Genomic DNA, 72,089 nt, shown 5'->3' with positions numbered 1-72,089 from the left:
TTTCCTTTCCGATTTCTATTGTTTCTATTTTGTTTTTTCTCTATTTTCTACTCTCGTAGTATAATGTGAAAAGAACCATCAGTTTTGAGTAATAGTTTATGACATGTAAAAGTCCAGTCATCAGTCAATCCTGCTTAAAGCACGTCAACTTAGATACTCAAATCCCTTGGGTTGTGTGCTCACCAACACTAAATTAATAGCCCCATAGCTGTTCTCCCACAGAGCTTACCACCTCTGTAGAGACTTGCATTTGCCTTTGCCACTCAAGTCAAGTCAAGTCAAGTCAAGTTTATTTATATAGCGCTTTTCACAACACAGGTTGTATTAAATTAAAATAATACATCAATGTTTGTTTCTAGTGGAAAACGTCCACGTTTGGTAATGCTGATCAATAGTATTGTTGATTGATTAATTAAATTAAATTAAATATCCCCAAATATCCCAAACTGAGAAAGCCAAAGGCAACAGTGGCAAGGAACCGAAAAACTCCATCAGGTGACCTAATTGAGAAAAAAAAAACTTGGGAGAACCCAGGCTCAGTCGGGGGCCAGTTCACCTCTGGCCTTTATAAACTAGAGGTCGGATTTAACTGTAAGATTAAAAGTATTATATGAATGCCTGGCTGAAGAGATGCGTCTTTAATCTAGTTTTAATCTGGGAGAGCGAGTCTGAGCAACGAACAGTATCAGGAAGGCTATTCCAGAGTTTTGGAGCTAAATGTGAAAATGCTCTCCCTCCTTTGGTGGACCTAGATATCCTAGGTATGACCAAAAGCCTTGAATTTAGTGATCTTAAAGAGCGCGATGGATTATAGGGTGATAGAAGATCCGTTAAATAGACTGGAGCTAAGCCGTTTAGGGCTTTATACGTCAGTAGCAATACCTTGTAGTTAATACGGGACTTTATAGGTAACCAATGTAGTGATGATAAAATTGGTGTTATATGATCATATTTTCTTGATCTAGTAAGAACTTGATCTAACAAAATGCGGCGGCATTTTGGACTAACTGTAGCTTGTTTATTGAGGATGCAGGACAACCAGCTATTAAAGCATTACAGTAATCTAGTCTCGAGGTCATGAATGCATGAACTAACTTTTCTGCTTTGCCTTATCAGAAACTGATAGCATATTACGTAGCTTAGCAATGTTTCTAAGGTGGAAAAAGGCTGTTCTTGTAACATATGAAATATGATTGTCAAAAGACAGGTTGCAGTCTAATATAACACCCAGGTCTTTTACTGTAGATGATAAAGTAACAGGACATCCTACTATGTTAAAGTTGTATTGTGAGAGGTTTTGTGGGCGGTTTTTTGAACCGATGATTAGTACCTCTGTCTTGTCTGGATTTAATAAAAGAAAATTGCGCGTCATCCAATCTTTTATATCTTTAACACACTCTGTCGGTTTGGATAATTTAGCGTTTTCATCTGGCCGTGATGAAATATAGATTTGAGTGTCATCAGCATAACAATGGAAACTAATTCCATGTTTCCTTATAATATTTCCAAGTGGCAACATATATATTGAGAATAACAGAGGGCCTAACACAGATCCTTGCGGCACTCCATAGTTTACTGAAGTTATGATAGATTTTTCTCCATTTAAATAGACAAAATGGTAGCGGTCAGATAAGTATGATCTGAACCAGTTTAATGCTTGTCCTTGAACACCAGTATAATTTTGTAGTCGATCTAAGAGTATTGTGTGATCTATAGTATCGAACGCAGCACTAAGATCAAGTAAAACTAGTATTGAGATACAGCCTTGGTCAGAAGCTAATAGTAAATAATTTGTGATTTTAATGAGCGCAGTTTCAGTGCTATGATGCGGTCTGGAATCCAGACTGAAACTTTTCATAAATGTCATTTTCTTGCAAGAAAGATCCAAGTTGATCGGACACAACTTTTTCTAGTATTTTAGACATAAAAGGAAGATTTGAAATGGGTCTATAATTTGCTAGATTATGTGGGTCTAATTGTGGTTTCTTAATGAGAGGTTTTATAACTGCCAGTTTAAATGCTCTTGGAACATGACCTAAAGTTAAAGATGAGTTAATAATATTGAGGAGAGGCTCTTCCACTACAGATAACACTTCTTTCAGTAGTTTAGTTGGTATAGGGTCTAATAAACATGTTGTTGTTTTAGATGAGGTGATAAGTTTATTTAACTCTTTTTGTTCTATAGTTGTAAAGCACTGTAATTGTTCTTGCGGGGTGATAATTGAGGCTGAATTATAAGGCGCAATTGAGGATTGAACGTTTACAATTGTGGTTCTGATGCTTTCTATTTTCTAAGTGAAGAAGTTCATGAAATCATTACTACTAAACTGTAACGGGATATTTTGTTCAGGTGACGTCTGTTTATTTGTTAGTCTAGCCACGGTGTTAACACTAGAAGTGCCAGAATTCCATAACTACTAGAACTGCCGCAAGCGGTCATTTTGACCGCTAGATTCCAAACTCTATATCTTTAATGATAAATACCCAATTGAGATATTAATGCATTTATTGTATTATGATATCTTTTAAAAACAAAACAACACCAAACTGTACATTTAAACAAGTTTAATTATACATTTATAAATAATAATATCCGTAGATGTCCTGAACAAAATGACGGAGTAGATGTTTTCATGTTTCACTGTTCGATCGCGCCCGCGCTACACACACATACACACACACACACACACACACACACACACATACCATATTTCAGCATTGCAATCTTGACATCGCAGCCTGTTCATTATAGCCATAATAAAACATAATAATAAAAGTGTCAACCTAACATATAAAAATTCCACTGCTCTGTTTATAGTCAGTAGTAGCCTACAATTCGTAGGCTACCATTTATGCGCGTGTGAAGAGGATGATTTTTTCCGTCGATATTGGAACGTGAGTGAAGTACAAAGCCTATAATAAAGAATAGTTTACCATCTAAATACATCGCAAATGTTGAAACATTTTGATTCTAATTAGAGAGTTACGTGAGCCTAACGCCGCTTACTTTCACTTTCGCTCATTTTGGCTTGTTTAAAGTTATTTTTTCATTCTTGTTCTGTTCTGAATATCATTACATTTAAATGATTTGTTGTGGAATATGTTTTATGTATTTTTTTACCACATTTTATTGTTGTGTATATTGGTATATGTATAATAATACCGCAAATTTTAGTGCGGTCAATATGACCGTCTATGGCTGAAATAGGTAAATATGTTCATTTGTTTTGTTTTTTTTGTCTTATGTGTAATTTATATGAAAAACATTTTAAATGAAAATCCAGACACTTTTAGGAAAAGTCAGGTACCAGCAGGATTTTATTAGTTTTTTCAACAAAGTTATTGCAGATATAAAATTCAAAACGGTCAAAATGACCGTCATGGCGCTTCTAGTGTTAAATAAAAACCTAGGATTGTTTTGGTTGTTTTCTATTAGTTTGCGGAGGTGCTCAGCCCTGGCTGCTTTTAGGGCCTTTTTATGATGTGACATACTGTCTTTCCATGCGATTCTAAAGACCTCTAAATTAGTTTGTTTCCATTTACGCTCTAAATTACGGGTTTCTCTCTTTAGAACATGCGTAGTATTGTTGTACCATGGTGCTTTACTTTTCTCTCTGACCTTTTTTAATCTAATAGGTGCAACAATATCCAATTTTCCAGAGAGAATGATACTTATAGTGCTAGTTAATTCCTCTAGTTCATCTGTTTGTTTGGGTTCACTGAGCAGCTGAGACAGATCAGGTAAGCTATTTGAAAAATTATCTATGGTGGATGGAAGGATTGTTCTGCCTGGTCGATAACGCAGCGCAGCATGACATATTACAGGAGTACGTAATATGCAAGTTACCATGTAATGGTCAGTGACATCATCACTTTGTGGAATGATATCTATATCGGTTGGATCGGTTCCATGTGATATAATTAAATCGAGTGTATGATTAAAACGATGAGTTGGTCCGGTAACGTTTTGCTTGACCCCAAAGGAGTTTAATAAATCTGTAAACGCAGCCCCTAACGCATCATTTGGATTATTTACGTGTATGTTAAAATCTCCAACAATTAATGCTTTGTCGACATTGACTAATAGGTCTGAGAGAAAATCTGCAAACTCTTTTAGGAAATCAGCGTAAGGCCCAGGCGGTCTATATACGGTAGCCAAAGCTAGAGATAATACGGATGTTTTTCTTACATCTGAGAGCGTAACATTTAGTACTAGTACTTCAAACGAAAAAAACTTATAACCCGTTTTCTGAGTAACATTGAGAATATCTCTATAGATTGTTGCAACACCGCCGCCACGACCAATCAGACGGGGCTCATGTTTATAGGAGAATCCTGATGGAGTAGACTCATTTACACCATAATAATCATTTGGTTTAAGCCAGGTTTCAGTAAGGCAAAGTACATCGAAGCTATTATCTGTGACTATTTCATTTACAATAACTGCCTTAGGTGTGAGTGATCTAATGTTTAGAAGACCTAGTTTTAGAAATTGTTTTTGTTTACTAATAGCAACATTTTCTGTTTTAATAACAATTAGATTTTTCCTAGATCCTGCAGTAGATTTATTATTTGATCTCACTAAACAAGGAATAGACACAGTTTCTATGCAATGTTCTACACTAGTATTTATATCAGTTAAATTGGTGCAGCAGAGACTATGATTTGGACTTTTGGTTACTAGTCAAAAGGTATTTAACATTTTGGAGATATTATCCGACAGAAGATCCACTCCGAATCTGCTTGGGTGTAAGCCATCAGCGCGGAAAAGCCTAGGACGCTCCCAAAACAGATTCCAATTATTTACAAAGAGCAGTTCCTGCTCATTACACCATGACATTAACCATTCATTTAGCGCAAATAACCTACTAAACTTTTCATGTCCTAGTCGATACGTGGGAAGCGGCCCTGACACAATGATCGTTGTTTCAGGCGATGTGCTGCGTACCGTATCGATCAGATTCCTGAAGTCTTTCTCCAGAACCTCCGTCTGGCGCAGCCTGATGTCGTTCACTCCCGCGTGCAGGACCACAGTTCCGACACGCTCGTTATCATTCAGAATCTCGGGAACGATGGAATTACCGATGATCACAGCACCGCGTTCTGTTTCGCGAAGAGGGGAGAAGCAGTTTTGGGTGGATATCTCGAAAAACGGGAGGGTCGGAGAGAGTCTTGGTCTAGACCTGACTTGCGTCTTCCGCGGAAACCATCCAGGCTTCGTGGTGGCGTGTTGGAGCCGGAGTGAACGAGACCATGGCTGATCGCGACCTCGGTGCTCGGGACCGATGCTGAGAAACGCACGGAGTAGACGAGGTCGGAGTCAGCGGGTTAGTAACGTTAATCACTGATTTGTGTGCATCGGCGCGTGATGTTTCAAGAGCTAAACGCCGGTCTATCAGCTCGGCTTGTCTCACTAAAAGGTTGTGGATCTGTTTCTCAACAGCTTCCAGCTCAGACTGCAGTGCGTGCAGCTCAAATGTGTCCTCACCTGCACCAAAAGGTAGACTACTTACATCTGATATATTCGCCATTTTAACAGATGGACAGTAAGTTATCAACGACGCTACCAGTGATGCTATCAATATTAATACTAATTTAATACTAACTCCTCTCTTGTGTTCCCACAAGTATGCCAGTAGGCCTCAGACATCCAGCCCTGCCACCCACCAGAACCACCTGGAAACCGGCAGAGCAACGTCCTCGCCATCCTTTCCGCCTGAAGCAGACAACAACCTGCCAAGGCAGAGAAGGGAACCATTAGACAACAACGAAAGCGGACGTCTGACACCCAGCCTGAGCCACCAAAAGCTGACCAGCATCATCTTCTCCTTGGCCACTCTCCCGAAGGCCTCAAACAGGAGGTAAATGACCTTAAAGAACTGGCTGAGCTCAAAGAGAGACACCAAAGCCATCAGTGTCCAGCCAGAGCTGAAGTCCAAACACTGACTCAGCAATGCCTCAACATTATAGGCAAACACAATGTGGTCCTGAACAGAACTGAAGCAGTCCAACCACCTGCAGACGGACCCCACAAGAAAGATGTATCCTGCTAAACTTCACATCAGCCGCATAAGCTCCCCCAGCCCTGCACCAAGGGGGGAGGAGTCAAACCCTCGGCTTGACAGTCACCCGCCAGTGACCTGAGAGCCTCTGTAGGCGCAGAGGAAAAGGTTTAACCCTCTGGGGTCTGGGCTGTTTTTGGGGCCTTTGAGATGTTCTGACATGCCCTGACATTTGTGCTTTTTTCAGTTGCTTATAAACATATTAATGGCAAAGGTGTAAATTCACTCTATAAAGCACAAACAGGGCTACCATAATATGTGAGCCACGTGTATTTACATGTTTTCATTTTTGAGAGAATAATGTTTATGCATGGTTATTGAAAAAACTAAAAACTAAAATTTCTGAAATAAGGCCACAAAACACATAGTAAATATGTTTCAATAAGACTTTTGACTAATGGATGTCCTCGCCTAGAGTTTTTTCTTCAAAATTATGTGAAAATAGTCTTGCTTTATCGTTCACATAAAACCATACATTGATTTAAATTGATGTAAAACAGGTTTTGCTTGGAAAGTGTTGAAGATTTTATTATTTAGAAAATAAGTAATTTAACTGTTTTTTGTACACTATTATTTCCTTGTCTGTGAGTGACTTTGGCTGACTTTGGAACCTGAGAGCACGAGGTGTTGTTACAGCAGAAAATTCTATTTCAGTAAAGTCACATGGTACAAACTATTTCTCAAAATAATCTATAGAATGCATTACCATATTTGGGAGAAGGATGTAGGTATATACGTTTGCTGGAGGGCCTTTCTGGAGGGTCTTTCTGCAGAGGGGCACTCGGCTTTGTTTGTTAATAAAGTCTAATTTTTTCTGATGTCAAATATCTTTGAAGTCATTCCCCTGAAAAGAATTAAACCACTACAAATGGCGCCCGAACAGGGACGTGGCTTAGGAGCTGAAGGAGCCACGAAGGGATCGCTGGTGACTGACACAGACAACAGTGGCCACTGTACTTTGAGGTGAGCAGTTTTTGCTTTTGAATAAGGTATGTGTTAGTCACCAGTGGCCCGGATGTGGTAAGACAAGCTTCTCCAAATTTAAAGAACTTAAAAAGTGAGATGTTTGATATCAGAAAAAAATGCATGCATTGTCTTTGTATGTCAAGTAGTTTGTAAAGGCGAGGGGGAGCTCCCAATAGCGTTTTACCATTATTTATGCAATCCGGTGAGGATTTTATGAATACTGGTACTGCTGGTTTGGCGCAAGGATTTGTATTTACTGATAAAGGATATCAGTGGTTTATCTGTGTTTACTTTGATAAGTATAGCATGTGCACAGATGGTTAGCTCACGGTTACCGTTTTGTTAAACAAAGTTTTAACAAGAGTCTGCTCAGGTGAAGCTGGAAAATAGAGGTTTTAAAAGTCTATAGGTTTAGAGTAACGGTTACCGCCTCGAATGCATGTAGCGAGGGACTGCTCGGGTTACTAAAATCATTTGGAATAGGATAGTTAAAAGTGTCACTGTGTTGATTAGTGAATCTGTTAATGTATTGTTCTGATCTGACAGGGAGTACAGAATAGTGTGAGTGTTTATGGGATCCTGTGTCTTGTGTGACTGTGACTGTGGTTGAAAATAAGTTACCTCTGACCCTGGTTGCGTGAAGGGACAGAGAATGTGTGAATGACCTGTGAATGAAGGGACTGAAATGGTGTGTATTAGAAAAAACAAACAAACAATTGTTTCAAGACATTAACTATAAAGAATATTGTAGTATAAAATAAGTTAAAATAATAAGATAAATAGTTAATCAATAAATGTAATGATAAATATTAATAGATGAATACAAATATGATTGCATGTGCTTAATATATTATATATTATATCTGAAGACGTCTAAAATTTGTATCTCGTTATCCCTGAAGACAGAGTGGAAAAAGTATTCCATTGCAGATTAATAAGTTTGTGTTAAGAGAAAAATAACTGGTGCAGTGTGCTGAAGGTTAGCAAGATTGAGTGACCAAGTTTCAAAAGTCAAAAATACTTTACAGAAGTTGATGAGAGTAAAAAATAAGAAGAATTCCTTGATGATTGTTGAGAAACATACTAGATTATTGTGAACACAGCATGCAAATATAGAAGAAAGATTGAAGCCTAATTTTATAGGCAAAATTATTCAACTGTATTATTATCAGATAATCAAAGTTAGAATTATTGCTGATATTGCTTTTTCTTGCAATGAAGAACTGCTTACTAATCGAATAAGGGAACTGCTATGGTCAACCAGTGAAATTTTTATATAAAAGAACCAGTGAAAAGATGCAGGTTAAAAAAGTAGAATGTAGATAAAGAGCTAATAGCTTATATGTAAAAGTTCAATTTGATTCATGCAGATCTCTGAGTGTTCAAATTGCAGATGGCTTCAGTGTCCTGGGAAGCAACAAGAGGGCAAAGGGCAAAGACATGAATGCAGAGACAAGAATGCAGAAAGAAGAAGAGAGAAGTGGGTGAGGGGTTCTCAGCTCCCCTCCTGAAGTTCAAAAAGACTCAGAAAGACTGAAATAATGTTGGAAAAGGTGAAACTTTCACTTGAGACTTTTCCTGAAAACAAAGACAAATCCTGAGATGCAAAACTGTTACAGGATCGATCAAAAGCCCAAACTGAGAAGAGACAGAGAAACAGCAGAGCCTATTCTCCACTCTGCAATGGCCTTTGAGTGACAGCAAGGCTGAAAAACATGTCAACAGACACTAATCTAAAAAAAGAAGAACAGACCCTTACGGCACCACAGGTGTGACAAACCTTATGAACACTCTAGAGACTGCTTCAAATTTAGTTCATTATTATATTAACATTATTCATTCTGATTATTCACTGGTCTCATGGCAATTCTTTATATTCTCTGCTAAACTAACCCTCTCTGCTTTTTCAATAGGTACAAGTCCAGCTCTATAAGAAAAGAAAATACAGAGAAGTGGGTGCTCAACTCACAAAATAGTTAAAACTGAGGCTGGATTTGGTATAGTGAGGGCTATTACATTAGACAACAATAGGGATAAACACATGATACAATTATTCTCTGACAAAGAAAAAGATAGAGGTTGATTATTTTTGTCTGCAAAACAAAAACACTGGTCACTCCATCTTGTTTTAATAATTTTCTAGAGATAGATTGGAGAAAGAAATAACTCCAAAAGTCCATAATTATGAAATAAACAATGATGTCAAAACTGGGATAATGAGATGGAAATGTTATTGGCCATGGATCCAAGATTGAGTAAAGATCTCCAGTTTTCTTCTTAAAGCAGCTCATGAGCAAAAACAAAAAGAATATGAAAAAGTAGACCAAACAAATGACAAAATGCATTTGAGAAATTACAATTGGCTGTCTTACTCTCAACTGCACCATGCTTAGGCCTATTATTCTGAAATATTTAATCTATTAGAGTTTGGGAAAGAAAAAGAAAAATTGGTTTATAACAACGGTGGTAAACTAAACATTAAGATCACTGACACTTCTGAATAGTGTTTGAATAGCTGTTGTGACGGTGTCTGTCAGACCTTTGGAATTCCACAGCTAAATTTGTAAGTTCCGCATTTAGAGCACAACCTGCGGAAGAAGAATGTGTGATGGCCAATGAGTGACTGAGTATGAATGGAGTGAGACATGGTGTACACCAAGGCAAACAATTATTTTGCCTACAGCTGTATCTAAATTTAATATGTGGGCCCACAGGGCATATTCTGCCCAATAAAATAATGACCATGGATGGATTCGGTTAATATCCTGGTCGAAACTGTAGTAACAATAGAAAAAGAAAATGAAAAAAAAATTGCGAAAGAAAACAAAACAGTACTATATTTAGCGCAGCGCCTAACACATGTGACTTTCCTTTCAGAATATCATCATGGAGCATAACACATCTGACTTTCTTTTCAGCATATCATGATGGAGCTGACTCTTTGTCAAAAGACTAAAATATTGTCTTGTAACTTTTGTCTTTTAGCAAAGTGGGTTGAGTGTCCAAGATGCCTGATAACTAGTATGCTGATAGTGGGACTCAAAACAATGAGATAACTGAGCTGAATTGACTAATTGTAAAAAGTAATATAGGGGTAAAGCCCTACTGCTAATGAGCAGAAAACACACAAAAGAGGCCAGAACACCACTCAGCCCACATGATCATTTTACAGGTGACACCAAGAAGGACAATGGAGCAGATGAGCAGATGATCTAATATATGTTGTTGTCACTAACAGAACTAAAAGAAATAATGAAGGTTTCATTCACAGATGAGAACAGTTCAGTTCCAGGAAGGTTTCTGAGACGATTCAAACAACAACAAAAAAGAACCAGTGACTGTGCTTTGTCATCTCAGAAGAGGCTTGAACCTTGATCAGCAAAGTGACATTTGAGTCTATGGCTCTCAACTTAAAATACACCAAACGACTCCAGGAACCCCCCACAACAGCAAGTGAGGGTTCAAGGACATGCTGGCAATGACCTTCCCTTGCCAATGAGAGAAAAGGAAAAAGCCAATTACAACTCACAATGATCAACATGAATGGAAAAAGAAGAACTTTAAATGAAAAGTTGCAGAATAAGAAACTTACAAGGAGTTGTGCAAAGAAGAGAGAATCAACAGAGATGAGTACAAGTTCAAACAAGTCAACATCTACCAAACTTTCTTTAAATTTAATGTTAAAGCCATTGAATATATTAGTAGCAACTTAATAATAACCCCACCAGAAAGAAAAATTATTGAATTAAAGAATATATCAAAAACAACGTAAAATCAGAAAAGTAATAAAAATAGTGAATGATAAGCGACTAATTCAAGTAACTGTCATAGCACAGTGAGAATTAAGACAAGTCATGAAGGAAAATACAAATAGACCTAAATGACATTTTAAAATAGATCATAATGGGTACTCGAATGTAATTTGTCAATAAAACGGGTATACATAATTAATTTAAGACTACAGTTGAAAATTAAAGAAAAGATTAACACTGACTATTAACAAATATTTGATTTCATTTATGATTTGAATTATGATTTGATTCAATATGCTATTTGACTAATTAAATGTATTTTAAATGGTGCTAATAGAACGACCACCTCAGATGGAAATTGTTCAAATTCAATAACAAACAAATTGTTATAGCATATAGACTGTTCAATACCATGTAGATTATTGCCTTATGAACAATCTATATGGTACCAGAGGGGGGTGAGAATGACAGGTTATTGCACAAAAACATACTTTTGAATATTCACAATCCAGATGCGCATTGGTATTCACCTGTGCGCAAGGGGGGAGTAAGGAGGGATTAAAAGAATAAGGAAGGACAATAATTAAAAGGCTAAATTAAGAATAAGGAAAAATAATAAGGAAAATTAAATAAAAGGCATTTTTTGCAATTTTTGACTGTACACAAGAGAAATTTGTGACAAAAAAAGGTTGGAAAGAAACAGTGACACAAATAGGCCATATATCAGTACCAGAAGGACTAATAAAACACTTGGTAATGGATTATATGAACAAGATAGAGATGGGTAAAGGCAATGAAATCAGCAGAGGAGGGTCAGGAGAAGTAATTAAATATTAGAGAAGTATTCCTTAGATTTGAATTTCTATCAGAAATAAGTTTAGATAATGGGTCAGCAGTCATTCCAGAAAAAATTGAAGATTAAAATTAATTGTGTGCAGAAACGTAAATTACAGACAGGAAGTTTGACCAATAATTAAGTTATAATGCTTTATGTTTGAAATGGTTAAGAAAAAAACTTAGATATACAGAAAAATAAATGACCTTACAATGAATATGTAAGACAGTGCAAAAAGTTATTTTCGAGAGTTATTTTTTCTAATTGTCTAATAAGGTTATTGAATGACTTTTATGAAGTAAATGTAACATTGCTCTTGAAGCTTTTTTAGTTTGAGTGATTACATGTGACATAATTAAGTTAATTCATGATAGTTCATTCAGAAATTAGTAGAAAGGAAGAAAAGGTATTCAGTTAAGGTATGCTTGAACTGAGGAGCTATAATGAGAAAAAGCTGCAACACGTGAGATATTTATTGTTTAAATTTGATAATGAAGTAGACAGAATTTGAAATGTAAAACGTTATAACAAAGAAAATTGTGATTTAATGTAGCTGCACTACAGTGTTATGGTTGTTCATCAACTAAAAATGACTGACTAAAAGATTGATTCTTAAAATTTAAGAATTGATATTCCTTCATAAAAATAATAAGCAAATAAAAAAAGAGATAAAATTATTTTTACCCAGCCCTATTTTAAATCGAAATTCATATGGAATATGCAGGGAAAAAACGCAAACTGAATCAATTATTCTATTATAATCAGCAGAGATTTATTATAATGATTTGCCTTTATTATAAGGAAACCAATTACATAAAAAAAAGTAGAATGACTTATGTTTGGAGATAAGTGTGCACTTTAAAAATTAATAAATAAAATAAATACTGCACAGGGGAGAAAAATGATCAAATACGATTAAGTAAAAATTAAGGAAAACCTGATTTTGGAGAATTATGGTTTGCTAAATAAGGAATGTTTTTTGGAGATGCAATTTAGAAAAGGGGGTTATTATTCTGTTGTGTACTTCCCATATTAAGAAGACAATGAAAACTAATTTTAGAGGTCAAATAAATCATATATTATTAAGATTGAGCTTATAAACCAAATTGAGATTTACAATCATTGGACATTGATTGAAGTACCTCGAATAAGGATGAAGAAGAAAATGAATAAGCCAGATCCTGGGTGTCTGGGTCGAAGAGGATATCTACACCGCAAGAGAACTTTTAACTGTATAAGGGATTTTTGTGTTTGACATATTCTACATAACTGTGACAATAAGACAATGCTGAACCAATTTCATCCACACACTTGTAACAATGTTTGATGGTTGATTAGGGAGGATTGGAGTCTTTTACTTTCTCCATTGAAAAAGAAAAAACAACTGAAAGAAAGAAAAATGTATGGAGAAAGATGTTTGGCTTGATTGCTCCTCCAGGAGTGTGGTGGCATAATTTTAGTCATTGAAAATAAGAATGAGTGACTTAATTTAGTCACTAAGGTAGTATAACTGAGGGGACTGGATTTTGAAACTACACTCTGGAAAAGGATAGCGAATGTGGGGCTTAAATAAGCCCCAGAGGAGGGAATGTTGAAGATTTTATTATTTAGAAAATAAGTAATTTAACTGTTTTTTGTACACTATTATTTCCTTGTCTGTGGGTGACTTTGGCTGACTTTGGAACCTGAGAGCATGAGGTGTAGTTACAGCAGAAAATTCTATTTCAGTAAAGTCACATGGTACAAACTATTTCTCAAAATAATCTATAGAATGCATTACCATATTTGGGAGAAGGATGTAGGTATATACATTTGCTGGAGGGCCTTTCTGGAGGGTCTTTCTGCAGAGGGGCACTCGGCTTTGTTTGTTAATAAAGTCTAATTTTTTCTTATGTCAAATGTCTTTGAAGTCATTCCCCTGAAAAGAATTAAACCACTACAAAAGCCAATATGCGAGGGGGCGTGAACGAGGAGTGGTTTACACCTTAGAATACAATGTCCCACCCACTATGCATAATGACTCTGCATAATTAGCCATTAATTCAGGTGTGACACTGACTGAGCCACAATGCAAGGACAAAAGATATATTTAGAAGAAGACTTATATTGACCATTTAAGATTTTGCTTACATCTATCTTGTAAATATGTTTTGCTATTTTATTAAAAAGGTTACAATTACAACAATAATTACAATTTCAACAATATTTCAAGTGTACTCTTTATTTGTAAAAAAAAATGATTATAGGCCTACATTTTATCTATGTATTCATTACTTTCATATTTCGCCTGATTGTAACGTTGTTTTCATGAAATATTAGGGCATATTGTTAATTTGCAGTTTAATACGTTGCTTATACAAATAGCCTACATTTTATTTCAACATATTTCAGTCGATTTTTACTCATCTCAGTATAGCAATACAGTTTGCTAAAACATCATCATTCATTCACACACGCGATTTAAATTTAAACTGTCTTTGCCAGCTGTGGTAAACAGCGCGCATCTCTGCCGTTCATTCATTCATAAATAGAAAACCACGTGAAGAAATTCACGTGAGAAGGAAAAAACTTACTAGTATTCCTCAGCTCGCTCCTCGATATACCCGCACTTCTGAGGGACATTTTCCATTATTATTATTCCTCACAGCGCTGCAAGACGGTGTAAACAAGTAATGATCTGAATAAACTTGTGTTTTCTCGAGCTGATATGGGGGCGTTCACAGGATTGCGCGGATTGCCTCAGCCATTTGCGTTTGAATAGCATGCGCTCTCCGTGGGTGGAGTCACATTACATCTGAATCAGCTGTAATTAGCTCGACTGGAATCGCTCTCTTTTAATACAGATTTCACAAGATGAGAATATTTGTTTTTTATATAAATTACTTCATTTAAAAGAAGAGAATTCAAGCTTCATGCCTGTGTGTCTGTATGCCTGATTGACTGAGTATTCGCTGAGTTATTGTTCATTTTCGGACGCGTTTCAGAATGGACTACACTGGCAGAGAGAAGGCAGAACTCGCCTCGTGTTTATTTTTCTTTATTTGGCAAAAAGCACAACACTTTGTTTTTATTGTGAGTATACTCAAAAATAATACACATTTAACAGAATCGATTGGTGTATGAAACTTGTTTTGTAAAATCAAAGTCAAAAGAGTATTTCGGGTCTCAATTCAACTCATAAGGAAAAAAGCGAGCAGATCACGCCGGCGTGATTGCCGACCTCTGAGGGTTAATTCAGACAAACCCTGAAACGACACATGAAGTGATACTAAAAGATCTCCAGCGAATGGTCAGTAACATCCCTGCCTTTACACCAGAGCCTGCAGGAGACCCCGACGTCCACGCCTACCTGCGATACATTGACTTTCACCTGCAGTCTTTGATGAGTGTGCACCATCAAGATAGACTCTATCTGATCTGGATCACATCCAGCCCAGAGGTGCAACGCTTTCTGGCTCGGCAGCCCGAAAACATCCAGTCTAACTACCAGCAGCTGGAACAAGCCATCATAACAGGATTCTCAGACTTAAGAGTCCGAATGCAGACTGGGCCCAGACACCAAACAGACCTAAAAGTGCCTGTGCTACTACCACAGACTCCGAACGAGCTTACCTTGGAGCTTGCAACGAACCTGTGACAGAGGAAAACACCAGCTCCAAGAACCATTTCCTCCAAAACCAGTTAGTCACCATTTCTGGCCGCTCCACGCAATGCCCACTCAACGATGCGTGACTTGATGCAGAATGCCTTTAACACACGAGGCCTCCTCAGAAAGGGTTCCTAAACCCCATTGACTCTGAACTGCAAAGATCAGAAGGCACACAGCACGACCATAATGCAAGCCGCTGCTACAAAGTTCATAGTCAGCATAGGACATAGAACTTTTAAAGTAGATGAAAATGTGTGCTCAAAAGAAGCAGGAAGCTGCATTAGTAAAATTAGAATTTTACCGACGTATAGAAAATCTTGAATGCATATGTAAGCCCCACGTGCCAACAGACTATGCACTGTAGAGTCCTGCACGGGTTCGGGTACCCGCGGGGTGACGGGTGACCCGCAAATTTTGCTCAAACGGGTGAAAAATATCCAACTGTGTCGGATACGGGTGCGGGTCGGGTCGGACACGGGGGAAACACGGGTCTAAACAGGGTTTAAAACACTCACATGCAAACGTAAAACGTATAAAAAATATATGCATATTTTTAGGAACACATCTACAAAAATATTCCTGTATTTCAAGTTGATAAAATAATTTGAAATACACATCAGTTTATTTGTGCCCAAGCGCCACGCCCTCCCAGGATCTATAACGTTACCTAGGCTACTTTCAGTTTAAAAAAAAAAAATCCTCATAACCGCGCGCACGATCTGCTTGCAGTCGTCGAGATAGATGCTGAGGAGTTGAAGAAAAGAATAGCTAGTGGAGATTGTAAAGTTGTCGACAATACGTCATCAAAAGTCAAGTCCAGTGTGTGGGAGAAATTAGGAGTTATCTGAAGAAAACAATATTGTGAAAGGTGCATGCAGTTTCTGCATGCAGTTTCGTGTTGGATAGCCGTGGAACTTCATCGCCGAGGAAGCACGCAGATAACTGTGGTAAGTTAACAAAGCAAGCAGTTCTATCGAACAGTATTTTTCATATTTAACACTGTTAAGTAGGCTATGTGTGGTGTGCAGGGCGTGTTTGAACGCAAAATTGTCAGATGTAGGCTAAACGATATTGCGTGCCAGATAGTGTTGTAGCCGCGTCTGTTGTAGGCTGCTCAGTTTTCTTCTTGTAATTTACCGGCCTTTTGACAGCTTCGGCTGAAGTTGTCCTTGTGTTAATTCTTGTCGTTATAACTTCTGTAGCCTATGACCTGGCAATAAATATTTTTATAATTGTGTCTATAATGTGATTGGCTAAACTGATTTTATTTCGGGTTCGGGTCGGATGTCGGTTCTATTTTAAGCGGCTCGGGTCGGGTGCGGATTTTAATTAGTGCTGTTGATGGATAACGGGTCGGATGCGGTTTGAAACACTGCGGGTACGGGCGGGTGCGGATTTACAAAATCAGACCCGTGCAGGACTCTGATGCACTGCTTCGAACCATAACAGACATTTGCCACCTTCTGGTTGAAATTGGCATTGCTGCATATTCGTTTCTATGACAATGACTCGTCACATGACATACTAACTTTAAATAGGGCATGCGTCACCCTGACGCCAGATAGTAAGCAAACCACCTGAGCTGCGTAAACTAACATAACCTAGCGGCCCTTCGTTTAACTACTGTTATCCTAAAGTGTGCATTTGATCATTCCAATCCAAATAGGACGCAACATGCGACACGCATTTTGATTACTGGTTACTGGCTTTTTTAAATGCAGATAAAACGATAGCTGGAATTTACATATCTTCTGAAAGTGAAAAAGTCTTAGGTTTTTAGCTATTATCGGTAATTTCAGCATTAAAGCGTAAGTCTGTTTGACAAAGAAGCTCAACTCAGCGGCATGCTGTTCCAGCATTTATTATTGTGCTTTGACTGGAGGAATCCAAATTGCAGTATTGTTTAACCTGTTAAGCTGCAACCCCACTTTTGAAAAATCCCCAGAAATGACATACCCAAACTGAAACAGATACAGTTTATGAACCCTTTGTACTAAAAGCACAAGTATGATCTCATTTGAAAGCTGACACCTGGCAGTTTATTGTAAATGTAGAATTAATTATTATCATAATTAAAAAAATTGTTATAAATAGCTTCAAAGTTTTGTAAAGTTATTAGAAATTAATTTTTATGAAACATCCTTATGAAAATAAAATTGAAGTTGGCACTGTAGCAATCTAGAAATGCACTACAGCTAAAGCCACATGTCTAAACATTTTATGTTTAAAATCTAAGTCCAAAACTCTGTATTTAGTTAAATGTTTTTCAAGACCATGTCAAATTACTTTATTTTGATTTGACTCTAAAATGCAACTGATGTTTATTGCCATCTTCTAAGCATCTATCCAGTATATTGTCTCTATTGTTTGTGGTGCAAACGAGCCCCATTCAGTCTCAGTCTCCCCCTGCACACATTCACACCTCTCCAGCCTGGTTATGGCTCTAAATATGCATTTCTTTTGTCTGCATTATAGTTACTAACGACTGGCTATTCACAGGCTATTCATAGGGTTTCAGTCCCTAATTTCTTTTCTCAAAGTTCACCTCACATTTTAAACTGTATCAAATGCATTTCTTGAATAAAGAAACATTTCAGTAAGCATTCAAAAAATCATAAAAGTATAACTTCTAGGTGGCAAGTGCACCTAGGGCTAGCTAGCATGTTAGCTTAGCACACCATCAATACACGACAATTTATGAGATTAAAACCATGTTTGTGCTCTAAACTTACTTTATAACGCAAGTGAGTATTTTAAATAATCTTCTGTGATCTAATTTGGCTTCAGATAAAAAAATCAGACAGAAAATATACTACTGGTATAGGATTCTGCACAATGATAGTCTATATAGATTAGCATTACATTATAAATATAATCTATTATTATGGAAATACCTGGCATGGCTTGCAAACATGTTTATTGTCTTCAAAACGTCTGTATCTGCATGTTACAGCGATCTCTTGTTAGCTTTGTGTGTATCAGTGACGTCCTGGAATGTCACATGATCATGGCTCTTCTTCATGTTCCATATATGGACTATTATTGTGCATAATAGCGCCCTCAGGCTATTGGTATGAATTGAAAACACAGTATCAGAGTATCTAAGCGCTCATAATGATTACACCGACGCATTTGGGTATAAATTCAATAAATATTATTCCTGTCTATAGAAATCTGATGTAAATCTATGAGAATCTATCAATATTTCTCCAAATATGCACATTTTTGAGCTAAAAGCCCTGAAGGACGTTGTTTTGTGTATCGCTGTCATGACGACAGAACGGGAGTTTTTTATGAATGAAAGCGGCTGACGCGCATAATTCATATCAAAGGTGTCGACTCATTTTTTCATTTCATAACTCCTGACACAAATTAAGAAATAACTGTCGCTATAAGTTTCTCAGAATACAATAGTGGTCAAATACTGAAACTTGAGTCTTATATCTTTTTAATGATGTATAGTTTGTCAAGGTATAACATTAAATCTGATAGTGACTTTGAACTATATATAAAAAAAACCGCTTCAGTGCGCCCGCGCACTGGCAACGGTTAACAGGTTTCTGACAAAGAAATCTCAGTACAGTGTTATATACATACACGTAGACTTGGGTGATGCTCCCCTTTCTGCAATGTAAAGGCCTTACAAATTATTGTTAGATTGATGTAATTCATCTAAATTTTGGCTGCATCTACAAGCAGAGCTACCTAGTGATCAAAATTGTTTCACTCGCTGAAAAGTCAATATTTATGCATGAGATGGACGTAACCTTGTACGCTTAGACAAGCTTCGACTTAAAGCAAATCTATTTCCTTACCTTTTAAACAAGTAGAAGAAGTTGTTTAAAGTAAAGGAAAAAGTTACTCGAGTAAAACTGGCAAATGCCAAACCACAGTTGTATTTTACTGAATGTAACATCAAGTTTTGGGAAGACTCAAAGTATAGGTGCCATATTTTAACTCGTTTAAACATGTATAGCTCATTTAAAATGTGCAGACATTCTTCATAGACTGTTGAATTGCTCTGACATGCACTGGTTCCCATGACAACGACTTGTCACAGGAAGTGCCAACTCGTGACGTCATATTGTAAACAAACCAGTCTAGATGGCTAAGCTAACCTAACCTAGCGTCCGTTCAGCTTAGGCTAAGCTAAATTAATAACTTCTATAGTTAGCGTTTAGCATCGTTTACTCGAAGCCTTTATCTACAGCTTGTGCTATGCACAGTGCAAAGTGATCTAAAATACCTTTCCTTTAACCCCAGTTAGGGTTCTGATTTTTCACTTTCTCTTTCCTTACTTTCAATTCTTCTCAGCTGAATTTTACCGCCACTAGTTTAGGAGTAGTCCTTGCTGAGTGCTGTCAGCTAAATTTGCAGTTACCTAAATCTAAATTTAATTACATGTAAACTGTGTAGGCTAGCTAGAGAAGAATTCTTATAGTAATGAGAATTTCATCAGCATATTGACTAAACTTTTGTAAGGACACACACATAGGGATCGTGGGTCTTGAATACAAAGCAGCTGTGACCCACTATGGAGTCTGGTCCAAGGTTCTAATCGTTAACGAAAACGAACGAAAAAACGAAAACTAGGTGGGGAAAAAACATTATCGTTAACTGAAATAAAAATAAAAACGAGGCATTACAAAAAAAACGATAACTAACTAAAACTGTAATGTGTGTTTGGCAAAACTAACTAAAATAAAATAAAATTATAGAGTAAATGTCCTTAGTTTTCGTCTTTGTCAAGGTCTTTCATCTTTTAACGCTATTTAAAACATGCAGCGTATTCGTTCAGCTGCATTTCCTTTCCCTGCTCTCCCTCCGTCTCTGTCACTCATGCGCCTCTCACATGCGCGCGCGCACACACACACACACACACACACACACACGTCCGGTTCACTATCTTTGTGGGGACTCTCCATAGACTTAATGGTTTTTATACTGCTGTATATTCTGTCTCCTTACACTAACCCTAACCCTGCCCATCACACACACACACACACACACACACACACACACACACACACACACACACACACACACTAACCCTACCCCTAAACCTGCCCATCACACACACACTAACCCGACCCCTAAACCTACCCATTACACACACACACACACACACACACACACACACACCTTAACCCTACCCCTAAACCTGCCCATCACACACACACACACACACACACACACACACACACACACTAACCCTACCCTTAAACCTGCCCATCACACACACACACACACACACACTAACCCTACCCCTAAACCTGCCCATCACACACACACACTAACCCTACCCCTAAACCTGCCCATCTCACACACACACACACACACACACACTAACCCTACCCCTAAACCGGCCTATCACACACACACACACACACACACACACACACACACACACACACACACACACAGACACACACACACACACAGACACACACACACACACACACACACACTAACCCGACCCCTAAACCAACCCATTACACACACACACACACACACACACACACACACACACACACACACACACACACACACACTAACCCTACCCCTAAACCTGCCCATCACACACACACTAACCTACCCCTAAACCTGCCCATCTCACACACACACTAACCCTACCCCTAAACCGGCCCATCACACACACACACACACACACACACACACACACACACACACACACACACACACACACACTAACCCTACCCCTAAACCTGCCCATCTCACACACACACACACACACACACACACTAACCCGACCCCTAAACTTGCCCATCACACACAACTTTCTGGATTTTTACATTTCCAAAAAAACTCATTCTGTATGATTTATAAGCTTGTGTACCCATGGGGACCTCACTGTGACACGAGTCCCCATGAGTCTGTGTGCATTCAGGTTGAAGTCCCCACCGGGATAGAAAAACATGTACACACACACACACACACACACACACACACAGCCCCTCCCCTGCGTGCACACCACGTCTCCATGAGAACGAGTGTTCGTTCGACGTTGAAAGCAAGTTCGCAAAAGGTTGGTATCTCTATCTCGTGAACATCTTTACACAATCACACATTAAAAAGTGGTATAAAAATATTTTAAATTCTGAATATAATTTTGTCAGTGTGTTAATGTCGACCCGAGAAGCGATTGCGCCTTCTTTAGAAAGTTAACGAGTCGCAAGTTTGAGGTAAAATGCACTTTTTGGTTGTGGTTGTCGATGTCAAAACACTATATAAGCTGTGATTCAAATATTAAATAATAATAATATTAAATAATGTTATGTCTTTTTTTTTTTTTTTTTATACTTTTACACTGAATAATGTATGTCTTCTTTAGTCTGTTGGCTATTTAGTTTTTCTTGGCACACGTCACTTACACATTTTGCACTTACTGCGAAGTCTTGAGACTGTTTACATACATTTGTGCCCATTTGTACATTTTATGTACTGGTGTTATTGTTGAATAAATATTTTCTAAAATTGTATGATGTTTTTGTTGAGGTATTATTACACAATACTTTTTCTGACCTTTTTGAATCTTGCCCCTGACAAATAACCCAAATTACAAAAAAAGACTAAAACTAACACTAAAACTAATAAAAACTAAACTAAAACTAAGCATTTTCAAAAAATAAAAAAAATAAACTAAACTAGCAAACCCACTTTAAAAACTAATTAAAACTAAACTGAATTTGAAAACAAAGTCAAAACAAAATAAAAATAAAAACTAATGAAAACTGCAAAACTATAATAACCCTGGTCTGGTCCAAGCATATCAAAAGTTTAGCCACTCGTGCTATTGATTATTCCCAATTTCAGGTCATTCCTGCTGTTTGATCACTTACTTAAGCCTTTTTTATTTTATTTTACTTTGATAATAATAGCCGTCAGCTATTCACTTGTCTATTCTTTCATTTATTTGATTTATTTACATTCCCCCTCATGTGCTAATGTGGTTCCAGTTCCCATAGGGCCAAGAAAGGAACCAGAGACACCTTTATTTGTGGTTTTGTTTATTTTCAACAAGTGCACTCATTTTTATGACCCTGCAAAACAAGTAATCTCAACGATTACTAGGGCATAAATATAATCCTGAGGATTGATAATAAGCATAATCTGAATAGGAAAACTGTCCTTTTCCTCCTATCCTTCACTTCGTCAAGCCCGTTGTGAACCACCAGTTAAGTCCAGAGAAATAATTTAGCCATAAGAACCATCTTAAGTCATTTATTTCCTCTCGGCTTATGCCCTTTTCAGAAAATATCCTCGGAACCACACAAGTCTTAGCCTACTAACACCCACAGCTAAGATGATAAGGATACAAGACACACTTGACAAGCTACACATAAACACCTAGCTTTATGCTACATACCTAGCTAACCTATTAAACCTTAGCTCTGAACTCTTTAGTGTCATGCATTAGTCTCTCACCCCTAGTGTGCCAAAATGTCGCAGATCCTCTGTTTAACCTGACCCTAACCAGACAGGAGACCGAAAGGACTGACAAGCCATCGTGAGGAACACTGTTCCACACAGGCTGCTGACATCCTACAGCACCAGAGCCAAACGTAACTGCACCTTGAGAGAAGAGGACCAACGACCCATGACCCAAGCCAGAGTTATAGCCTCTCCAGGCTGATCAAGAGTATCATCTCCTTACCCCCCCTTATGGGTGTGTAACAGAAGGTACACAACCTTACATAAAGATCACAGCGTCCCACAAGGTGCAGACCTGTGCTCAAAGCCTCACACACCAGCTAGAGACTGAGTTTCAAACCAGATTCAATGCAGCTGGACTGAGCATGCCCAGGACCAGCGCAGAACTGTCACCATGGCAACAACCCAGGTACCAGCCAAGCCCCTTGGAGAAGCCATGGAGGACAGCACCCTCCACCTGCAAACACCACAGGATGACCAACGGCTGTCAACGACAGCATCCCCCTCCACACCATTCACTCAGGTGTCAATCGGAGGCTCCACAAGGACAGCTGGACGCACCGGACTCAGAGCTACAGGAGCTGCTGACACACACAAACCAGCTCCCTGAACAGGACTCACCAGAGGAGCCCTGTAAAGTACAAGCATCCAACTCCTTGCCTACCCCAGCTTAGGCAAGCTCACATCGGCACCGCCATAAGGACAGAGCAACACTTCAATCCTTCAGACTTCTCGTGACTGAGAGGTTAACAACTTCCTTCTGACCTCCTGCCACCAGCGCTAGGTCGGCCTGAAAACCTCTCTATGCTACATAGAGCCCTAACCACTTCCTGCAACCACAAGCAAACACCTGCCCCAAAACTAATGGGCTTCAGAATGACAGGTGACACTCTGTCAAGGCACCTGCTGCCTCGACACCTGCTGCACCAACTCAAAGACCTGTACTTGGCTACTGCCTACATCACCTGATGGAACGACCACCGCTCCAGGAAACACCAGCAACCAGAGGCCACCATGGCCTTCCAGCCTTGTATGACAGAGGTGCGTCTGATCTTTCTGCACTTTCAACGTCGTTCGTGGTTGTCCTTGAGAGGGACAACAACGATCGAAAGGGGGGAAATATATAGCATCGGGACCAATCGGACACACACAATTCATTTATTTAATGAATAATCCAGCAAACTCACTGTGAAACTTTCACCAAAACTTTACATCCCAAATGAAGCTAACACACTGGCAGGACGGTGTCTTGTTAAAGGAAAAACAGAGAGTTTTACGATCCAAAAGAATGTGGCTGCATGTCCAGGAGAGAGACAATGGGAAGACAGAAACAATCTTCCATGCAGACTTCACTGCATTAAAGGTACATTATGTAAGAATTTTGCATTAAAATATCCCAAAATCTCAGGGCCAGTGTTATATATTTTGTTAAGTTGATTACTTACAATATCCCAAATGTTTCCAACTATTTTTAAATCGTGCTAAAATTGCAATTTTAACCAAGGAAACGGGGCGTTAGAGCAGGGGTGAGCTGGGAGTCGCTCGTACAGCGTGGAGTCCTGGACAAATGCGGAAGTTGTAGTTGTAGCGTCTATCAATCAACAAACGTTAGCTTGTTTCGTGCTGTCGTTATGGAACACAATTATTCTTTACCGATTGCAGCTGGTTCTGTCGACAAAGCATGCTTAACCGTAACCATACTACATGTGGAAAATATAAAGTTATGTTTATGTAAGGAAAGTATTATTGCTTTAGATTTGTGTTTAACGTTAGTTTATTGACATTGTTTATCTGGTGTTTATGGCAATGTAAATAAATATAGCATGTGTTATACATAAACATTAATCAGTATTTTGGCAAATGATGTGGGTATGTTCGAATGTACTTTTACAACAATTGTTTAGAACACGCAAAACTGCGCCGCGTTATCACAACAATTAATTCGACATACAGAAACATCTATGATAACCAATGTAGTATGAAACCTTACTTTTATTGCTGTTAATTCATTTTAATGAAACAAAAGTGTGATGAGGTTCAAGAGTCAGGAAGGAAGAAGACGGGGTCGGCGTGACTGGGACTCGTACTTTATTAAAATAAAACAAAACAAACAAAAGTCGCGCACAACGCGCATTCACCGTGGCGACCGCGACGCACAAAACCATTCAAAAATGAGAGCTCGGATCCACCGGTTTTCTTTCTCTGCGTCCAATTTTCTCTCCAGTCTCTCTCTCGTTCCAGCGCGGCTTATAAGCGGTCTCTCCACGCCAATAATACTGCAATAAGGTGTTGTCATTTGCACTTGACCTACTTGCGTCCCGCTCGTCTCGTTTCTCTCTATCTCCCGTTACAGACCGCGCTGAACCACGCCCCCTCGCCACAAAAAGCATGTCATTAAACACAACATTTATAAAAATAGAACTTCATCCTATCCATGAACATGATTTTTCGATTCCCGTCTGACTGATTTACATCCACGGTGGAATTTAAAACGACAGTTCCCATCATTCCACGCTCCTTCACATCGTCATCAAGCTACGCCGTTGTTGTTGTTTGGAATGTAGCGCCCTCTAGCGGCAAAAATTCTTGCATATTGTACCTTTAATCAGAGACGAACTGAGCTAGAAATGAACGTGCATCCCAGAAACTGTGTGAATGAGTGTGATGTTCTGTGTCCTATTATGTATACACCATGGTATGTATTTTATTATACAACCAACGGTCAATGTAACCTTACCTGTTTCATGTTTCCTATCTAATTAATCCTCATTTGATGACTCACGATTTGATGTACATCACCTTCTCTTAGAATGCAGTGTGGATTTGTTATATCTATCTGAGTATTAATTAACAGAAAAGAGTTAAGGCAGATTTGAGATAGCGTCATAAATCTTCACCACAAAGGAAACTCCCGCCAGACAGTCCACCCTTCTCATTGGTACAGCAAGGAGACCCAGAGAGGGGTGGCCATTCTCAGGCTTTATTAGAAACGGACCACAGTGACCGCCCTCTCTTCTCAGCGCTTCTCACCCGACAACAACGCAGTTTCTGCTGTTACTGGGGGGGCCCTTCCCCCCTACTGGGGCCCAGCTCCCTGGGCCCAACAGGCCTGAGCAATGCCTGCCATGCTTTCATACTCCCAAAAGGGAGTCAGACTTTTCTTCAATCCCGAAAATAACTGCAACTTTACCATCACTGACGCAACGATCCACTCCTAGTCTTCTCGGCACTTGGGGACGCCGCGCCGTCCAGCGTGCCCTCAGCAAGCCAGGGCAGCAGGCTTCGACTCACAACAGCCATGTGCTCGAAGCCACCATGCTCTTCTTCAATGCCACAGACCCATCAACGAATTCAATCTTCATCCACTTCAAGAATTGTCCACGATTGCAACTGCTATGCAAGTATACTTTAATGAGGTGCTCTGAAGATAAGCTTATGGTTATTTTCAATGTTAAATAGATCTTTTCCATAGTTCTATTTCCTGTTTCCGGTTCCACATCACTCACCCCTTTACCTGCATGTATGTATGTATGTATGTATGAATGTATGTATGTTTGTTTAGTGTTAGTTATGTTTGTGATTTAGTTAATAAAACTTGTGCACAATTATGAATTTGATTTCTGATCCTCTGTTTGCATACAAAGTCCCTTTTACGATATTGATCTTGTTACATGCTCTAAGCACGGTACATGCTAAGAAATAATTATCTTTCAGTGACCATGAAAGATACACTTTCATTAGAATAAATGAATAATCAAATAGTTCGTTGGAACTGATTAATTGATTGTAATATTAATTGACTTACCTTAAAGTTAATCTAATTAACTGACCCAAATATTAATAAATAATCATAATTAGTAATTATGGATTATTATTAATATTTCCCCTTTGAGCTAATGTCTTTACATCAACAGTCTTACCTCAGTTCATTGACAGTTTAGCAGCATTTGGCCCTGCAGTACCTTACTAACATGTCCGAATCAATCTCTTCCCGTTCGATGAAGAATCTTTCGTCCTTCAGAATCAGGAATTTTTGCCGCAATCCTCTGGTGTTATCTCGCGGGCGCCAGGCCAAACAAACGGGTCCTCGCCACCGCGGGCAAAATATCCGCAGTCTCCTTCCGCGTATTTCTCTAAACTGGACCATTCAATAATTCCTGCCATAGAGAAATGGACAATAAGGCAATGCCGCCCTCTTCACGCGACTGAACGGGCCTTCCTTCTGCATCAGGCCGCCGCAGCAGGCCCTAAGTAAGCCGCACCGCAGATTCAGTCTCGGCCAGTCCACACTCTCAACGTCTGCCGGGTCACCTCCGTGAGTGCTCAGCTCAAAACCATCTCGTTTCTGTCCCTGGTTGAACTTCGCATCGGTTCAGTTGTTGAATCACGAGCCAGTTATGACATCTGGATACTCATTTTTTGATCGGAGGAATACGTTTTTCATTTCTTTACAATTTGCCGTCATTAACGCGATGCTTCCTTGTGGCGTAAAGTCGCACGTAAACAGTAGGTCACACATTACGTGCAGATTGCATACAGAATCATTAAGAATTTAAACCCACAGCTTCAGTATTGGTTTGTCTGATTAAGAACGAACAAAATCAGCAGAGAATGTGACCCATAGCCATAGAAATGATGAAAATAAACTGTCATGTTGAGGGCTCCTGCGCAGCTTAGAAAGTAATTTTGATAGAAAAATTTCCAGGTTGGGATAAATATAAAAAATATACAAGCAGTATGTTTCACGCCAAAATTTTAGTGATCCTTTAAGTGATTGTTGAACACAATTAAATAAATTCAAGGTGCACAAATTTATGCAAAGCTTTGTCTTTTACCACAAGTTGCCTCTTTTGAACTTCATTAAATGAATACGCGTGTGCCACTTAACCAGCAACGGATAAATGAACAAACAATCATCTAAATCAGACTGTACTTTGCTTTTTGATGATCAAACCAATGTGTCAGAGGTGAATATACGCAGGTTCTAAAACGTTTTAGTCTTCTCATCATGTAAGCGCATGTTATCACTTCGAGAAACCAATAAAAAAACAGAGAAAATAAGAACATTTTCAAATGTTTAATAATCAATCTCTCAGCCCTGCACAGTTTCTGCTGAGCTGGGAATTCTAATTGCACAGGTTAAAACCATGGGTTTAGCCTCGTCTATTGAATTCTGGGCATTAACTTGGATACAGTTGATTTCCAGGCCTCACTGCACAAGAAAAAAATCGATAGGATATTTCTGATCTTGTCCACCTTCCCAGACAGTCAAAATTGTTCTAAACGCGAACTGTTATCTATGATCGGCCACTTAAAACTTCAGGTGCGCATAATCCTGCAAGGATTCATCTCTCACCTCCTCTTCCTCGCGTCTTTGATTAACGTGCAGTAAGACGAGCATCGGCCCGGCAGACCCCACTCTCCTCCTCCCTTCGCTCAGCCACACACCATAGGAGCTCAGTTTCTCCAGGTAAGTTTCTCCACTGCCGCAGCAGTGATGTCTCAGCTCCCGCAGGAGCTAATTTTTTCTGGCTAATTTTTCTCCAGTGTCGCAAAAGTGATGTCTCCTCTGCTCCCGCGGGAGCTCTGTTTCTCTGTCTAATTTTCTCCACTGCCGCAGCAGTGTTGTCTCCTCCGCACCCGCAGGAGCTCTGTTTTTCTGGCTATTTTCTCCACTGCCGCAGCAGTGATGTCTCCTCTGCTCCTGCAGGAGCTGTTTCTCTGGCTATTTTCTCCACTGCCAAAGCAATGATGTCTCCTCTGCTCCCGCAGGAGCTCTGTTTCTCTGGCTAAGCTTCTCCACTGCCACAGCAGTGATGTCTCCTCTGCTCCCGCAGGAGCTCTGTTTCTCTGGCTAATTTCCTCTTCTGTCGCAGCAGTGAAGTCTCCTCTCCAGTACCTCACTATTCAGAATTAATATTCCCGTAACTCACCCGTTAAAACCCCTACTCTTTAGCCTTTTGGGGGGAGTACTCTGGGTTCGGGCCGAACTCCGAGCTTGGAGCCCTCCCCCCGGACAGCACGCCAAATACGCATTAAACTTTACTCCCTCTAATTGTATGTAAGTGTGAACTCGTGAAAGGATGGATGTTTTATTAAAACGGGAGGAGCACGTTCGGGAGGAGCACGTTCAGATAATTAACATGAGTGGAGAGCACTCAGCAATCAACGATAAGAGGTGTATATATATATATTCAGCAGTCTCACCTCAATTCATTGACAGTTTAGCAGCATCCCTCCACCACCCCTTCTCCACACTTCTACACGGGAGGGAGTACTCTGGGTTCGGGCCAAGCTCGGAGCCCTCCCTCCGGACAGCACGCCAAATACGCATTAAACTTTACTCCCTCTAATTGTATGTAAGTGTGAACTCGTGAATTGTTTGTTAATTTGGGCCCTGGGTCACCCTGAAATCTACACACCTACCAATTATTTATTTATTTTTTGTTACTCTGAAGCTCTAAACTTTATATCTTTAATATCTAAATATGTTTATCAAAGCTATTTTTGTTTAATATGGATTTTTATTTATTGGTCTGACAGCTGTGCGGGGAGTCTTTTTAATGTTGCAACTTAGCCTAATCCTGACAGTCGCAATACCGTATTTCAGTGATATAATGCCTAGATATGTTCTTCAAAATCTGCCTCTCCCCCCAAAATGTACCGATTAACAACACAATAGTACAAGTGGCACAGCATGTTGATAAGACGTGGTCAATACTTGTATATAGATGGTGTACAGGGTCATACATACAAAGACAAAACAGCATCAGGGTAACAGACAAAATTATATGTAATCGTGATTTGTAACAGAGTTATTTTATTGTGTTTACTGTAAATTATATGGAATTTCATAGTTTTTACTTGCAAAAATCATCAATTTGACAGTATTTTACACTAAATTTAATACAGTATTTTACAGGTATTTTCCATACAATGATGAGCTCCATAAGTAATCTATACAACTTGTTCTATATGTTTAATTTATTGTTTCTATTTATATTTGATTTATGGTTCTCAATTCATATAATAATGTTGATTGAGAAAACAGACCCAAATTTAAGTAATTATTCATTGATTCATTGATAACCATCTCCTCAATTCATACCAGCTCAAACCAAGAATGGCATTGGTTCTTGTATTTGTAACTGAATCTGACATACCATTTTTTGCATTCTGGACACATAATTAATGACTATGAACTGTTGTTCTATAGAAAAGAGTTGCCTTAATATTCTTCAAAGATTTAGCTTTCTTTGGAATGACACAAAAGTGAGTAAATAATGACAGACTTTTCTGTTACTTTCAATGCGAATGCTGAGGAAAAAACTTTTTCGTGTTCGATTGCGTTGAGGGGCAGAAATGCTGTCTAGGACATCAGCCCGCTAGATTTTGATTACTGAGGATAATTCTGATCAAAACTAATAAAATAAGCTGAATAAAGAAAGTGTTCTGAGACCAGCAGCAGCTGATAAGACGATCAAACCCTCATCATCTCCAGTCTCATAAAAATCATCTTTGATTCCAAAGTCAGCAATAAAACAGAGACAAAATAAGATCACAGCAGACAAAAAATTATCTTGCGTTTCCTTCTCGTTCTCATTTCTCACATCAAAAAAGTAATCTCTGAAATTAAACGTCTTATCTCCGACACAAAAAGAGACATTCTCGTAAGAAGATAAAGACGCGAATGGGCTGACAACACAAGTGATGGTATCTGTCTAAGTTTGGAAGTGTGGAAAAAGTACTAATTAAACAAATTTTTATATTTCCATTCAAGTTGTCATGCTTTAGCTGGAACCCATTAAAAAACACAAGAAATTTCTCATTTCTGTCAAACTCATCACCGAAAGAGAGAGACTTTCTGGGTCGAGCGGGATTTTCATGGCGCTCATGTGGTCTTCAACCGTGTACAGGAAACGTGTTGGACGGCTGAAAACTGACATCATACACATATTTCAAGATTTAAAGCAGCCATTAATCTGACGCACAAACCCACACAGCATAATAGATCAACTTTATGAGCTCTTTCTTTTATCATTGTTTGATTTTCATGCCTACAAAGAAATTGACACAGTTTATATGGTTCTATATAAAGAGACACTTTCATGTTTTTCTAGTGATGAAGTAGGTTTACAAGCTGCTTAAAGGCACACTGTGGAGAAATTGTGTTTTTGTCAAACAGCGACCCCTAGAGTCGCTGTGGAATACTTGCACTGTCGTAAATACCCCTCCACCCCCAAAACCCTCCCACCCTGTACACCGGTACCTGCGTCGGGCATGCATGGAACAGGGGAACAGGCACACAGACTCCGAAGACATGATTATTGCAATTTATCTAGTTTGCAAATTGTGCTCGTTTATTTACAACCTCTACGTTAGGCTTATTTATGTCCTGATATTTATGTGAGATATTGAAAACTGTTCTCATGATAATCGCAAGAATCAACGTCAACAGCGTCGTCTGATATCCCTCAGGACTACGTGATAAATACACATCACAACACCTGAGTTCAGCTGGCAAACTAGTTCGTGAGGCAAGCTAGGCAATAAAGCATAATGCAAAAAATACGTAAAAGAAAGAGTGTTTGTTGTCTGTTAACAGCTCTGATAATCGAAAGCTAGCTAGACATATGTGGAAATTATTGGACTGGTCTAATTATCAGCAATGGATCAATGAACAGCTTGTAAAAAAATTAACATACTACAAGCAAGCGCAACAACATACAACATAGAATGCAAACAAGTTTACAAATAAGAGATTTATTTACTGGCCACTTCATGCGTTTTCTCCGATCGGATTGCTATCAGATTTATCAAAACGATTCTATTTACACCTGGTCACAAATGTGTTTTTGCGAAACGGATTTAAATCCGATCTTCAATTCTCGCGCTATATGCAGATTTAATGGAGTGCACGTCACCGAAAGCAACAGATATGAGCTGCATTTTATTGATCATCAGCTAAAATTTCAAAATCAAAGACCGCAATAAGAGAGAGCAGCAGCAACAGCCCTGGTAAGATCATTTAGTTTCTTTACTTTTAATGATGATGATGATTGTGTGTTAAGCATCTGCGACTTACTTTCACTTTGATTTGCGATAGTTTGCACGTTGGCTTGATGAATAGATGCTGAGCTTCTCATCTGCGGTGATGCGTGTTCCAGCGCGTCGTCATATCTGGCAATAACATATAGCCTATAACACGCTCTCACACGTTTTTTTTATTATTTATTTTTTAGCATTTTTGGGAGGAGTACAATTTACATATGTGGTTTTAACAACCAGATGCATTTACACTTGTTCAGTTTCGTCTGGAGTGCGTCTCAGACCTCCTCCTGAAGTGGTTTGAGCGATCGGATTCAAATCCGTCTTGAATGCGTTTCGGAGGACATTTACACCTGGTCTTTTCACGATCAGATAGCTATCCGATCACAGAAAACACATGAAGTGGCCAGGTCTAAACACAACAGCCCCCATGACAAAAACATACACACGAAAGCCGAAAACAAACGCTGGTTGGCATCTCACGTCCATAGAGAGTATATAAACGCTCACGTCCGAATTTGAGGAAGTGGTGGGGGAAGTGACGTATGCCGTAAAGCAGTCGAATTTTGTAGTTCTTTTTGTGCTCTGGTTACTACCCGAACTCCGAAGTTACATAGTGCCAGTAAAAGCGATACAGACCCCGTCAGGCTATGGCAGACGTGTCATTCAACCTATTGTAAGTCGATGTACCATCACAAGGGTCTTGGAAATATATTATGAAGGTTGAAAAATTACACGGTGTGGCTTTAATTAATACAATTTAATTCAAATTCTTCTGGAAGGAAGCATTTATGCTTCTATATAGAACCTTTTATTGAACAAGTGTGTTATAATGAACACAAAATGAGATGCTTAGAAAAATGTAAACGTTGCCTTTCCAAGAATGCCACACACTCTTGTTTCTCACTTGTCGTAATTGAAAACAATAGGATTCTTTTGTAGGTGGTTTCAATTGTAGGTCCATATTCACTTCATTCCATGCTCCTGCTGTTCTCTAAAGTATCTTGTTACTGTTTTAGAGAGTGAGAAAAGGCTACAAATGAATCAGTGAGCTGTACAATGGATTCTAACCGCTTTATCAGAAAAGATAAAGAACTTTCACTGAAAGAACTAATTTATAATAGTGACTAAATCATGAATTGTGCATGGCTGATTCAGGTTTGCTTTTACATTCATGCTAACAATGCACTCAAGGGGCTGATAATTAGTGATAATACAAATTATTATATATTCATAAGATAATACTTATGAATCTAAGACTCACATATACCCTCTTAAAGGCTCTTTGGTATCTGTCGTTCCATGAAGAACCTTTAACATCCACAGAATCTTTCCACTGCACAAAATATTCTTTATTGGAAAAAAGTTTTTTTTTTTTTTCTCTACAAAATGACAAAACAGTACATTCCATTTTAGAAATATAGTTTATTATAATGTAGGTTATATATATTATATATTATATTATATATTATATATATATATATATATATATATATATATATATATATATATATATATATATATATATATATATTATAATGTAGGAAATATAGGTTATTATAATGCTCTTCACCAAAGACTATAGATATAGAAAGATGGCTCACTCCTATTACTTGTGAGCGGGAGAAACTGCAAGGCGCATATGAAAGTAAAATAATGACAAATGTTTTTGAAACAAAAAAGCTTGTTGAATTACACTAATTGAAAAAAAAAAAGGCATTGCATTAACCGTGCTTGCATTTTAATGCATTGCATTTGTATGGGCTGAAATTCAACATGGTAGAATATTTAAGCTGTTCAATTCAAAACATTTCACACATATTTTCATTATTAAAAATTAAATAATTCATATCTTTATCAATAAAATGTTAAATAATTAATGTCTTTATCAGCTTATCCATATATAGCTACTACTGGCCCTGATAAACATCACACATGCTGACCGCTTGCTCCATTTCGGTAAATCCGTTTACATGAATGAATGACTCTCTCACCTGTTGCTCTGGTCTTCACCAACAGCCGCTTGCACCTCCTGCTGGTGAGGTCAACTAACTAGATTATTAATCAGTAATCTACTGCTATTCCTGCTGTTCCCAGATGTCAAATGTCGAATTTGCTGTCGAATTTGAACCACTGAATTTGTGGAAGCGAATTTGTAAGGCGAAATAAATGGACTGAAAATTGCCTGTCGAATATTATAGGTTGTATTTTAAACAGAATGAACATTTTGGAAGTGAAATCTGAAAGGTGAATATGGATTTTAGAATTTTTAAAACTGAAAATGTGTGTGAAATGTTTTGAATTGAAATATTCACAACTTAAATATTCAACCATGTTGAATTTCAGCCCATAAAAATGCAAGCTCTAAAAATACAATGCATTAAAATGCAAGCACGGTTAATGCAATGGCTATTTTTTCAACTGACCCTTTTTGAACTTGAAAAACAGAGTGCACTGCCGTCTTTCCGTGGTTAAAACAACATTCCTTCTTATGTTCATTAATGTTTTTTTGATGCTATAAATTAACTAGAGATGATCAGTTCACGAGAAGCTTTAACTGAGGCGCCACAGCGATCTGTCATGATGCATTAAAGAGCCACAAAAAATTATTTTAAAAAAATGACCAAATTTGAAAGTTGAGACTTTGTTTCATATCAAAAGTAACCCAAAAGTAGTGTCAGTGTCCTCTTTGCTCCGCGATGTATTTTTCACTGCGTGAGAACATGGTGTGGCGTGAGAGCGGCATTGTTTGTCAGACATAGCAACAGTAACTAAAGGGGGCACCCCCTTTAATACTATTTGAGCATAAGAAACAAAATTTACTGGATAGTTCATATCAGATTTTGTTGCTGATTTTATTCCCCTATTCAAATAGATAGGACTTGGTCTTGGATGCCCGAAATAGCTGCCCAGTGGCGTCGCAAATATGACTGCCGAGTGAACAGTCTTTCCTTGAAAAGGGGCTTTGTCTTCACTCTAAGAAAAAAAACAAAAAACGTTCTTTTAAGACCTGTTCCATTAAAGGTTCTTTGGGGAACCAAAAAATGGTTCTTCTATTGCATCACTGAGAAAACCCACTTTTGCAACCTTTATGTTTCAGTAATAATTCATAAAGAGAAAAGTGAACATTCAGAACAGTATGTGTGTTTCGCACTTTAAAGGATAATATTAGTGAATAAGAACTCAACACCATTGCTTTGCTGTTAATAAAGCACATTGCGATAACTCCGTCTAAATACTTTAGAATGTTTGGAAATGTAAACTGATATTTCCTACTGACACACTACAGCAAAATATATAAATAACTGACTTAAAAAATAGATATATTTGGGGGTGGGGGGTTGAGATATTAACATGCCTAAGACTTTTGCACAGTACTGTATACTGCTATACAAGCAGCACATTCACTACTCTAAAATATATTCAAGTTTAATTTCTATAGTATTGTCCCTTGAGAAAATATACTAAAATGTTGCTGAAATGTGAGGGGTGTACTCACTTTTGTTAGATGCTGTAGGGATGCAATTAAATGTTAATATTATAAAACAAAAAGATACATTTTTAAACATTTAAAAACAAGGTGGGTTTGCTGCACCGTCAGCAGCCACGGTCAGTAAAAGGTCAGTAAAAAAGTTGACAGAACAAAACAGCCTGATCTCTGTCCTGCAAAACCTATTTATGAGCAAACATGAAACATTTCTTTGCACGTGTCTCGCTGATTTATTTGGCGAGATGGACCCTGTGCGACAGAAACACAAAGCCCAGCATAACACATGATGGACTGCTTCACGGGCCCTTCATTAATTTCCCACCCTGCATCTCCGGCCCCCATTTTGCTTTAGGCTTTGTTTTGTTCTTGGAGCCAATAGAAAAGGCGAAGAATAATTGATGCCCCGAGACTCCAGACAAGACAATAGGTCACAACAACAGCCACCGTTAGATCAAGCAGCCTAAGAAAAACTGGCCGAATATAATTCGGCCTTGTCGATCTCTGCGGACAAGAAGTGTTTCAGTAGCCCTTCTGAATGCAGCTCCCACCTGCTGCTGCTCAGAAAATATACACTTCACAGCCAGCAAAACATGTCCTGAGACGGCGGGCGTCGCGCTTTCATGTGAAACACGCTGTTTCCTTTTATGTGAAACTCAAGCTGTTTTATTCAAAATCGTTTGCATCGTGGCATTATTTCCATGACCATTCAGCACAATTCATCCCTCAGATGTTCATTACTGTAATGCATCCAGATATTTCACTAAGAAATTTCACTGTAAACCTGAATAAGTTGGCAAAACTAAAAATAATGTAGGTAATCAGTTCCATCACAATTTTTAAGTTAAGAAATTCAAAGTTTAAGCGAACAGAACTTGCATATTTTTATTTTGTAGGCCCTACTCATTTATTTGAATTGCTCTTAACTCGAAATATTATGGTTATATAATATAAGGCGGGCGTACACGGTGCGATTTTTGCTGTTTTTACGAGCTCGCAGATGATTTTTTTCACTCGGGAGAAATCGAGTGGAATCGGTGATGCTCACATGATCGCGGCTCGCAGCGTGTGAGAGGAATTACGAGCCGAGCCGAGCACGTGAACGAGCACCTCCCGATAATTTTTAAACATGTGTAAAAAATTCGGGGAGTCGGCCCGATTTTCACCAGCTGTCCCCTATTGCCAAATCATACACAACCACGTCGATGGAGCTATACCTCAGTGGCAGCAACCATACAGCGTGCGCATACACTGTCTCACACACACACACACACACACACACACACACACACACACACACACACTTCTCTCTCTCTCTCTCTCTCTCTCTCTCTCTCTCTCTCTCTCTCACTTCTCTCTCTCTCTCTCTCTCTCTCTCTCTCTCTCTCTCTCTCTCTCAAGTTTTTATGTTGAAAGGAATGGCAACTGTTCTCTGCTTTTTAACAAATCATTTGCACACACATTTCTGTCATTTTTCTATCTGAAGCTTTGCCTGCATGCAACATTGACAGTCTCTTGCTGAGTCCCAATTCGCCTACTTATACTACGACCTAAAAGTATGTACTTTTTTTGTGATGAAAAAGTACATACTTTTGAGTGTGTAGCAAAAAAGTATGCACGTTCTGGGACATACTTCGATGACGTCATGCAACGTGAACTTGAACGTGGTTGCCTAGTTACGCACACCGCGACTGTTAACAAAACATCTAACATTTCATTCATTCTTATATATGCAATATAATTTTATTTACTATTCCTATCTTTTTTTCCACAATACATTTACAATGTGTTTACCAAATTGAGGAGTGAAGCAGGGCGTCGTCGTAGATCAACCAAACGCAGGTCGTTTGTGAGGCGGCTGGTTCTGACGTTCATGTGCAAATGTGTGTAACGAAAGCTAAGGCTACTTATTTTCTGAGTTAAAATATTAAAAGTTTATAGTATAACTATTGTTTAACGTATTTTATACTTAATCTTATACTTATGTATAATACTTAAAAATACCCCGATGAAAATGAACCATGCTTTTACTATAGTAAAAGTGTAGTAACCATGTTTCTTTGGTTGGACTGATAAAGTTAACATATGTACAGCTATTACTACAAATAAGTCAGACAGAAACATCAAAAGAAATACATAAAAAAAGGCACTTGCATGACACTGTACTAGAGCCTTTTTATTTATTGTTTTGTAGCCTGCAATGAGGCGCTCGGTATCTTCATCGGACCCTACAAGATAAACACGGTACTTTTTTGGCACAACATAAACCCATTAATATTACGAGACAATAAAATATAACTTTAATTAGGGTTAAACATTTGAATTCTTACACTTAAAAACTGAGGGCGCATCTCCGTTGCTGCATCCGACTGCCAGGTTTACATCACCATCATCACCGCAAAGCTCCTCCCTCCCGCACGCAATGGGTTGTGGGCAATATTAGCCGTTAGAGTGTGCATTGATCTGCACTTCGAATTCTAACCGGAAATAGTAGACCATCCGGGTATCTTTGGAATACTCATTTCAACATGCTACGATTTGGGACGTACTAATTCTAGTTTCGCATACTATTTAGGACGGATAGTATGCGAATTGGGACTCAGCATCTGTGTTTACCGCGAAAGCTCACGTGATTGCTGCCAGCTCGGGATAAAATTCGTGCAGGACAGTCGTGCCCTGTACCAGCTGCTTTGACGCGATTATCAGTTAAACTGACTCGCAACGTGTGCAATATCTCACGACCTCCCGAGTGTCCGAACTCGCACCGTGTACGCCCGCCCTAACACTTTATAATAACGTTTAGTTGTAAGTAATTTATAAGTGGTTAGTTAATGATGAACTAATCATTTACAGAACATCCATAAATGATTAGCAAGTGATATACTAACATTTTATGTATGTTTTGTAAATTCCGTTAAGTCATTTACAAGTGATTAGTAAATTATTAACTAATTATTTATGAAACATGACTATGCGTTCATAAATTATTAATAAGTGATATGTTAATTATTGTATGTTTTGTTGATTCAGTTATAAGTCATTTACAATTGATTAGTAAAAATTAACTAATCATTTACAAAACATGAATGTGTTTCATAAATGTTTAATAAATAATGTTATTTTTTTTGTATGTATGTATGTATGTAGCAATTAGAGGGTGCAGAAAGTGTTGTAAATGCCTTGAATACACGTAGCCTACAGATAATTTGTAACAGGACGTAGCGTTGCCAAGTCAAGACTTACCAATTCATGATTTAATTCATGCCAAATTCGGAAATGATCACTTTACTACAGGCAATGACATATAATAATAATAATAATAATAATAATAATAATAATAATAATAATAATAATGAATATATATATTAGGGCTGTCAAAAGATTAATCACGATTAATCACATCCAAAAAAAAAGTTTGTGTTTAAATAATATATGTGTGTGTACTGTGTATAATTACATTTGTATATATAAATACACACACATATTCATATTATGTTACAGGCCAATGTGTATAAAACATCCAGACAGATGAATGTGTATCTTGACATTTCATTTGTAACAGGTAATTATCATTTGTAACAGGTAAGTGTAACACATTAGGGGATGCAGAAAGTGTTGTAAATGATTTATAACACTTTCTGCATCCCCTAATCTAAAGTGTAAACTATTCATCACTTGTAAATGTGTTACATATACATTCGTAGATAATATTCGTAGATCTTATGCCTTTTTGATTCTTGAAGTGGTAATCTACAAATTAAGTGTAACACATTTACAAGTGATGAATAGTTTACACTTTAGATTAGGGGATGCAGAAATTGTTGTAAATGATTTATTCATGCGTTTACACATCTATAACAGGTGTTGAACACTGTAGTGTGTACTGCAGTGTAAGTGCTGACTGGTGAGGGTATAGACAGCAGTCTTCTCTGAAACACATGGAGTCTAACCACTGTGCACCTGATGTAAAACATACAAAAAAGCCCTATATATATATATATATATATATATATATATATATATATATATATATATATATATATATATATATATATATATTAGGGCTGTCAAAAGATTAATCGCGATTAATCACATCCAAAATAAAAGTTTATGTTTAAATAATATATGTGTGTGTACTGTGTATAATTAAATTTGTATATATAAATACACACACATGCTTGTATATATTTAAGAAAAAATTGTCATTTTTATATAAAAAAAGTATATTTATATATAATATAAATTATATATAAATATATACAGTATATGTATGCAAATATTTCTTAAATATATACATGCATGTGTGTGTATTTATATATACAAAATAATTATACACAGTACACACACATATATTATGTAAACACAAACTTTTATTTTGGATGTGATTAATCACGATTAATCTTTTGACAGCCCTAATATATATATATATATATATATAGGGTTGTTTATATAGGGTCCATCATCTCGCCAAATAAATGAGCGAGACACGTGCAAAGAAATGTTTCATGTTTGCTAAAAATAGGTTTTGCTGGACAGAGATCAGACTGTTTTGTTCTTTTTTTTTTTAAAGGCAGCGGGCCAAATCAGTTGCCAGGCCACCGGGAATTCTTCCGGTGCTCCCGTTGGCCAGTCCAGGCCTGTTCCTTATATTGTTGCTGTGGTCTGTTTTAATCTGTTAGTAAAAGTAAACACAAACACATTTAAAAGTAACCAAATTTAATTATTCAATTTCTCATTCATACACATATGTAAACACACTCTAATGGCTAATATTCATATTATGTTACAGGCCAATGTGTATAAAACATCCAGACAGATGAATGTGTATCTTGACATTTCAAGTGATTCCTCACAATTTTAGGTTATTAAAAATCTGAATCTCAAAATTTCAATCTGTTTGCAGAAAAGCAGGTGAGTAAAATGGTAAATGTTTGTTTCAGTTCGGGAAGATACTGAGTCCAGCGGTCGCTACCGTTCCAGTCCTGACAGAAACAAAACAAATGAAAAAACATCAATACTAGCACTGTAGCAGCATCTATGATAGAAACATTAAATACAACACGAAACACACTCGACTTTCATGCATTACAGAGCAAAAACAGTAGAGACTTAAAGGTGCTGTATGTAACTTTTTCACTCCACTAAAGCATAAAATACCATAATATGTTTGCAGATATTTAGGAAATATGCTGAGTTCACATACTCGCTTCTCTGAAAAAACACTTCTACAGCCAGTTATTTTACTTTGAAATGTGCATTCTGTCTTGGAATGTCTGATTTTGTTTTGGTCTGTGTGATCTCGCCCTAGCCTGGAAATCCAGACCAAAATCTGAAAGATTAATGGTCTGGCATTGACTAATGAAAATCGGCCAGCTTGAGGGGCGGCACCAAGTATGCATTTGAAAATCTCACTGCACGCAATTGGATAACACTACGACCAATCACAACAATAAACCCCATATGCTTAGCTACCAGCGGAGCTAACTGGTAGATTAGATTCTTGCCATATCCGGTCGGCAAAACTGCAAAAACGCCCTTCTTGCAAAGTAACGATTCGAGCGCCGTCTTCTGTTCCTCTTTTAGATAAAAAGCCAAGTCTAACTCGTTCATTGTAGCGGCCAAAGGCGTTTCAAACAACTGGTGTTCATCCATAGCCATCTTGCAATGTTTATAAATGACTTCGACGTCACAGCACTGTCGTCATCTGTTTAGCTCGCCTCTGGCCTGCCTATATCAGATAACCCGATGTGATTGGTGCAGCTTGGATACAAGGGCATATTTAATGAGCATCATTACTTGACGCCAGAGTAAACTCGCTGAGCAAATTCAACTTGTGCTCTCGCGAGAACTCTGGATTTCCAGGGTAATCTTGCCCACTGCCACTTCACCCAATAGTATACCCCGGTATTCCAGTTCCAAAAACACAGCGTATTGCAGCCAGCAAACAAACTGGGTCAAAGATTGCAGATTCTACCCAAACAAAAAAGCCTTGGTATCCATCTAAAAAAATCTATGAACGAGAGCATATTAAAACGGAGATAAATCAACTCATCAACTTACGTAAGTCTCCTCGGCTTTCATTGTCAATTGTGCTTGTTCCTGTTGTGTGTCCTAAAACTGGCGGGTGGGGGAAACGACGATCTCAGATATTTAGAATTTGGACTACAGTACCTATTTTGACCACTAGCTTTCATTCTTACAGACTGCACCTTAAATGTGTGAATGTAGACTACACTATGCATTGTCATTTAATTAATAATACTAGGGCTACACGATATTGGAAAACAAACTGACATTGCAAAATTTAGTTTTTCTGCTATATATATATATATATATATATATATATATATATATATATATATATATATATATATATATATAACTCAACATTGCCAAATGTGATTGGTATGCAATAAAAAAATGCCAGGGAAGTAACAAATCACTGGATTGGTTAAAATAATAAGCAGCACAAAATATTATTTTCTCTTTTTTTAATTTGACTCCAGAGTTGAAAGTGGGCTTAAAGGGTACACGGGCTTAATGGGTACACTTACCCCTATTGATTAAAAACCTTGTAGCTCACAGTAAAGCTGTCTTTAAAGGTTTATGTTATTGTTCAAAATCATTTTCCCTACGGGGAAACTGCATGGAGTTTTTACTTCTGGAACCTGACTGATGCACTCTAAACAACAGTCATCAAGGCCTTAATTTGACATTTACACTGTTTTTTATATTCACTCCTGATAGTAAAATAAGCCACTTTAACTCTTTAAAAAGGCTCTGTCATACAAAGAAAAAAAATTCAGGACACTTGTGCTGATGGACTTAATATGAGTTAATATGAATAGTCAGCTAGTCTGAACTAGTGTTGCATGATATACTGGTACTAGAAAGGTATCATACCCTGCTTTTAAAAATGATTCCTCATTTTACTAGTACCGGTACTTTGTGAAAGACAGCGTTTAAATATAACAGCGTATATAAATACAACGTGTCACCAACGCCGCCTCAGATGCGTGCTTGTCAGCATGTGTACTTCTGCTCTTCATGGAACAACTTGCTGAAACACAGCAACTAGGGCTGGGACGATACACCTATCTCCCGATTTGATACCATCATGATACTTGGGTGCCGATACAATACGTATTGCAATATTTTTTTTTTTTTTTTTTAAGAATTGCGATTCTACAAGTATTGCGATTTGATATTGCAATTTATTACATGGCGTGGCTGAATTCCAATGTAGAATGCGGTCTGTTATTTCTGTTATTTATTCAAGACCCCTCCGCTTCGCGTCGGGGTCCTGTCCAGCGTTTATTCGCTATAACGACCGCCTCTCTATACATTATCCCTTACATATTGCAATTTTTTTAACACTGGACCATCGAAAAGTTAAATCATACATTAATACAGACTGTACATGATGTATAAGATGAGTCATATTTACAAAATCAAATCATCACATCTTTCTGACTTATTTCAGAAGCATCATACAATACAACATTCTCTTGAATAAATGATTCAATAACAAATACATTTTTTAACAGTCACTTGTCGCCACTTAGTGGCGAAACAATGTAATTGAAAAATCCATTATTTTAAGCACCAAGTTTCTATCAAAAGCTGATTTTGATCACTATCGTAGACATCAGTGTATCCAAGTACTTCTAATTTTAACCCTCTGAGGTCGACAAACGCGCCCCCGCGTTTTGCTGGATTTTCTTCACATTGTAGCACTATAAACTTAAATTACTCCGTCATTTATGGTCATACAGAAAAAAGAAATATAAAAAAAGAATCTGTGATATTTCTACTTTTGTATGTGTCCACTTACAATCAAATCCAAACATTGTGCTTTTGTAAAATAAAGAAAATAAACAGGGTGTGTGTTCTGCCTCTCCGTCGCGGTGAACTTTTTTTTTTCTTGAGCACGTCTATAAACTGAAACAAAACTCAGCGAATACTTGTCACACATTTATGAGCCATAGCCTATACCTTTATAAACATTTAAGTGTGTACTTTTAAATGATCGGATTCAAACTGAAAACAAATATTCTCTGTTTAAGTAATTTGTATAAAACCAACAAGATGTCCAGCTTCTCAAACGCTTCCTAAATATTTTTAATTTGAACACGCCCACTCGCGCAAAAGAGATTCACATGCAAATCTCCACATGGAACACGAACGCGCTCGTTACCTCAAAAACAAAGCAGCAAAACACTTCACAAGTCTCTGCTTTTCGTCGAGTTTGAAAGGCGCACCGTGAGCTTACATTGGATTTAGGCTACCTCAGAGGAAGAAGAATGCGATTTGAAGACAAGAAAGATGTAAGGTAAGAAATTCTTACATATTAGTTTGTTATTGTTGCATAAATTTCACATTGCAGTTGAACTGTTGCTAGATATGGTGAATATTATAATATTTAGACCCGTGTTTACTGTTACTGTGTTTGTGGATATCTGCTCAAACGTAGATATGTATATGGTAACCATAATGTTTTATATTTGAGCGCGATCGCGTTTGAATGTTTCATATTTGATACATCCGAAAAGCAAAACGCACCAAACGGCTTCATGTTTTTACTATTATCTCATTTCATATCATCATAACGAATGGAAACATTTGAAGTAACATGATAATCAATATATTTTTCTCTAGCTTAGTTGTTACTGAAATATTTTGGAAGATTTATAGGCTGCTATGGTTATTGTTATTATTATTTTATGCAGCACTGCGCATAGCCTATGCCTACAAGGCACAACAAACCTGGTGTTCATTATATTATATATTGTTGGAAACGGGTGTGTGTGTGTGTGTGTGTGTGTGTGTGTGTGTGTGTGTGTGTGTGTATTCTGTGAATTTTAAAAAGCAATTTTAACCAGAAAAATCTAAAATGTATTCCCAAAATCATGCAGGCCTTTCTCTTGATATCAGTATGTTCACTTTTTTTTTTTTCAGGGCCCACATGCCACTCCTGCTGACTTCAACATTCTCTTGAGTCTCTGTACATCAGTGGTTCTCAACCTTTTTTGGGCCAGCGCCCCCTATCCAATATCCAGGTCCCTGAACGCCCCCCACCCCCAAACTACTGAGCGAGCAGGAATGAGTGAGAGTTAATAGATGAAATAAGTGCAAAATTGTCTTTTGTTAATACAACTGAACTATACTCAACAGTGATTCACCCCCCCCCCCCCCCCAGTATTTCTCACAGGATTTTGGTAAATCTGTGGTGAGTGGACCTCAGGCCTTCTAGGGGGGTCCGGGGGCATGCCCCCCCGTAAGAAAATTTTGTGCATTTTAATGTTAAATTCATCAATCTGGTGCACTTTGAGAGTTCAAAATTAAAAGTGCCAACCCATATTCAGTGTACAAAGAAAAATTTAAACCTCTTTTAGTTGTGTCTGTCTACATTACACTACTACATAATAATAGTTATAAAATTAATCCCATGACAGTAATAGCCATATATTGTAAAACAAATGCACTGAAAAATAAAGGACGATCATTAAAGTGGTAATGTTTGCACTTAGGTTTTATTACGCATTTAGAAGAGTATTGCAAGAAGCTGCTTACATTAACCTTACTTTCGAAAAATAAATAATATGGAAGTAAAATAATCTCAAATGTTTTTGAAACAAAAAGCCTGTTGAATTGCACTACTTGAAAAATAATAGGCATTGCATTAACCATGCTTGCATTTTAATGCATTGTTTTTTTAGGGCTTGCATTTTTATGGGCTGAAATTCAACATGGTTGAATATTTAAGCTGTGAATATTTCAATTAAAAACATTTCAAACACATTTTCATTATTAAAAATTCAATAATCCATATTCACCTTTCATATTTCACTTCCAAAATATTCAAACTGTTTAAAAATACAACCTATAATATTCAACAGGCAATTTTCGGTCCATTTTATTTCGCTTCCACAAATTCGCTTCCACAAATTCAGTGGTTCAAATTCGACAGTAAATTCAACGGAACTGCAGGAAAACCAATAGATTATCGAGCATACTCTCCATCTGCTGTTAGTCAATCTCACCAGCAGGGGGTGCAAAAGCACGTGTTGTTGACGAAGACCAGCAACTGTTAGAGCAAGCCATTCATTCATTAAACTCATTTAACAGCAATGTAAGTGTATTTGTGATTATTATGACGGCGGTTTTATGTTAAATTCAGTGTCTTCACGGTTACTTTCCCTGTGTAGCCTACAATCATCTTTCTCTACCGTGAACAAGATAGGCTAATGTTATTCCCCGATGCGGATACGCAGATCCAATGTTACATTTTTGAGGTTGACGTATATTTCTCTTGGTTGTTTAGTTGCCTTAACTTTATATTGTGGCGATGTGCTGCATGCAAGCTATTAGGGTTTCCCTCAAAACGTCAGGATTCCCCTGCTGGACATATAAAACGCTTAACGTGGCTTAATGGACTAATTACAGTGATATAAAAGACCAAACTCGCAGGCAAGCAGATTGACTCAGAATAACGCACAAAGTTTAATGCTGAGCGTTTCCCAGTGATAGACTGGCATAAAGTTGGCTTGACGTTTGACATTCGCACATTTAGGGACCGTCTCTAAAGTGTATACGTCTTTGTTATACACGTTTCAAACTTCAATATCATTTGAATAGAACGACTTACAGTCATAAAACCAACTGTAAAGTGTTCATGTGGTGCCAGGCATAATGCGCCACCTTTGGATTTTTGATATTTATTCAAATAAATTAAAGTTTGCTATTGAAGTTAGAAACGTGTATGCCAATGTTGTAAGCAACTTTTGAGACGGTCCCTAAATGTGCGAATGTCCAAATGTCAAGCCAATTTTACATTTATTAGGCTACATTTAGTCATTTATTTAGCAGACGCTTTTATCCAAAGCGATTTACAGTTAAACTAACAATAGAAGGACAACAATATGCAAGTACTATGACTCTTCACAGTTTAAGCTAATGCAACGTACTACTCTCTCTCTCTCTTTCCACACACACACACACACACACACACACTCACACACACACACACACGTGTGTGTGTGTGTGTGTGTGTGTGTGTGGAGAGAGAGAGAGAAAAGAAAGTGTTAATGATCAAGTGTTGATTTTATGCCAGTATATCACGAAACGCTCTGCATGAAACTTTGCGCGTTACGTTCATATTCTTAGTCCATAGTAGCCTACATCCCCATAAAGGTGCGAGTTTGGTCTTTCATATCACTGTATTAGTCCATAGCGTTTTGCCCCGACAGAAGGGGAATCCTTGAGTGTGAGGTATTGAGGGAAACCGATTATAATCCTGTTCATGTAGGTAGAGAAAGCTGATAACATGTAGGCTACAAAATGTAACAATGAAGTTATTGAATGAAACATAAACACAGCTTTTGTGTCTTTATCATCTTTTCCACATATACTAATCATTTTCATTTTATGAATGAATGGCTTGCTCTAACTGTTGCTGGTCTTCGTCAACAACACATGCTTTTGCACCCCCTGCTGGTGAGGTTGACTAACAGCAGATGGATAGTATGCTCGATAATCTATTGCTTTTCCTGCAGTTCCGTTGAATTTACTGTCGAATTTGAACCACTGAATTTGTGGAAGCGAATTTGTGGAAGCGAAATAAAATGGACCGAAAATTGCCTGTTGAATATTATAGGTTGTATTTTTAAACAGTTTGAATATTTTGGAAGTGAAATATGAAAGGTGAATATGGATTATGGAATTTTTAATAATGAAAATGTGTTTGAAATGTTTTTAATTTAAATATTCACAGCTTAAATATTCAACCATGTTGAATTTCAGCCCATAAAAATGCAAGCCCTAAAAATACAATGCATTAAAATGCAAGCATGGTTAATGCAATGCCTATTATTTTTCAAGTAGTGCAATTCAACAGGCTTTTTGTTTCAAAAACATTTGAGATTATTTTACTTCCATAAATAAATAAAATCTTGATTTTTCATGAAAAATTATGTTAGAATTGTAGGCCTAAAATACCATGGTATCAGCTTGTTTTCTTGTTTTCTTTCTTGTTTTGTTTTCTGGTATAATTAATACAATTACAATTAATTTGGTTTGTTGTGATTAATTTGTGTTCATAATCAGTAAAAAAAATCTTCTAACAAGAATAAACACATATGAACAATTACATTATTATTGTATTATTAATTATTTGTATATCTTGAAACTACCCAAGCAGTGTTTCCTGCTCAGATGTGATGGCGGAATGAATACATTACTAAAATGTGATTGCAGAATATATTTAAATTATCCATCAAATTGTTATTTTCTCCTTACTGTGAGTTAATAATGCCTGACCAGTAAATTACTTGGTGAACAAAGAAAACATTTTGGCATTTGGGATTTGAATTAGTTAATGCCTAAAAATGTAAAAGTTTTACCTTATAAATAGAATACAGTTTAATTAATTTTAAAATTCGTCGCCAGAGTGAATGGGAACATGATTTATTTAAAATATTTGAAAAAATATGTGTTTCTTAAGTCAATACTTTTTAATGGCTTGTCAACTTTCCATACCTTTGATTCTAGTACTGTAAGTGCTGGATTCTCAGCACCACCGGATTGTTGTCAGCGCCAAACACATTTTTGAGCTCGTGAATGCTGATTCTTATCAGCGCTGGATTCTAGTCAGTGCTTGAGCGCTGGTCTATGACTGGAAAAATAATAGAGTCGTTGCAAAAGTAACGATAGGCTACATGTCGCATAAAACTGGAAGATTTTAGAATGTTAGGCATTCTAAACTTTTGAATAAGAAATAATATCAAGTCGTCAAAATACAACTCGTCATAACTCCTCGAATCACAACAAGCGCGCGCGCGCAGTGAGAACACTCACAGCATATACACAACTTGACTGCACATCATGTTTTTTACATTATTGATACTGCTTTCAATCGTAATGCAATAGAAATGAACACAAAAAACATGCCTAGTGCCTACCTACTACACTGACGGTGGACTTGCGGTCAGAGCGGGTGCGGACAAATGTTTTTTTGTTTTGTTTTTTTAGCGCTGCTGAGGTATTCTTTCATGCGCACCATAGATGCGCACAATATGATATCACACTCTGCGCAATGCGCATGTTTTACAACATAATTTAACAAAAACATAGTCCTAACGCTTTTTAAATAGCCCACTTACAGTGTTTATTACAACTACTAAATGCTTAAAATGAAAAAATTAAAAAATTTGTGAACGCCCCCCATTAACACGTGAACGCCCCCCTTTCAAAAATCTTGCTTCCAACGCCCCCCGTTGTTCTCTGAACGCCCCCGTTGAGAACCACTACTGTACATGAACCTGGTAAAGTGAAAATCAAACACCTTGGAAATGAAAGGTATGTACAATGTTTTTAGGAATGGCACAAAGGTCTCTGTCTTTGGATCATTGGTTTCAATGAGTGCTTTTTTGTCATTTGTTGTGTATCTTTGGATTATGTTGTGTTGTAAATAAATCAAACAATCTAAAACCACGAAATTGTAAATTTCACAAACCACGCATAAATGTCATTATCTCAAAACTACAAACTTTTACACACATGCTGCTGATATACAGATATCACTCTACAGATAAGGCGTTGTCAGGAAAATTCGTCTCGCGGTCCTACCCCAAAGCAACAAATAAAATAAAATTCCTTATCAAAATTTATAAGGAAAGACAAGTATTTTGTTTAGGCTTGGCTTGTAGGGAATTCCAAACCTGCGTATATTCTAACGCACACATAACTATAGAACCCATTCTAAATGCTCATGTGAACGCCATCAGCGTTTCTCACAGGTTCGTGTTTAAAGTCTGTGTAGAGAGAATGGTGTCGTCTTAGCGGCCCCTAATTTAATAACAAATGATCATTGCGACGGAACCAAATCAATTAAAACTAACTTTAGATGGAAATAACTTAACTCTGCTGTAAAGCCGAAACAATCTCTGTTACCTTAAATTATACGCTTATCTCTGTAAAGCTGCTTTGAGACAATCTACATTGTTAAAAGCGCTATATAAATGAAGATGACTTGACTTGACTTGATATATTATTGTAGCAGAGTTTGTGCTGAATACAGTGTAATTAGACTTTAGCCATGAAAATGTCACAAGTAACAGAAATAAGCACAAATGTCAGAGCATGTCAGAACACCTCCAGGGCCCAGAAAACAGCTCAGACCCCAGAGGGTTAATCTCATATAGGATGCGTTTCTTCGAGTTAAATAATGCGCTAGCAAAGTGCTCCAGTTTACCGGTGTTCATTCAGCGCGCAGCTCAAACAGCAATGCACGACAAATAATAACTCTGATTGGGATATTACATAACATGAGAACACTATTTTATTAAATCGTTATGAATTCATTGGGTTTAGTTGCCGTTAGGGCTGGGAGAAAAAAATCGAGTCACCTAGCTATCGCAATTTAAGACTGATCTCGATTCAAACACCCACGCGATCTTTTTTCAATTCGTCTGTCTATTAAACTTTGACAAAATCATATCGCAACATTCAAAGCTGTGTTGGCACTGCCGCTTACCCGGAGAGAGTTGTCATGAAACAGCTTCACAAACAGTCTTTTCAACCTCATAATATCATTATTTCTGTGATGCAATTGTTAAAGTTTGCCGCATTTAAGTTACGGTGTTGCCTGTGTACTGTCATGTAACTGTCATTGAAGCACTTCTGACACACGGTACCTTAATAAAAGTGTAGGTAAAACAAATATTGTTGAGTGGTTGTTTTTACTAGAGTTTAAGGATGGCCCATTACTCTCGAGGGAAAATGATGGTTGAGATGGCTTTGAAACGCAGACATCAATGTGAAGGTAAGAAATTGTGTAAAACAAAAGATGCATTAGACAAACGTTAGATCGCGATCTACTTCATTTAGCTAGCTAGCAGCCTATAGCATATGCTAAAGTTAGTCAGTTATCTAATGAATACCAAACTGTTCCATATAAAAGGCACTATAAACAAGCAGAGACTAAATAACTTGCCAGCAATAAGTAAGTTGGTGTAAATAATCTCAAATAAATGTTTGTATTTATTTTTTGCTTTTCATAATGCAGATTATTCCCTCAGTGACAGCAGCAGTGAGTTAGACAGACTGCACGACACGAGTGGAGTCGAATGCATTTAGAATGCTGTATGGTCACGCATAAAAACAGCTTGCAATTAAATCCATATCCTACCTTTTCTTGTAACCTGATAAAATCCATGGTAATGAACGTCATATCGGAGATGTTTAATCCACAAACATTCTGAGCATTATTCCTTGATGGCGTTCACATCAATCCACAAGTCCTTTAAAGGCGATTTTCATTTGATGTAAAAGCAATTATATCCTTTTACGTTAGCAAACGCAATAAATAATAATTGGTTGCAAAACGGTATCCACCGACATGTATAGCTTTTTGTCTGGTTGTCAGCTACGTCAGAAAAACAAATAATACAAATTACTCCATGCTATAGCATTTGAGATTGGCCAATCAAATCCACCAGTCAGAGAGCTGTCATTAAAGCATTGTAGCCAAACTTAACCCTTGATTAACCAGTGGCACTAACTTGTAGGCCTGATAATTTGTTAAAATAGACATTGACTAATCAAATAACCTATTGGTAAAAACAAAAGTTTGCTGGACCTACGTGTATTCGATATATATAAAATATTATTTCCTATTCAAATTTCCCTCGATGCCTTATTTTTATTATTGTTGTTGTTATTACTATTATTAAATTTGCTCTATTCTTTTCAGTTCCTTGTGGCGATATTCCTTGCAGTCCGGACGCACCGCAAACAAAAAAAAATTATCGTTCTGGACAGTGGTAGGCATTTTCCCAATTTGATAACATTGACATTAATTAATCAAATATTTGAAGAATATTTCATGTTCATGTTCCATATTTTTCCATGCATGTTTCTAATTGTGTATTTGTTCTGTTCATTTCAGTTACTTATGGCGATATTGATTGTGATCCAGCACCCAACTCAAAAACATGGACAGTTCTTGATAGTTGTCTGGATATTAGTTTCCCAGAGTTTGGTTCTGATGAGCTGTTCTGCAGCACACCTGACACCACGCTTGATGCTCTTATGGAGTTTCACCTCGCTCCAGCTCCAGCTCTACTGCCAGGGCCCACCCTCGTTCCACTGCCAGCACCAGAGCCCACCCTCGTTCCACTGCCAGCACCAGAGTCAACCCTCACTCCACTGCCAGCACCAGAGTCCACCCTCGCTCCAGTTACAACTCTACTGCCAGAGCCCACAATCGCTCCACTGCCAGCACCAGAGTCCACCCTCGCTCCAGTTACAACTATACTGCCAGAGTCCACCCTCGCTCCACTGCCAGCACCAGAGTCCACCCTCGCTCCACTGCCAGCACCAGAGTCAACCCTCACTCCAATGCCAGCACCAGAGTCCACCCTCGCTCCAGTTACAACTCTACTGCCAGAGCCCACCCTCGCTCCAGCTCCAGCTCTACTGCCAGGGCCCACCCTCGTTCCACTGCCAGCACCAGAGCCCACCCTCGTTCCACTGCCAGCACCAGAGTCAACCCTCACTCCACTGCCAGCACCAGAGTCCACCCTCGCTCCAGTTACAACTCTACTGCCAGAGTCCACCCTCGCTCCACTGCCAGCACCAGAGTCCACCCTCGCTCCACTGCCAGCACCAGAGTCAACCCTCACTCCACTGCCAGCACCAGAGTCCACCCTCGCTCCAGTTACAACTCTACTGCCAGAGCCCACCCTCGCTCCACTGCCAGCACCAGAGCCCACCCTCGCTCCACTGCCAGCACCAGAGCCCACCCTCGCTTCACTGCCAGCACCAGAGTCCACCCTCGCTCCACTGCCAGCGCCAGAGTCCACCCTCGCTTCACTGCCAGCGCCAGAGTCCACCCTCGCTCCACTGCCAGCACCAGAGCCCACCCTCGCTCCACTGCCAGCACCAGAGTCCACCCTCGCTCCACTGCCAGCAACAGAGTCCACCCTCGCTCCACTGCCAGCACCAGAGTCCACCCTCGCTCCACTGCCAGCACCAGAGTCAACCCTCACTCCACTGCCAGCACCAGAGTCCACCCTCGCTCCAGTTACAACTCTACTGCCAGAGTCCACCCTCGCTCCACTGCCAGCACCAGAGTCCACCCTCGCTCCACTGCCAGCACCAGAGTCAACCCTCACTACACTGCCAGCACCAGAGTCCACCCTCGCTCCAGTTACAACTCTACTGCCAGAGCCCATCCTCGCTCCACTGCCAGCACCAGAGTCCACCCTCGCTCCACTGCCAGCACCAGAGCCCACCCTCGCTTCACTGCCAGCACCAGAGTCCACCCTCGCTCCACTGCCAGCGCCAGAGTCCACCCTCGCTTCACTGCCAGCGCCAGAGTCCACCCTCGCTCCACTGCCAGCACCAGAGTCCACCCTCGCTCCACTGCCAGCACCAGAGTCCACCCTCGCTCCACTGCCAGCACCAGAGTCCAGCCGCACTCCAGCCACAGCCCCACCAATGAGAGATCCGTGTAAATGCAGAAGAAAATGCACAGACAAATTTAGTGAGGAGAGGCGTAAGGAGATCTGGAAGAGGTACTGGGACATCAGCTACACAGACAAACGTGCATTCATGTTCCACAGTGTCAGCCAGCTACCAACAGCAAAAGTTTGTGGGGATGGAAAAACAAGTCGACGGGGCAGGTCCTTTGTTTACAGACTAAAGAATGCAGATCAGGTCCCACAGCAGGTCTGTAAAACTTTTTTTTTGGCCACTTTGGGGTACCACCGGCGAATGACAGTCTGGTCCTCTCTGTGATGGGGAATGAGATAGGGAATGATGCGATCACAAGAGACCAAAGAGCAAGACATACACCATCCAACAAGCAGGACATGCAGCCTTTTTACGACCACATTGAATCATTCCACCCATCAGTGAGCCACTACCGAAGAGAGCATGCCCCACATCGTCGCTACCTCCCTAGCGACATTAACATCAAGCTCATGTATGCTGATTATTTGGAAAAAGGCAACAGCTGCTCCTATGAAAGCTACCGCAAAGCTGTAAAACAAAAGAACATCAGCTTTGCAAAGCTTGGAGAGGAGGAATGTGAGGAGTGCGTACTGCAGGATCAGCACATGAAAAATGACCATGATGGGGATGGCCATGACATGGACTACTTGCAGTGCCAGAGGTGGCGTGGACATAAAGAGTCTGCCGTGCAGAGCTGAATAATATACCAGGCTGATGCAGAGAAGGACTGGCCAGAGGACACATTGGTGAAGAGTGTGGACCTTCAAAAACCTGGTTTGAAAACATCAATCTTCACAAAATGCATTGTGGCATTCCATGAGACCTTTGCTTCTTTAGGCAATAAAAAAAATAAAAACAACACCATCTCTGTGGTCTGGCATGAGGGCACGGCAGGACGAAGAGCAGCAGAGATCACCTCGGCCTATGTGACAGCACTAAAAAAAGAAAGGGACATATGCCACTGCATCTTCTGGGTGGACAACTGTTCTGCCCAAAATAAGAACTGGTGCTTGCTATCCTCCCTCGTCTGCCTTGTAAATGGTGATACCACCTCCATGGAGGATATAACTTTGAAATACTTTGAAAAGGGACACACGTTCATGAGTGCTGACAGTTTTCACCATGGTGTCGAGCTGGAGATGAAAAATCGACCTGGTGGTGTGCTGTATGACTTTGAGGATTTTGTGAGTGTTGTGGCAAGTTCAAACTCCAGGAAGGTGGAAGTGGTTGAAATGAAGAATGAAGATGTGCTGGATTGGAAGGATGGGCACTCCTGTGTGAAGATCAAGAAGGCATCAAAGTTGGGCAAGATGTCAGTGATCCAGTTGCGACGTGGCTCTAGGAGCCTGTTCTTCAAACTAAACCATGCAGATGCTCACTTTACCGAGTTGGACTTCCTCCGGGCTAAGTTCGAGCTGAAGGTTCCCTCTCTCCTGAGACCACATGCCCGGGGGATTGAAGAGGCTAAAAAGAACGACATAATCGGAAAACTATGTCCTTTTAAGCCCCCAAACACGAGGGCTTTCTGGTGTTCACTGCCTGTAAGCAAAGTTGTGGAGGATGAGGAGTGAGAACACCCTAAAACAACATTAAACTAATTCAGGATTCCAAGTTCACACACTTGTACATGATTTACTCTTATTCCCATTCCATACATTTTAAATTTGTACATGATTCGTTGTTCTATCTGCTGTATCTTTGTTTTACATCTTGTTATATCTTTGCATTCCATTAAATTAATATGTTTACTATATGAAATATGCTTATCTTGTATTCATATGATTCAGTGTCACCTCTCTGCAGTCAACCTGTTAGTTTTACTGCACACAAGATACTCTTTACTGCTATGGGGGTATTGTGTAATGTCTAATTAATTAATAATGCCATCAGGGTGCAACCAAATCAGAGGATAGCAATAAGTAGATGGCTAAAACTAATTGTAAATCATCCAAAATAATCAATCAATCAATCATTTTATTTCTAAAGCACATTTTAAAACAACACGTGTTGATCGAAGTGCTTTACAGACCCAACCTTAAATAACATACACAAACAAACCATAAAACACAATATTGGTGTTACTATAATGATTTTGTAAATGGTGATCAGCAATCAAATATTGATAATTTTTAAGTTACTGCCTTTTGCCTCGGTATGACTTCTCACTTTTTGCAGACAATACAAAGGCAGAGTAACTTCAAAATTGGGGTCAACGGTCAAGTTTGAACTAAAAACATTTTTATGTAGATAATTTTCATTACTAAAAAATTTAATTGCCAGATTTCCAGTTTCCTACCTATAATTAATTTGGCTGGACAACTAAAAAACTTTAAAGTCATTTTTCTCAGTTCCACACTCTAGCGACTTAAGGTCTTTTGCCTTTGTAGGGCAGAGTAGGCCTATGTGTAAACAAAAAAATATAAAGAACAAAAGAATATAAGCTCAAGCAGCGCAAACGGAAAAAAAACGCCTAATAAAGCAGAGTAGCAGATTGCGCCATAGTTATCGTACAGAACGTACACATACACTCGAGTCAGCATATGATTATCGTGTTTATATTTTTTCACGTTTATGTTGAGAAAAACAATAAGTAACCTCATTTTCGACTAGTAATTCCAAACTTCGCGAGGCAGACGACGACATTATGATCAAATACAAACAACTTGTTAAACACGCGCCACAGTGCCATCCAGTGCATTTAATTATAACTGCGAGTTAGTGCTTGAGATTTATCAGGGATTCACTGCATTTACAACCCGCAAAGTATTTACGGCTTCATAAATTCGATAAAATTCGAATAGTATTTTATTTTTCTAATAATAATTACAGATCGAATATTCGAAAATTCAAATATTCGTGCACATCCCTATTTTCAATTACTTCTCTGGTTTTAGTTTTTTGTTGTGGTATCGGTTCAGTAGTAGTATTGAGATATTTTATTTAGGTATCATATCGAAGTCATAATTGGTATCATGACAACACTAGTCTGAACTAACTTTAGTATAAAATGACTCACTGCAGTATAAGATTACCACCCAGATAGCACCGACTATTTGATGTGCATTTTACATCTGGAAGACGTATTCTTAAGAGTCTTTGCTCATCTGCAATACGTCTATAGGACGTTTCCTGTCAGATGTCAAATAGACGCAAGATGTCAGTTTAACATACATTCTAAATCATTACATCTTAAAGACATCTTCTAAACGTCTATTTGACATCTGACAGGAAACGTCCTATAGACGTATTGCAGATGAGCAAACACTATTAAAAATACGTCTTCCAGATGTAAAATGCACATCAAATAGTCGGTGCTATCTCACAAAAGTGATGTTTGAAATCAACCGTACTGACCATTTTAGCTGTGTGTCAGGCTCTCCTGGTGAACTGGTCCAGAGGTGAACAGGTTTACAGCTGTATAACAGAGAAATACAGTATAAAACCACATCTACAAATCACATAACCGTATATAATCTCAACCATAAAAATTGTCACACACAGCTTAATGTATTTAAGCTTTAAACTAGATTTCAAAAGCAACATTACAGTGTAAAAATATCAATGATGAAGAAAACAAAATAAATTATATACTCATTTCATAGTTTAACGCTTGAAATTGTCATGAAAACAATGTATTTTGATTTGGGCATGATTATGGGCTGGACATTATTGACATTAACTTTTAAATGGATTTAAACTTAATACATCATAAAATATATGATAAAGCTTTACATTATTTCAGCTTTGTATATGTCATAAACAGTGTGTAAATATAGCAATTATGCCTTCAATGATGCGGTTCATATGAAATTGTGTACAAAAGTTTATATATCAGCAAACGTTTTTGTGCATTTATTGTATGATATTACATACAGCTGTAAATATTCATATGTTTATATATATATATATATATATATATATATATATATATATATATATATATATATATATATATATAATAACACTATACTGCTGGTGAGTCGTGTTATGATCACGTGACTGTTAACTTTAGGTTTGTAGGAAAAAAAATGCGATATCATCACTCACCACTTAGGGAATGACAAAGTACATGATTAAGAAAAACATTACATCAAACACCAGAAACATCCAGAAATCAAACCAATAGGAATGTTTCGGCAGAGACGGCAGAACGCCACTTGTGTCCTCCATTATCATACACACTTCCCTTCTTTTCCGGCTTTATTCATCGTGTCACACACATTTCCTTCTGGCGCTTTTCACAATAAAAGTCCGCGAAAACCCTCACAATTGCAAGGGAGAGTGTATGACTTGACAAGTGTATTACAAATTATGACGCAGAATATTTATTCAGAATTTAATTACGATTAAACATTATTTTTGAATGGAGTTCGTGTAAGAGACATTATGTTCATTTAAGCGCTATGAACATTCACATAAATGCCAACTCTCACACATTCACCGTGAGATGGTGAGACTCACGCAATTCGCTCTGTGCACAAAATGGCGACCGTTGACGTTTCGAACTTGAGTGTGTGGGCCAGTACTTCCGGTGAAAACTTCCGGTGATCTGACAGCCAGAGCGGGAGACAACAGCGACCGAGGTCCATTACCACAGCGATATTTTTCACATTGAGTGTTTTTAGGATTCAAGAGAGGTGACTTGCCTTTCAGAGGGTGACAGCCTCAGCACTTGATTGTTGTGTGCCGTTATGTACCATGTCGTCACGTTATAACAGAGAAGTCAGCTTTCATGCATTCCCCGTTGACGCTGCGGAACGGGCATGAGTGGATACAGAAGATCCGGAGGGGTGACTTCAACCCGACCAAATTTTTAAATGCAGAATTTTCAGTGTATTTCACCTGTGCGTTTCTATGCTTTCTATTACTGCATTTATTTTGTGCAAGTGAGATGAGTAAAGACCATCTGTTTAATAAATCATTATCTGTCTGGTGTTTATATGCAGCACATACAGTATTTTTCTACGTGTGTAAAATATACACAAACTTACCCATACATTTTTTTGTGGTACCTACAGTTAAAAATGCAAAATATGTGATAATAATATTGATCGAGCGATTGATGTAAGTAAAAATATATGCGCAGAATTGAGAAAATAGTATTTATGGAGATAAATTGTAGGCAGCCTATCACAGGGCAAACATGTGAATGTTCACGGTGCATTTTATGCAAACAACTCTAATCGTAGTTATAACTCTATTGGGTCATTGACGAATAAGGTTTTTAAAAGTGTAAAAAAAAAATAGAATGGAGATATAACTATATTTGAAACCATTTTTTAGTTTACTTAGTTTTTTTTAGTTTAAGATTTTGTGGTTTGTACAATCAATTAACACTGTTTTTTGTCATTTTTTACAAGATGGAAAAAATCTCACCAAAAAGTCATTGGTTTAACCACTGATTTGAAAGTTAAAAACGGATTTGACATTGATGTTGAGATAGTATATAGTGTGTACCACAGAAGAAATTAAAACAAATTATCACTGATCTCATAAATGTAATCATTTATTGGACTACTCTAAACACTCCAACATATTCAAGTAAAACATTGCACAGGGAAAGGAGAAAAGGGGAAATGTAAAAAAAAAAAAGAGCCTTGTATTTGTATTATTGTAGTTCCTTTAGTTATTAAAAGCAATATTATTCCATTTAAATATTTACTATATCGGTTTTACCGAATGACTTTTTGACACTTCAAAATCTTTAAAATACCTTTATATGTAGTATAATATAATTAAAACCTTTTGGATTCAGTAAAAGAGATCAAGTTGTACTACCTTACATACTTTGGATGTTATATATTTGTTTTTTATTATTATTAAGGCCTTTGGACAAAAAAAAAAGACCCGTCACGTCATTGACCCATTTACAGTAGGCATAATTGTTATTGCGTATGCAGCATGAGTCAAATACAATCTTCTGTTCGTGAACAGTTGTATTTCATTCATTAATCTGACTACTGTTTTTACTTACATCTATTGCTCGATCAATATTATTATCACATATTTAACATTTTTAACTGTATGGTACGACAAACAATTTAATATGGGTAAGTTTGTGTATATTTTACTCATAGTAAAATACTGTATGTGCTGCATATAAACACCAGACAGATAATGATTTATTAAACAGATGGTCTTTACTCATCTCACTTGCACAAAATAAATGCAGTAATAGAAAGCATAGAAACGCACTGAAAATGATATGCATTTAAAAATTTGGTCGGGTTGAAGTCATCCCTCCGGATCTTCTGTATCCACTCATGCCCGTTCTGCAGCGTCAACGGGGAATGCATGAAAGCTGACTTCTCTGTTATAAGTAACGTGACGACATGGTACATAACGGCACACAACAATCAAGTGCTGAGGCTGTCACCCTCTGAAAGGCAAGTCACCTCTCATGAATCCTAAAAACACTCAATGTGAAAAACATCGCTGTGGTAATGGACCTCGGTCGCTGTTGTCTCTCGCTCTTGCTGTCTCCCGCTCTGGCTGTCAGATCACCGGAAGTACTGGCCCACACACTCAAGTTCGAAACGTCAACGGTCGCCATTTTGTGCACGGAGCGAATTGACACTTTTCACACGCTCTCACGCCACACATCCATTTTCTCACGCACAAAAAAATCGCAAAGCAAAGAGGGCACGGAGACCGAAAGACTAGACAGAGCAGGTTTGTGATATAAAAAAATCTCAGCTCTCTCAGATTCTGTAAATTTTATTACGAAATTCAAACAATAGATCGGTTTGGCGCTTGAAAACAGATACCTAGCGGCACGTGAACCGATCATCTGTAGTAAATAAACACGAATGAACAATGTTGAAAGACACAGTACAACTATACCGAAATGTATATTCATAATATCGATCAATCAGTGTTTTTCAACCGCGGAAAGGGATCAATAAAACAGCTGGAGAACAATTATGTCACAACATTTACCTCAGGAAAGCCATGACCATAATATAGGCTATAGCAGGTTAGTTGGCTAGAAAATAAAGAGCTAGAGAGTATTTTGCTAAATATGTGTAGGCCTAAAAAAACATTTTTATTTTATATAGCATTATATTAATTTGTTTTATTTTTTTATTTAGAGTTATTTTTAACCTTAAATAATAATACCAGCTGATATGGCTCTCTGTATGTTTACAGCATTAGTTGAGTTTTTTTTTTTTTTTTTTTCTTGAGACAAATTAACGCCTATCTTGTGTACCTAATTATTTATCCAAATGAGTCAATATTAAATCAAATCACAAGAATTTAATTTAATTGAAATCGTGAAATTTGTGTCAAGCAATAAAAAAAAAACATAGCTTACCAGAAATTGTACCATGTAAATATTGTAACATGTTGTCACTAAACCTAATAAAATTCAGTTTAGTTACTACAACGTTTTGACAATCACAATACACATCATTAACTATTTTTCACATCATTAACTATTAAATACATCAGTAGCAGTTTATAGTTCTTGCATGAAGGTTAATAGTGCCTAAATGCACTATGAAATTGAAAGTTACTGGTGCTATGAATGCTTTAGCTCTTAGTGTCAAATGAGTGTTAACAGCACTTAACCCATTTGTGCCCAAATTTTTCTGAATGGTTTCATGCAGTCATGTTAATAGTGTCCTATGCTGTTACGATCAATCATGTTTGTGTATTTATCATGATCTGTGTTTTTCATCAGATTCTGATTGGCTTCAGATCCTGTCAGTCATCTGGGATTCGTTTGCGTCTCCATGATGCTCCGCCTGAAGTTGGCTATAAAAGGTGATGTCAGCTGTCTTCGAGGAGGGGGCTTTGTTTGGGCTTTGTTTGCATGCGTGCGCGCCTCTTAGAGTTCTATTATGTAGCTCAATTTGTTATTTTTGTTACCCTCATTTGTTGTTAATTTGTTTTTGTTTTGTTTCCTAACCTTTGTGTTTAGTTAGTTGATTTTTGTTTTGAACGTGGCATCTTCCCGTGCCCTTGTGCTCTTATTTACACAACAAATCCATCTGTCTTAACCATTGTGCGCTGTTTAGGGTCTTTTTGACCCACATTTCTAACTTTCATTTATGGGGATAACATGTATACAATTTGACATGCTTTAGTGTAAGATTTTTGCCCATCTTTTGGAAAATGCAGTTCTCTTACGAGAGGTCTCTCGTACTGCGTAAGTATCTTACGCTAGGGGAAAATCCCTTTTCCGCGAGATATTGAAGCCAAGACAATTATCCTTAATTTTGTATTAATGTAAAACACGTTGCGGCAGCATACAGACATAGGCAAGACGGGTCGCGTGCCTATTGGCTGTTCTGCGGCAACTGCAGCAGCCTATCGAGCGAGGCCTAGTGTGACGTCAGACCCAATGAGGGTGCTTCGCGCCCGCTGCGTCACGTCCCGCCGAAACGGGCGTGGCTTAGGCCTATAAATCCGGCTCGCAGGCAGCTAATATCTGATTTTTCATCTCTTCAGCGAAGCTCTCGCATCGCTGGATCCGGAGAGAAGCCGCGCCGTCTGAAGAAGCCTTTCAGCGGGACGAGTCGACACTCTAAAGCCGCTGGCCGCGCCGCCTTCTGTCGCCTTCCTGCTGCGCTATCCGGCGTTATATCCTTTCTCTGCTACTGTGTTTTGTGTATGTGTGTGTGCTCGCCACCGCGACACACTCTCATTGCACTAAAAGAGCCGGGCGTCTTTTTCAAGACGCCCCTTTCCTGAGGATCACGCAGCTCTCGCGCTCGCTGACGGCGACTGCCCTCACTGCGAGCTAGTTACTGCCTATGGTGACTCTGAGGACTCACCTGGCATCCTTCTCCGAGACTGCTCCTCCGCTCCCCCTGCTCTGATACCTGCTCTCCCTCTGTTCGAGCCGCGCAAACTGCGCCGTTCACAGGGGATGTCAGGAGCGGACGGTCACGGGGCTAGCTTTCTCTCTCCCTCTGTTCGAGCCGCGCCGTTCACAAGGGAGCCGCGCAAACCGCACCGTTCACAGGGGATGTCAGGAGCGGACGGTCACGGGGCTAGCTTTCTCTCTCCCTCTGTTCGAGCCGCGCCGTTCACAAACTGCGCCGTTCACAAGGGAGGCTGGAAGCGGACGGTCGGGGTTAGTTTTTCTTTACGTTACAAGAAAGCTACCCTGCCCCTGCTGCGCCCCATTCACGCGGCACTCACCGGCGAAAGGAGTGTTTTTAGTCCCGCCGAGGCCAGACTGACCTCAATTTCTCACACATTTCTCAGTTCCCTGATCAGGCGACTGGAAATATCAATATTGCAGCAAACGAGCCTGTTATAATACACTCACGCCTGCTAGCAAACGCAAAAAAAAACATGTTGACGCTCTCTTATATGCTCGTGCATCTGAAAGCCTTTGTGTTCCCCCCCGTGGCTCAGTGGCGGAATCTTAGGTTTTTCGCACAAGAGACCGGTGTTCGAATCCCGGGTCTAACGGCAGATAAATTATGCCGCCAATGCTTCGCTCTGTCAGTTCCCTGAAAGGCGACTGCAGATGTGCATTTTGCAGCCAACGAGCGCGTTGTACAACCGCTCGCCTGCACCCAAACACCGTTTCTATGGTTCCCGTGCGTCACTGGCGAAAGGAGAAAAGAGTGTTTTTAGTCCCGCTGCGGCCGGGCCGACCTCCATTTCTCACCCATTTCTCATTTCCCTCTGAAGTTCAGGCGACTGGAAATGTCAATATTGCAGTGAGCGAGCCTGTTGTAATACACGCACGCCTGCAAACAAACGCCAGCATGTTGACGCTCTCTGATAATACTCGCTCAGAATACTCACGACCAGAAAAATCCTTGCGCAGATTCGCCGAGGAGATTGGTTTGTGTCAATAGATCTGAAAGACACGTATTTTCAAATACAGATAGCGTCACGTCACAGGCGATATTTGAGATTCGCCTTCGAGGGCCAGGCATATCAGTACACAGTCCTACCGCTCGGCTTGTCCCTAGCACCCCGTACATTTAAGATGTGCATGGACGCAGCGCTCGCAGCCCTCAGACTACAGGGAATGCGAGTATTGAACTACTTGGACGATTGGCTGATTCTAGCTCAATCTCACTCTGAGCTCATAGAGCACAGGACCATTTTACTCGATCACCTCGAGAATCCGGGTCTCAGAGTCAATTGGGCGAAGAGTTCTCTGTCCCCCAGACAGATAATCTTTTCTGGGCACAGAACTGGACTCGCTGTCTATGATAGCTCGACTGTCACCACAGCGTGTACTGGACATTCAGCGCGCAGCGAGCTCTTTCCGCTGCGGCGCATCTGTCCCGCTCAAGAAATTTCAGAGGATGCTAGGTCTCATGGCCTCAGCATCATCAGTACTTCAGCTGGGCTTGCTTCGCATGCGCCCGCTACAGTTCTGGCTGAAAGCGCGAGTACCGCGCCGAGCGTGGGCTTCCGGCGCTGCTCGAGGGCAGACCGTTCTTCGGCCAATGGTCAGAACGGGAGAAGTTTCTACACATAAACTGCCTCGAAATGTTGGCAGTAGACAACGGGCTGACGCGTTTTTGTCCCCAAATAAGAGGACACCACGTCCTGGTCCGCTCGGACAACATGTCAGTGGTGTCCTACATAAATCGCCAGGGCGGCCTCAGGTCCCAAAACCTGCACAGGCTGACAGAATGCCTCCTGGTGTGGGCTCAGCGCAACCTGCTCTCGCTGAGAGCAGCGCATGTGCCAGGGCTCCTAAACATAGGACCGGACAGACTGTCCAGGAACAATGTTCCGACAGGCGAGTGGTCTCTACACCCACAGACAGTCCAGCTGCTGTGGAAGAAATTCGGCAGAGCGGAAGTAGACCTGTTTGCATCTCAAGAAAACGCTCCCTGTCTGGAATTTTTCTCCAAGAGCAGGGACGCGCTGGCTCATGTATGGCCCCGCCGCCTGCTCTATGCCTTTCCTCCCGTCTCTCTCCTGCCTCAGGTGATAGAACGGATCAGGGAAGAAGGATGCTCAGTGCTACTCGTAGCGCCGTTCTGGAAAAACCAACCCTGGTTCCCAGTTCTGATGCAGCTAGCGAGCACTACCCCATGGCCAGTGCCAGTGAGGAGGGACCTCCTCTCTCAGGCCAAGGGCTCGATTTGGCATCCGCGCCCAGAGCTGTGGTCCCTTCATGTTTGGGCCATCAATGGGTACCCGCTGACCTCCCAAGCGGAGTGTTAAACACAATCACGCAGGCTAGAGCTCCGTCTACGCGATGTCTCTATTCCTCGAAATGGTCAGTGTTCTCCAGCTGGTGCACAGCTCGTGGCGTGTCGCCCCCAGACTGTGGGGTGACGGAGGTTCTCTCCTTCCTACAAGAGCTGTTGTTTATGTGGCGGCCATAGCAGCATTCTCAAAAACAACGCTTGGTCAGTCAATAGGAAGGAACGATTTAGTCATCCGCTTCCTTAGAGGAGCTAAGAGACTGAATCCTCCCAGACCTCCCTCAGTCCCTGTATGGGACCTTTCTACGGTGCTGGAAGCCATGAAAGGTGACCCATTCGAGCCTTTACAGACGATTGATCTTAAACACCTGTCTTTCAAGACAGTGTTTCTTCTGGCTCTCGCTTCAGTGAAGCGCATAGGGGACTTACACGTGCTCTCAGTAAGCGTGACGTGCATGGAGTTTGGGCTTAATGACTCAAGAGTTATACTCAAACCTAAGCACGGTTATGTTCCAAAATCCCTCAACACACCGTTTAGGGCGCAGGTCATTTCCCTGTCAGCCCTACCGGTCTCTGACGAGGAAGGAGACGCGAGCTTCCTTTGTCCAGTCAGGGCATTAAGAGCGTATGTGTCTCGCTCATCTATCTTCAGACAGACGGAGCAGCTCTTTGTTTCGTTCAGCGGACGTTCCAAGGGACTAGCCGCGTCGAAACAGAGCCTATCCAGATGGATAGTTGACGCCATTGCGCTGGCGTACACTTCAAGGGTATGCAGTGCCCGTTGGGTGTCAGAGCGCACTCCACGAGAAGCATGGCTTCATCGTGGACCTGGTCAAGTGGGATTGCCTTGCAAGATATATGTATGGCGGCAGGCTGGGCCTCCCCGTCTACATTTATAAGGTTTTATAACCTAGAGGTTCCCGCCTTACAGGCCAGGTTGTTGTCGGTCTAAATATACCAGTACTGTCTGTTCTGATGCTATCGGTTCAGAATACTGTCTGCTGAGCACTGCTCGATGAGCACTGCTCGCTGATCGACCATAAAATGCTTATGGGCAAATTAGTAAGACCCGCAATTTTCCATCAGTTCAGGCCGTACTCCGCCCTGTCTGTATGATGTAATTTGCGTCTGAGGGACGCTGCTATATGTGGAAGAGCGCGGCTCCGCCCCTCCCTCTTCCCGGACTCCCTGTGAGTTCCCCTGGTGATTGTGCACTATATGAACCCCGGGCTTTCGCCCTTGGGTCTTTGGTGTCAGATCCCAGCACGCAGTACGAGAGACCTCTCGTAAGAGAACGTACTCGGTTACTAACGTAACCTCGGTTCTCTCTAGAAGAGGGAACGAGTACTGCGTATCTTGCCATGCATGCACATGCTCTGGTTCGCTTCGGCGATGAAAAAACAGATATCAGCTGCCTGCGAGCCGGATTTATAGGCCTAAGCCACGCCCGTTTCGGCGGGACGTGACGCAGCGGGCGCGAAGCATCCTCATTGGGTCTGACGTCACACTAGGCCTCGCTCGATAGGCTGCTGAAGTTGCCGCAGAACAGCCAATAGGCATGCGAGCCCTCGTCTTGCCTATGTCTGTATGCTGCCGCAACGCGTTTTACATTAAAGGACAAGTTTGGTATTTTACACTTAAAGCCCTGTTTACAGATCGTTTCTGATGAAATAGAACGGTTAAGATTAAAATTTGGACACATGCTGCTGTCCCGAGAATTTTAGGTTTATTTCGCTTTCCCCAAAACCTCTAGAATGGATGTATAGGTGCACTGGAACAATCCTTCATAAAACGCATTAAACTTTCGTTTACAAAGACCTGAAACTCACCAAGTGGTCAGGGGTGTTCACTGATATGCTCACACAAAAATCGCTGCAAAAGATGCTTTCCAACAGGTTTTATCGTAGTTTTTGTCCAACTCCATTGACTTGTATTGAATGTGCTGTGTGAGGTACGGTATTACTCCGCCGCTTCTTCTTCTGCTTCTTCTGTGTATTCAATGAAATGCCAACGGTTTGCTTGTAATTGGCAAAGGTGCGTTATCGCCACCAACTGGGCTGGAGTGTCTATTATTCAAGCTCTCAACGGAAGAATCTACGGGTGTGAGACGTTTGGAAAAATAGATCCACAGTTTTACAACGAATGGTAAAACACCTGTTGGAAAGCATCTTTTGCAGCGATTTTTGTGTGAGCATATCAGTGAACACCCCTGACCACTCGGTGAGTTCCAGGTCTTTGTAAACGAAAGTTTAATGCGTTTTATGAAGTATTGTTCCAGTGCACCTATACACCCATTCTAGAGGTTTTGGGGAAAGCGAAAGAAACCTAAAATTCTCGGGACAGCAGCATGTGTCCAAATTTTAATCTTAACCGTTCTATTTCATCAGAAACGATCTGTAAACAGGGCTTTAAGTGTAAAATACAGAACTTACCCTTTAAAACAAAATTAAGGATAATTTTCTTGGCTTCAATATCTCGCGGAAAATGGATTTTCCCCTAGCGTAAGATACTTACGCAGTACTCGTTCCCTCTTCTTGAGAGAACCGAGGTTACATTAGTAACCGAGTACGTTTTAAAAGTAACCAATTATCACTTTAACTAGTAGATGCAGAGCTCCACTATTTGCTATTTGCCTTTCGACTGAAAGACATATTTTCACAAGTTTTTCCAGTTGTATTCATATCTACATATTATGAAATCACAATTATAACAATACTTTTTGTCAAAGTTTAGGCACTTTTTGTACTGAAAAAAAAAATATGTTTTTCAATAATGTTATATTATGATTAGAATCAAATGAATTGTGTCATTGGACAGAAACAACACAGAACACACATAGACAGAAATGAAGTGGCACACTTTAAATTTGTAGAATTATATGAAAAACAGATGTTTGAAATAAATTATAAACTCTAAAAACTCATAATGTAACATTATTGAAAAACAGATTTTTTTCAGTACAAAATCTGCTAAACTTAGACAAAAAGTAACTTGTATTGTTATAATTGTGATTTAATAATATGTAGATATGAATCTAACTGGAAAAAACTTTTAGTCTTTTAGTTTTAAACTTTTAGAGCTCTGCAGCCATCTACTGGTTAAAGTGATATTTTTTTTACTTTTAAAACGACATTTTCCAAAATATAGGCACAAATCTTAAAAAAACACTAAACCATGTCAAATTATCCATATTATCCCCATGAATGAAATGTAGAAATGTGGATCTTTTATAAGGTGAAATTTACATAAAAACTGTTTTTTGTTTTGTTTTTTATAAAAAAAAATAAAAATTATAAAAAAAATATTTTTTTTCAATTTATTTATATACATTTTGTGGAGTAAACAAATAACAAAATGGCAAATAACAAAAATAAAAGTACATACAGACAATTTATGATCCGTAGAGATGTAATTTAAAGGGTTAAATTATGTTTATTCACTAAACAAGACTGATAACCTTGATTTATTAACCTATTAACACAGTATACCCCATTTTCCCGTGATATATGTACTTATAAGGCATTTGCCCACCGGCAACTATAGTTTCCCCTTGGACTTTTGACTAAGTATACAAAAAAACGTACTCGGTTACCTAATGTAACCTCGGTTCTCTCTAGAAGAGGGAACGAGTATTGCGTAAGTTACGCATCGGGAAAGTCTTCTTTCTTCGCGATCTGAAGCCAAAAATTATCCTTAATTTTGTATTCATTGTCAACGCAGTAAGGCAGCCGGCAGACCTAGGCAGGCTGTATAAGCGTGCTCATTGGCTGCTCGGTGGCAACTGCTTAAGCCTATCAGTGAGCACTCTGAAACGTGGCCTCCAATGAGGGCGCTTTGCGCCCTCCACACCCTTCTAACCGTCAGAATGGGTGTGGCCAGCGTGTATATAACCAGTGCTCACAGGCTAAATATCTGGTTTTCACAGTCTGAAGCGCAAAAGCTCGTGGCGCGACACGGCAGGTTACGCAATACTCGTTCCCTCTTCTAGAGAGAACCGAGGTTACATTAGGTAACCGAGTACGTTCTCTTACGAGAGGTTCTCTCGTATTGCGTAAGTTGCTTACGCATCGGGAACCCTTTGTCAACGTCGTGTGCGCCGAGCATCCAGCCCATGAATCCCAGGGAGACCGGGGAAAACATTCTGCTGGAATAGGTGGCCGGTGGGAGAGACGGGCCAACACAGTACAAAGCACTTCACTCAGTATATAAAATAGAGCGGCGCGGCCGGTCTATAAGCATATAACAGTGCAAAACAGTAGGGCCGGCAGAGCGAGCCCACACAGTACATAAGCACTTATTAGGGTAAGAAAAGAGCGACATAGTCGGTCTTTCATGAAGAGAATAAACCCCCGCGCCACAGAGTAGAATACGGGCGGCCAGCAGCGCGGGCCAGCACCGGTAAAACAGCGCACGAAGGGGAATAAGAAACAGAGCGGCCCAGCCGGTCTGAGTATAAAACACTTCACCCTAAGTATCATACCAGAAATATCGTCAGCATGTGAACGTAGTCTGCACATGAGAGACTGGGCAGAGCTTATATGTCACTTATACTGACAGTAATTTTGCCTGTAAGGCGGGAACTTCCAGGTTATAAAACCTCACGAATGTTGATGGGGAGGCCCAACCCGCCGCCATACAAATGTCGTGGATAGAAATTCCGCTGGACCAGGCCCATGAAGAGGCCATGCCTCTAGTAGAGTGGGCTCTGATACCCAGAGGGCACTGCAGGTGTTTGGAGGCATAAGCTGCTGCAATCGCGTCCACTATCCACCTGGACAGGCTCTGTTTCGAGGCGGCGAGACCCTTGGTGCGTCCGCCGAAGGAAACAAAGAGCTGCTCTGAACGCCTGAAAGCGGCGGAGCGCGTGATGTAAACTCTCAGCGCCCGGACAGGGCATAGGAGGTTATCACTGTCCCCATTATCGGATGCTGGCAGAGCCGAAAGGGAAATGACTTGTGCCCTAAAAGGGGTTCCAATCGCTTTGGGGGTGTAACCGTGTCTCGGTCTGAGAATGACTTTCGAGTCGTTCAATCCGAACTCAAGACATGCAGGGCTAACAGATAGCGCGTGCAAATCCTCCACACGTTTAACTGAAGACAGAGCTATCAGAAAAACGGTTTTAAGCGACAGGTAATTTAAATCCACGGATTCGAGCGGTTCAAAGGGAAAAGCCTTCAGGGCCTCCAGGACCAAGGACAGATCCCAAATAGGAACCGAGGGGGGCCGCGGGGGATTCATCCATCTAGCTCCTCTGAGGAAGCGGATAATGAGCTTGTTCCTTCCTATTGCCCGGCCGCGCGTTGTCTCAGCGAACGCTGCGATAGCTGCCACATTCACTTTGAGCGTGGAAGGGGACCTGCCTTTTTCAACAGCTCTTGTAGGAAGGAGAGCACCCGCGGGACCCCGCATGCGCGTGGATCCAAGCTCTTAGTAGCGCACCATTTAGAAAACACCGACCATTTAGACGCGTAGAGCCGTCTCGTAGCGGGGGCTCTAGACTGTGTGATCGTGTTCACGACCCCTTCTGGCAGGTCAACGGGTATCCGTTGATCACCCATGCATGCAGAGACCAACGCTCTGGATGGGGATGCCAGATCGATCCACCAGCTTGGGAGAGGAGATCCTTTCTCACCGGGATCGGCCATGGGGATGAGTGCGACAGCCTCACTAGCTCTGGCTACCAAGTTTGGTTCTCCCACCGCGGGGCTATAAGAAGCACTGAGTGGTGCATTTCTCTGATCCTCGAAATGACCTGTGGCAACAGGGAGATCGGAGGAAAAGCATACAGCGGGAGGCTGGGCCATGTCTGGGACAGCGCGTCCTCGCTTTTCGAGAAAAATTTCGGGCAGTGAGCGTTGTCTTCCGACGCAAAGAGGTCGATCTCCGCTCTGCCGAATAGGCGCCAGAGAAACTGGACTGTCTGGGGGTGCAGGGACCATTCTCCCGGGGGAATGTTGTCCCTGGACAGTCTGTCTGGACCGACATTCAGGTGGCCCGGCACGTGCGCGGCTCTCAGTGAGCGCAACGAGCGGTAAGCCCACACGAGAAGGCGTTCTGTCAGCTTGCACAGATTCCTGGATCTGACACCGCCCTGTCGGTTCACATAGGATACCAAGGACATGTTGTCCGAGCGGACTAGCACATGGTGATCCTGTATGAATGGGAGGAAGCGCTTGAGCGCGTTCTCGACCGCCATCATCTCCAAACAGTTTATGTGGAGGCATTTTTCCTGGTCTGACCACAGGCCAAAAACCGGTTTGCCCTCGAAAAGAGCGCCCCAACCTGAGGTGGAAGCGTTCGTCGAGATAACTTTGCGGTGTGAGATGGCTCCCATTGTCACTCCCCGCTGGTACCGGTCGGCCGCTAACCAGGGCTTCAGTGCTGAAACGCAGCTCTGAGTCACTCTGATTCGGATGCCGCCGGAAGCCCAGTCTCTGTGAGGCACTCGGGCATTCAGCCAGCGTTGTAGCGGGCACATTCGTAAGAGACCCAGCTGAAGCACTGCTGCAGCTGAGGCCATACAACCCAGCAACCTCTGAAATGTTTTGAGAGGTGCGGTGCTGCCCGGCCGGAAGGACGCGGCCAGGCGTCGAATGCAGCGCGCGCGATGTGTCGACAGGCGGGCCGTCATTGCCACAGTGTCCAGATCCAAACCCAGAAAAGAGGTTGATTGACTGGGCACTAGCGAGCTCTTGGTCCAGTTGACCGTAAGCCCCAGGCTGTCCAAGTGGCTTAGAAGCACTGTTCTGTGGGCGATGAGTTCGGCCTCTGACTGTGCTAGAATCAGCCAATCATCCAGGTAGTTCAGAATTCGCATTCCCCGACCCCTCAGGGGAGCGAGAGCCGTGTCCATGCACTTCGTAAATGTACGGGGTGCCAAAGACAGGCCGAACGGCAGGGCGGTGTACTGATATACCTGACCGTCGAAGGCGAATCTCAAGAATGGCCTGTGACGGGGTATTATCTGGATCTGAAAGTACGCGTCTTTTAGATCGAGAGATATAAACCAGTCCCTCGGGCGAATTTGCGCGAGAATTTGTCTGGTTGTGAGTATTTTGAACGGTCTTCTCATAAGAGCCTTGTTCAAACGTCTCAGATCCAAGATTGGCCTGAGAGCTCCGTCCTTCTTGGGAACGAGGAAATAACGGCTGTAAAAGCTCGACTCGCTCATGGAAGGGGAAACCGGTTCTATAGCCCTTTTGCACAGAAGTGTAGCTATTTCTGCTCGAAGTAGATGTGCTACTTCCCCATTCACTCTGGTTTCGATAAGCGCTTGAAAGCACGGAGGGCGGCGAGCGAACTGCAGAGTATACGCCTTTTTTACTGTGCTCAGCACCCATTCTGACGCGCCTGGAATAGCTTCCCACGCTTTCACGTGTGCAGCCAGGGGCAGAATGGCCTCCGGGCTCTGATCGCCGCTGATCGTGGGCTCAAGAGCTCGAAACGGAGGGGCGCGCGTGGCGCGCGCTCTCGGTGCTTAGATACGGCGGGTCGCAAGCAGCGATTACTGGCCGTTTCACACACAGCGTCCCGGTGGCTTTGGACGGGGAACACACAGTTTGAGGCACGACGCTTGAAAGCGGCATCGGGGGCGAAGTATTCGAGAGGATGTGTGAGCGCATGGGAGCGGGCACAGCATCTGTATTTATAACATGACCGGTCGTGAGGGGTTGTGTAACAGAGCGGGCAGTGAGTAGGTGTGGGCACAGTGGGGTGGACACGTGACCTACATTTAACACTCGAGCGGCTTCTGCCTGCTTTATGTGAGCGGGCTCTGTGAGAAACACAGGGTTTATGGTGCTTGTGTGCAGAGGTAAACACAGATAAGTGGGCACATTTACTGCATTTGAAACACATACAGCGCGAGCCGCGCGACCAGGCATAATGCTCTTTTCGAGATTTCTCTGGGTTGCTGTGAAAACGGCGGTTGTGTGCAGGCGAGAGGGTGAATTCACCGGCTCGTTGGCTGTGAGATGAGTGTCTGCAGTAACCGTAGCAACGGGGACTGACAGAGCGTGAAGCTTTGACGATGGTCCGGCCGCGGCGGGACACGATCGTCGCTTCTTTCCTCGGGCTAGGAGGTTTTTGCAGGCTCAGGCTTCACCGCGATCCTCTGCCGGGGTCCCCGGGGAGGAGGCGGCCTGACGCGGCTGGTCGAGCAAGAGTGAGGGCGGCCGCCCTGTCGT

General features: G+C 40.0%; 1 long non-coding RNA gene across 1 annotated transcript; it reads right to left on the bottom strand.

Annotated features, from left to right (window-relative positions):
* Positions 1-39,953: 39,953 nt before the first annotated feature.
* Positions 39,954-56,976, bottom strand: LOC308682573. Its single transcript, XR_014029164.1, has 3 exons — positions 56,813-56,976; positions 56,120-56,179; positions 39,954-40,233 (listed from the first exon to the last, which is right to left on the bottom strand). It is a non-coding gene; the product is annotated as an uncharacterized lncRNA (long non-coding RNA).
* Between the last annotated feature and the right edge of the window lie 15,113 nt (positions 56,977-72,089).

This window comes from Scardinius erythrophthalmus (genome assembly GCF_964197995.2).
Source record: "Scardinius erythrophthalmus genome assembly, chromosome: 2".
Taxonomy (NCBI): Eukaryota; Metazoa; Chordata; class Actinopteri; order Cypriniformes; family Leuciscidae; genus Scardinius; species Scardinius erythrophthalmus.
Note: the sequence above shows the minus strand (reverse complement) of the source record. Positions and strands in the feature narration are given on the sequence as shown.